At 42.7% G+C, this 72,089-nt stretch overlaps 1 pseudogene; it reads left to right on the plus strand.

Annotated features, from left to right (window-relative positions):
• The first annotated feature begins 30,743 nt into the window (after positions 1–30,743).
• Positions 30,744–31,486, plus strand: LOC101597532 (annotated as a pseudogene).
• The last annotated feature ends 40,603 nt before the right edge of the window (positions 31,487–72,089 follow it).

Consider the following 72,089-nt stretch of genomic DNA (forward strand, 5'->3'; position numbering starts at 1 on the left):
GAAGGCAGAAAGTAGCTCTGGCAGCCTACTAGAAGGAAAGGGCTCTTTTCACTCTGAGCTTCCTTACATAAAGTCCCCCTCTGAGAGGGGCCTCCCACTCTGGAGGAAGGGCTCACTCTGGGTGAAGGACTTCCTCCTTCAGTTAATCCTTCCTGGAAGCAACCTCAGTGACCCACCCAAAAAGAATTTCTGTGGATTACTAAAGAGATCAAATTGACAACACCTTAACTATCACAGCACTTAAGGCATTCGCCTGTGATACCTAAGGACCCATATTCGACTCTCCAGGTCCCATGTAAGCCAGATGCACAAAGATGCAAGGGTGCAAGGTTGTACATGCAGACAAGGTGGCTCATGTAGCTGGAGTTCAATTACAGTTACTGGAGGCCCTGGCATACCAATTCTCTCTCTCTCTCTCTTGCTATCCCACAAAAAAAAGGCCAGTCTATTGGACTTTCCTCTTGATTATTTTTTATCTTTCTTTTTGTTACTTTAGCTAGGGTGTTTGTCAATCTTGTTTTTCTTTTTGAAGAATTAACTCTTTGCTTCATCAATTTTAAAAATTATTTCCTTCATTTCTAACCCATTGATTACTGACATGATTGTGATTATTTCTCTTTTTCTATAACATTTTTGTTAGGATTGTTATTTTTTCCCTAAGTCTTCAGATGGATCATTAATGCTTTATTCCCATTCATTTATAGGAATTTTTTTTAATTTCCTGATTTCTTCAATGACCCATTTATTGTTTAATAGTGTGTTGTTCAGTCTCCAGGAGTTTGTATTTTTGTTGTTTTTCTTGTTGAATTCCAACTTTTTTTGCATTATGATCAGATATAATAAGGGAGTTATGTCAATGTTCAAAGATTTGTGGAGAATTGATCCACAATATACAATCTATTTTAGAGAAGGTTCCATGAGCTGCTGAGAATAATGTGTATTCTGTAGTTTTGATGTAATACTATGTTGATGACTACTAAGGCCATTTGATCTATGATGTCATTTAGCTCCATTATTTCTGTACTTAATTTTGTTTAGATAATGTGTCTATTAGTGACAGTTAGGTATTGAAGTCATTCACTATCACTGTGATGAGATTTAGGAATATATTTATGTCTAGTAGATTTTTCTTTATAAAATTCAGTGTACCCGTGTTTGATGCATATGTTTAGGATTACAATATCATCTTGTAAATCTCTCCTTCAATGAGTATGAAGTGGCCTTCTTTGTTTCCATTGGTTACTGTTTTTCTAAAGCCTATATTGTTAGGTATTAGTATAGCTACACCCACTATTTTTCTAGTTCCATTTTCTTGGGATATCTTTTCATATGAAGGTAGTATATGCCATTGACAGTGTGGTGAGTTTCTTGAAGAAAGAAAAAGGATGTATCTTGTTTTTTGATCCATCCTGTTAACTTTTGATGGGTAGTTAAGTCCATTAATATTCAGAGATATTATTGGAAGGTATGAATTAATCTCTGTCTTGTTTATGATTTTGTGGACCTTAGCGTTTTCTCCATCTTCATTTGCTGTAACAACTGTTGTAGTTTTTATTATTGTTTTTACTCCTGTAGTGTCTTGAGTATGCTAATTTTTCTCTTCACTGCACAGTATTCCATCCCATAATATCTGTAGGGCTGGCTTAATGGTGATATATATTCATATAGCCACCTATTATTATGGAAAGTTTTTCTTTCTACATTGTGAGGGGTAATTTGCTGGATATAGTAGTTTGGAATGGCATCTGTTGTTTTTCAGAATGTGATGTACTCCACTCCAGGCACTTCTAGCTTTTAAATATGTTTTTTTAGTTTTTTATTTATTTGAGAGAGAGAAGGAGGCAGAAAGAGAGTAAAAGAGAGACAGAGAGAGAAAAAGAATGGGCACACCAGGTCCTCTAGCCACTGTGAACAAGCTCCAGATGCATGTGCCCCCTTGTGCATCTGGCTTACATGGGTCCTGGAGAGTCAAACTAGGATCCTTTGCCTTTGAAGGCAAATGCCTTAACCATTAAGCCATCTCTCCAGCCCCCTTCTTGCTTTTAAGAGTTTCCATTGAAATAGTGAATGTCACTCTGATGGGCTTCCTTTTGTAGTGATCAGGTGTTTTTCTCATATAGCTTTTACTACATTTTATTGTTTTTCTGTTTAGTGTTTTAACTATAATGTGTCATGGGGCTATTTGGGATTCTGTATGCCTCTTCAGCCTGGATGGACCTCTCTTTAAAAGATTTGGAAATTTTCTTTTATAATTTTATTAAAAATATTTTCTATGCCTTGGGTTTGAAGTTCTTTCCCTTCTTTTACACACATGATTTGAACATTTGATCTTTTACTGGTGTCTCACATTTCTCTTATGTTCTGCTCAAACAGTTTTTGAATTGGCCTTTTTATTGTCTCCTAAACTATTTCCTCTGTCTTAACCTCAAGTACTGATATTATGTCTTTCAAAATGATCATTTCAATTGGTATGACTTTACTAAAAGCATTTGAATTGACTTATTTTATGTGTTATTTCCAGGTGCTTTTTCTTCAGCATCTCTCTTGACTGATTTTTGCTTTCATTTTTTGGGTGACTTCTCATTGTACTTAATTGATTGTCTGTGTTCTCTTGGAATTCAGTCAGGCGTGTACTTATGTCCTCTTTGAATCCATTCATTTTCCTATTGAGTTCTTTTAGTTGATTCTCTTTCATTTCATTCAGGTGTTTGTTCATGTCCTCTTTAAGTTTGTTTACTTTAATTATTATAATCATGGTTTGGAATTCTTTTTTTTTTAATTTAATTTATTAGTTTTCTTATCAGCAAATACAGGCAGTTTGGTAACAGTGTTTAGGCTCATCCATGACCTAGCCCCTCCCAATGGCCCCTCCTTGTTGATGTAAATGGGTCATGCATAGTGGAGTTAGCCCACAGTTATTGGTACGATAAATGTTTCTGCATCTCATGACCCAACATAGGACTCTGACATTTTTTACACACCCTCTTAGGCAAAATTTCCCTGAGCCATGTTGGGTTCATTTTTGGTCTGCTTCAGTGCTGAGGTGTTGGGGGCCTCTGAGGCTCTGGCTCTCTGATTTGGTAGGAGTTGATTTTTCTCTGTGTTGGTCTCTTCCCCCTTTGTGCTGGTATCCGGGTCATCAGGAAAACAGCACTGTTGCAGTCCGGTTCGCATTGCTGGTAGAAATCACCCAACCAAGAGCAGCTTCTGGGAAAAAGAGATTTATTTTGGCTTACAGGCTTGAGGGGAAGCTCCACAATGGCAGGGACAAACGATGGTATGAGCAGAGGGTGGACATCACCCCCTGGCCAACATAAGGTGGACCACAGCAACAGGAGGGTGTGCCAAACATTGGCATGGGGAAACTGGCTATAAATCCCATAAGCCCGCCCCCACTCCTTCCAGGAGGCATTAATTCCCAAATATCCATCAGCTGGGGAGCTAGCATTCACAACACCTAAGTTTATGGAGGACACCTGAATCAAACCACCACATTCTGCCCCGACCCCCATAAACTCATAATCATACATGATATAAAATACAATGCATTCATCTCATTTTAAAAGTCGCCATAGTTTTTATCAATCCTAATGATGTTCATACATCCCCATAGTTCAAGATCTTTTAACTGAGCCATAATACCAAAAAATAACCTCAAAAAACCCAAATCACAAAATAAATACTCACACTGCAATAGATGGCATTGGGCATAGCAAAGAAACATTCAACCAATACAATATTTAAAATAACCAGGGCAGACATCAAACTCTGTAGCTTCAAGTCCAACAACTCTAGCCAGTGACAAATCTTCAAGTCTGATAATTCTAACCAGCAACAAGTCTCTGGCATTCCAATTCTGCCCCTCCAGCTAGGCTATTCACAGTCCTAAGAAATTTCATTGGGGCTGGCAGCTCCTTGGCAGCCATCTCATGGTCCCAGCATCTCCACTGGGTCTCCACTGCAAGCCACGGTTCATCCTCATGGCCCCATGGGGTCTCTATGCAGGCAACCCGCAAACCCACTTCACATTGCCCATGGCCATTTCCAATACACAAGACCGTGTTGCAAACTCAATGACCCTCTTTCTAGCATGTCTTATACTCCACGATACCAGGTAGGGTGCCAATTTGTTAATCCAGGAGGGAATAAAGCAGACTTTGAAGAACAGGACACTCCTTCAGCACTCAGGCCCCTTCAAAAGAGTCTACATTCTTCTTGTTGCCCCAGCTCAAGTCAGCTAGCCCAGTCTCAAAGGCTGTAATCTCTCAGTTGCAGCTGAATGGGCAACAGTTCACCCAAAGATTTTTCTTTCTGTGCCATATCCCTCTACTCACACCAGTTCATTTCTACACAGAGCAACCCTGCACAACTTCTCAGGACACAGGCATAATAGCAAGCTTTTCACACAAACTTCTAGCCCAGTCCAAGCAAAGCTCTTTCTCACCCTCATGAGCCAAACCTCACAGTCCATAGTTCTGACCAGAATAGTCCATCGAGCTGTACTTACAGCACTGCAAGGCATCTCTTAGGCCAAGATTTAAACTCCTTCCACTTTCCTCTTAAAAATCAGCTCCAGAAAGGCTGAAGCCACATAAGTGCTTAGCAGCAACCCCACTTCTGGCATCACTTTAATGTTGCAGTCCAGTTCGCATTGCTGGTAGAAATCACCCAACCAAGGGCAGCTTCTGGGAAAAAGATATATATTTTGGCTTACAGGCTCAAAGGGAAGCTCCACAATGGCAGGGGAAACAATGGCATGAGCAGAGGGTGGACATCACCCCCTGGCCAACATAAGGTGGACCACAGCAACAGGAGGGTGTGCCAAACATTGGCATGGGGAAACTGGCTATAAAGCCCATAAGCCTGCCCCCAACAATACACTCCCTCCAGGAGGCATTAATTCCCAAATATCCATCAGCTGGGGAGCTAGCATTCACAACACCTAAGTTTATGGGGGACACCTGAATCAAACCACCACAAGCACCCTTGTTTGTTTTGCCAATTTTCCTTAGTTTCAGTCGGACCCCTTTTGAGGTATGATGGGGCTGCTCTCTCCTTAGGATCTGCATCCCATCTGAAAAAGAAAAGCAGATTCTTCAACGGAGAGTAAGTTAGCACCCGGAAAATTGAGATAACACTTACTTTTTTGATAGAGAATTTAATTGGTGTAGGCCCTCTTGTACCCCATGGGTTTGGAATTCTTTGTCTGGAGTTTCCTCTAAGTAATTTTCTCTGAAAGCTTCAACTATGGGACTAGGCATTTTTGGTGGTACTATCTTGCCTTGGTTTCTTGTATTCCCTGCTTTGTACTAGGGTTTTTGCTCAACTAAAAATAATCCCTTTTATCTTGCCTAGCATTTAGCAACAGTGGTTCCATTGGATGATAGGGTACACTGGGTCCTGGACTGAAAGCTGACTGGGGCTGGTCCTCGTGGCTCCTTGGATACCTCCAGTGTCTGGATGAGGTAGGTTCAGGGTTGTACTGACCTCAAGCTTACTGGGGTCCAGGTCCTGGATGCCTAGGGCTTCTTGTTTTGCTGGTGACCTACTTTCTCAACTAGGTACATCTTGAGTATGGGCCTAGCTGAGCCACCTAGTGCTTCCAGTTCCCCACTAACCTACTTCTGTGGCCAGGGGAATGTGGGCAGCCATGCTGCCTAGTGCCACTGATCTAACTGGCTCTGGGGACCAGGACATGTCTAAATTAATTATTTTAAATATCAAATTGTGCAGTTCAAACTCATTATATTTTTATTATTTTTTATTTTTCAATATTATTTTCTTTATTGGTATGTTGGTATGGCTTATATAAGAGCTCCCCCCAAAATTTCCAAGTAGAAAAAGCTTTGTCCCTTCCCCATGACTCTACTAGAATGTAGTAGAATCTTAAAAAGTGTGGCCTAGTAGGGTTCTTCCAGTTATTGGAGAAGTGCCCTTGAAGGGGACTGTTGTACCTTGATCTTTCTCTTTTATCTCTGTCTAGGAAGTGAGTGGGCTCAATCTATCAGATGTTCCTGCCAGCATCTACCGCCTTGCTCTAGGTCCAAAACCATCATGACCAACCATTTGAAACTTCCCAAATGGAACCAAAATAATCTTTTCCACTGTTCTCTCAGATTTCTTTCAGTATTAATAGAAAGCCAGCACATTTATCCTAATTATTTATATATAAAATAAAGAAATTAATGTAATATGCCAGACCTATAGTAGATCTATAGTTCAGACTATACCTCACTTCCTAATCCAAACTGGCCTTGAATTCATGGCAATCCTCCTCTCCGTCTTTCAAGTGGTAGGATTACATATATGAAGCTACCACATATGGTTCAACTATGTATTTCTGCAAAGACCTTTTTGTCTGTTATTCAGTTATTACTTCCTAACCAAAGTTTGAGGTCAAGTTTGAGTTGAATTCATAGTTGCTACACATTACTAGAATATGGAAGATCTGCTATAATAAGTACATCGACTGAACTACAAGACACTGGAGAGGGTAGGATCAAAACTGACCTAAATCTTCTACATCTTCCCTCCCTCCCTCTTTCCCTCTCCCCTCTATCTCTATCCTCTCTAACTCTTGTATATTAGTTATCTTTTTCCTCAATTTCTTAGTGGACACTGACCTGTAACCCCCAGTTCCAGCTTGGGCCTACCATCCACAATGAGCTTTTGATCAGAGAAACCTACAAGGTTTCCCAAAACAATGACAGACTTCTGTCAGAGTACTTGATGACCCACCAAAGGCCAGTGGTAAGACCCTATTGCTGAAGACTCCATACACACCTGACATGTAAAATGGAATGACATGGCCGGAAGCCAGGAGAGAGTCAGTCACCAGACAGTCAGCATGTCTAGTGCCAGAAGGCGCTACATAGGCGACTTGGGGAAATGACCAAGATCTGTCCAAGCAACACATTGTTTAACCTAATTAGCAACAAATAACCTGATGTGATGCCCACACAAGTGCAATAGTGGTACACAGCCATGGTGAGGAATCAATTGCTCTTGATTTGGCTAACTGATCCACTCAGTGGTACTAGACCCATAGCTGGAGCTGGGAAACAAGTCAGAACCATACCCAAACACAAGCCCACTCTTCAATATCAAGCTACCATCAATCACGGGGTATAAGAGGGCCTAAATCTACCATACTGTCTATCAAAAAAGTAAGTCTTATCTCAATTTTCTGGGTGCTAACTTACTCTCCGTTGGAGAATCTGCTTCTCTTTTCCAGATAGATGCAGATCTTAAGAAGAGAGCTGCCCCAACATACCTCAAAAGGGGCCCAACTGAAACTAAGGACAACTGGCGAAATAAGCAAGGGTGATGTTTTCCTGTGAACCGGATACCAGCACAGAGGGGAAGGAGATCAACGCAGAGAAAAATCAACTCCTACCAAAGCAGAGAGCCAGAGCCTCAGAGGCCCCCAACACCTCAGCACTGAAGCAGACCAAAAATGAACCCAACATGGCTCAGGAAATCTTGCGGAAGAGGGGGCGGAAAGAATGTCAGAGTCACATGTTGGGTCATGATTTGCAGAGACATTTATCATACCAATAACTGGGGGCTAACTCCACAATGCATGACCCATTTTCATTAACAAGGAGGGTCTAATGGGAAGGGGTAGATCACAGATGAGCCTAAATAATGGTACCAAACTGCCTCTATTTACTGAAAAGAAAACTAATAAATTAAATTTTAAAAAAAAAGTACATCAAAAGACAGACAAAGAAAATTGCTGAGTGTGCTTGGCTGGATTTGCTTCTGTGGCTGCCCTCTGATGAGTAGAAAGTCATCATTTTATATTTTTATTTTTAGTCCTGTGTTCTAAAAAGTAAGACTTAAGAAAACAAAAAAAAAAAATTGTGTCTTCTCAAAAAAAGAAAAAGTATCCTTTCTTTCAAAATTCCAAAAACCCTAAGGTCTTGTATGATCTCTTTATGTTTTTAGTAGGAAAAACAAAAAGCAAATAGAAATTTCATGACAAAAAAAAAAAAAAAGAAAAGAAATAGAGTTAATTTTGTAGAAATTTTTCAGTTTGCTGCTAGATGTTATTTTAAATGGATTACAAACCAATGGCAGTTGCAGTCTGGATTATCTTGAGCATCTAAGTTTTTACATGTTATTTTAAATTAAATCAGTATATCTAAGCTTCCTTTGTTAAAAAGAAAAAAATAAAGAACAGTATTCTTATTCAGTGTGTTTTGAAAGGCTCGTTTTGTTTTCTTCAAAAAGAAGATACTTTTATCAGAAAGCTTATAGTTACCTTATTTGTAGTCTTGTAAATAAGTGATAGTTTATCATGAAGAAAAATATATTTAGATACCACACACAATATGAATGCATCAGTCCCTGCTAGTAATTCAGAATTTTTAGTCCATCCTGCATGTTTTATAGCCTAACATAGTGAAACGAAAGGAATTTTATATATTTTAGTCCTGTCCCTCTGCTGGCAGTGGAAATAAATCCCAAAGTATTTCAGCAGGTGCTATTAATATGCAAATAACAGAGAATACCCTATTTCTAATAGACCTCCCAACTGCTTGGGAGGCAACGCTGTTGGAGCAAATTAGCTTTCTGTAATTTGCATGCTTTTCACAACCTCCTGGGATTATATTTTAGATCAAAGACAATAAAAGCATATACAGTTAGCTTAAAATGTAACTAATTTTAGACTTTGAAACAATTTTAACCTAACATCTTTGTGGTGTTAAACAGCTATTTGCAAAGAAACTTTCGTAACAGTGTGTAATTTTTATTGCATTGATTTGCCATGAAAGAGGCCATCTTCCTGTAGCATGAAAACAAATGTGAGAGTAGACCAGGTGTGAGTTTCCCAGGTGTCTGAAATGATACAGAAGGTGTTGACCTCGAGACCTGGGAATACACACTCTGAGGATAGTTTCAGAAGATGTATGAAATTAAGAGAGAACATGAAAGGGGCTCATACTGATTGATCAACCAAAAGTATTGCATTATTTATTTTGATCACATATGAACCCCAAGACGTCTAGATAAATAAAATATATCTAAGCAAACTAATAAATTATCTTACTGTTGCAGTCAAGTTTGCACTGCTGGACAAAAAATCAGCTTGTGGGGCAAAAAATAAAGGGGAGGGTTATTTTGGATTATAGACTTGAGGGAAAGTTCCATGATGGCAAGGGAAAATGATAGCATGAGAAGATTGTGGACATCACCTTCTGGGCAACATTAGATGGACAATAGCAACAGGAGAGTGTGTCAAAGAGGACTGGCAAGAGGAAGCTGGCTATAATCCCACCGCCAACAATGCACTGCCTCTAGGAGGCTTTAATTCCCAAATTGCCTTCAGCTGGGGACTAGAATTTGGACCACCTAGGATGACGTTGGGGGGGGGGACACCTGAGTCAAACCAGCATACTTTAATATGTCTCACAAATACAGTTGTCTTTTTGTACCTATGTTATATGTTCAAGTTGAACAAAAAAGTATTCAGAAAAGAATTGTGTCGGTAGGAACATGGACACCTTTTTCATTCCATTTTCTCTAAACACTACAGTATAAAAACCATTTACAGTAGTTACTATTCGTAATTTAGAGGGATGAGTTAAAGTGTGTAGGTTATATGCAAACACCACACCTGTGCTCATGAGGAGCTCAAGCAGCTATGGATCTTGATATCTAGGTGGGAGGCATATGCCCATGGAATCAACCCCTTGGATGCTGAGGGTTAACTGTAATGTGTTTGGGGGACTCCTACTCCATGTCATTAAAATTAAGAAGTTCCTTGAGAAAATGTGAGCCAGTCTGGCAATGATCAAACTCATCAAGAATTTAACAAATTTTGTTATGACTTTCTTTTTTTTTTGCTCTATTGGTGAGAAAATTGCAACAACTAGTTCTCATTTAATTGAAAAAAATATTACTTTGATATGTTCCTAGCTTTTAACATTTTAACATTTAAAACGGTTTTAAGTTGTTTGCTATAATGTTTCACACATGAAAATTAACCTGAAGAAATGAATCAATTAGATGCTTAAACTTTAGAGATTACCTTAAATACTATTTTTAATTGGAATCCAGATCACTTAGTGACAATTAGCATGTATTTTCTTTTGCTTCTATAATAATGTTACATTGCAGTTTGAAATGTCAAATATCATAAATGGAAATTACTTAAGAATTTTTAATGTCTAAAGATGTTTTCTTATCTATCAATTCAGTTACAAATCAGCACAGGTAATATGACTTATAGGAAAGGAAACATACCAGTTAACTTTGACATGATTACACACTGGTCATTCTGGTTACATTAGAGACTAATTCAATTCAAGTAATTTTTGCTTAATTTATGTTGCTAACTAGTGTGAATAAACTTGCAGTAAATAAATTGGCTATCTAAAATAACTTGGATCTGCAAAGAAAAAATAATTATTTTAATCATAACAAATAGAGATGTTAATAATTTCAGATATGTTTATAAAATTTATATATGGCTAAAAGTTTTTATTTTCTCATGAATTCAAGCCTTAAAGATGTTATGTTTTACTTCTCAATGATCACCTATTGTCCTATGTCAAATAAAAAGGGAATTTGTTTGTGGGACATATTATATATGGAAAGAAGTTCTTTGTTTTTGTTTCTGTGTTCTGGGTATTGAGCCCAGGGCCTCAAATGTACTAAGTCCACTCTCTTAGCTACTCTTTCAATACCATTGGGATACACTCCGAGAAATATAGATATTAAATAATATATATAGAGTGAGTATTGACAGTTTTTGTGACAGAATTGATACATCTTAATAAGAATATATTACAAGTAAACTTTATACTACATAAATTCCATGAACATAATTTTATATAACAATTTAAAATATAGCATAACTTAAACTTGGTGTAATGCCTTTTCTTCCATTCCTTTCTCCCCTATCCTTAGCCCTGTCCTCTTTTTTCTTCTCTAATTAGATTATCCAAGGCAATGTGTCCTTTTGCTTCTCTGTTGACAATTCCCAAAATAATGTCTTCTGCTCTTATATTTTTGGTTTTCTCACCCTGAGGGTTGGAATTCAGCCTACTCCACAGATCGTTCAGAGTCCAACACACTCATGACTTGGCTGACAGAGTCTCAACAATGCTTCTGACTCAAAAAAGAATCAAGCCCCAGAAAGAGTCTGTGGGGACCCTCAGTCCATTCTATTATTGAAACACAGCACTTCCTATGTTCTTCAATTACACTGAAAATAGCTCATTTTCTTTGGCTGATCTGCCTGCTTCCTGAGAGCACCATTTGTTATTGCGTGCTGAAACCTGTTCCATAAATAGAGCAAGGTCTCCAAAACTGTTCAATGAGTATTAATGTATAAGGTATCTATAAGCATTTATTCTTCTCCTACTTTTCCAGATTAAAAAAAAAAAAAAGGTACTTTACATTTTGTCTTCCTGTCACCTCTTCTTTTAAACAGATATTTCTCTTGCCCACTCCAAGTGATGATGGAAACCCAGTACACATTTCCAGGGTCAGCTGAGTATGCATGGCCACTGTGACCTTCACTACATCATTGACCTCTATCTGAGCTGCTGTGAGGATTACCCCAAGCAATACACTTTGCACAGACATGCCCGAAGGACAAGTTAACATAAAAAAATACCAGGCTCACCAATTTGAACCATGTTGCTTGGGACCTTGATGTGTTAAAGGAACTGAGTCTTGATTCCTTCTCTGCTGGGGCATCCACATCTGTATGTCCTCACTTTCATGTAAGTGGCAAGGACCTTCATTAAAATTAACTTTAAGGTCTCTTCTCACAGAGTGGATGTTTGGACAAGATATTGTCTCTGGCAGATTGCAGTGTCAAGAGGAGCTTATTTGGCAGCTGATGGGCAACACTCTCATAAGACATATTCTCAGGCCTTCAAGACACAGACTTGTTATTATTTTCACTGAAAACAGCACAACAAGGAGACTTTACCCAGAAGTCTTTATTTGAGTTACATACAATGATAGAGCTCTGTGCCCAGCAGTTGAGAGAAAATTGTTTCAACTATTTTAACCACAAAACACAAGAGGACTCATACATTTTAGTTTGAACAGCTAAAAGTTTATCTTCCAGGTATGGCACACAAACACAAAGCTGAGAGTATACTTCTTTGATAAAAGTCACAGTTACACAATGAATATTCTCAAACATGCCCATCTTAAGTAACAAAGTATAATAAAAATAATAAAGTTTGCCTGCTCCTAGAAATCACTGACTCTATGCCCCAGGTCCAGGTCCTACCTGTTTCTTGAAAGATACTCGTTGCATAAAGGTTCTTTACTGACTTTACCATACCAATTTTTCATCTTCATGAGCTAAATTTAATAATCTGACTAATACGGAAGCTCTCCTTCTTTGTGAAAAAAAAAGTTACCTCCTCAGGTCCTGTCCTTGTATTGTTCATTGTGTGTGTTGTGTGTGTGTGGTATGTTAAGCTCTGTGTTTGTTTGTGGTGTGTGTGTGTGTGTGTGTATTTTCAATGCACATGAGTGTGGAGGCCAGAGGAGAACTGACTTCAGGTATTTTCATCTCTCACTCATCCATTTGTCTCCTTGCAGCAGAGTCTCTTACTGAACCCAGCACTGCTGGTTTTGGTCAGACTTGCTGACCAGAGAGCCCCAGTGATTCTCAGGTCTCTGCTCTCCATGGAACTGGGGTTACAGGCATGGGTGGCCATGACAAGCTATTCAGTGGGTGCTGGGGAATTGAATTCAGGGAGAAACAGGGCCTCTCAGGCCATCATAATAACATGTCAAGTTCTTACTGCCTGAACCATCTTCCCAGCCCATTGATCATTTTTTTATATGCCATGAAGGAAAGGAGCACAATTTGAATATATTGACAGTTTCCTATTATCTTCCATGCTGAGGCATTACATTATCTCTTTTATTATTTATAATGACTCAGGTATAGATAACATTGCACTTATTTTAAAGATGAGAATATTGAGTCTCTGAGAAGCCCAAATATAAACTACTTCATTATTACAAAGCAACATTCATGTTCAAAGTTCTTCTCAGTACACAACTAAATGTACACAAGGACACCCATATCTAAACCTGTGCACAACATGCCTCTACTGTGGCTTCAGAACAGCTAAAATCATCTTTGAAATTAGACAAAAAAATCAGTCATTTCAGTGATAAATTGAATCTCAAAGTATGCCAAACATAGATATGTCACATCATAAATGGTTACTTTAGAAGATCATAGATACAGATTCACCTACAGATATCTGATACCACACATATATACAAGAAGACCTGGTGATCTGGAAAAAGGTTTTCTCCAAAAACATCTGCTGATTTAACTGATGACCCAAACCTTGTAGACTGATCCTAGGACACACTGACAGGAACCAGTGTTTAGCTGGGAAATGTGTTGAACAAGAATTGGAATGCAAGTGGTATAAGAAGCAGGTTTTATCTGCCAAATAAGATGAACACTCAGATTCTGGGTGTTCACTCTGGTTCAGAGAAGGACCAACAGCCACTGTGGCCAGTGGTGAACGGACTCAGCATATCCAGCTTTTCATGATCATATCAAAGGCTATCTCCACAATCTGCAACAAAGCTGAAGCTATAGACAGCTAAACCTCCTGCTTCTGAGATGACATATTGTTGGGGCAGGCTTATGGGTATTAAAGCCAGTTTCTCCTTGCCAGTGTTTGGCACACTCTCCTGCTGCTGCTGTTGTCCACCTCATGCCACCATTTCCCCTGTCATCAAGAAGCTTTGCCTTAAATCTGTAAGCCAAAATAAACCATTTCCTCTCACTTTTTGTCAGTATTTTCTGCCAGCAATGTGAAGATGACTGCAACATATGGCTTACTAGTAGGGAGGGCCCTTGTCCTTTCAGTCCTTCTTTTACCAGAGGTAAAACATTCTGGGATATGATTAGTCTTCAGCAGACCATGGTAATGTGTGCTTTAGAAAAGATGAAATTAAACTAGTGTTTCAGGAATTCTTTCATAATGTAATTTGAACCAGCCCTTATTAATGAACCCAAAGTATTTCCCACCCAACTGAAGTCCTGCAATTATTTAAATGTGTAAGTGAAACCATTCTTTATACCTTCATTCACAGTCCATTTAAGTCAGAAACTGAATTTACTTGTTTTACTAACTGGACATTAAGTACCATTTGAACAGCTGAAAAACTATCAATTGAAATAGCCCATAATAAATATGTGTACAATTATTTCTATATTGTTTGTCTTTGGTAATTGAAAATAACATTTCTGAAAAAGTTGCTAATCACATACATAACTGTAATTCACAGCTATAATTTTAGTGCATGTTTGCATAGGGATTTGCTATCTAGGGCATATTTACAGTATCTTATCTATTTCTCCATATAGCTCAGGTAAATATGTGCTATTTTTTATTAATAATTAGAATATTACTACTAGTAGTAGTACTAGTATTTTATGACCAAGGAAACAAAATTCAAAGATACTAGAAGGCTCAGGATAAAACCAGAATGCAGGAAATCAGAGTATTTCATACATTTGGGGTCTGCAAATCATATGTATGTATGATTATTCAAAATTGTTATCCATAACGCTGTGTTCAGTATCTTACTTGAAGACTGTTTTTAACAATGAATGGTGATTTTGTTTAGATTCACATAACCTAAAATTATTAACTTCTTGCAGCAATTCTTTGATTGAGGTAATTTACTTATTTATTTTAGAATTTTAGAATCAATTACAACTAACAAATGTAAGTGAAACTTATAGCAAATATTCAGAAAATAGCATTCTCTAAGGCATCAACTTTATTCAAAAATGTATTTATTTATAAACTTAATAATTTTTAATTAAAATACACTATACAGTATTAGTACATTGACAAATTTCTTACATTTTCAACAAATTAAAGGTATAATTTAAGTATATTCTTTTTATATTTTTTCTTTATTTATTTATTTGAGAGAGAGGAAGACACAGGCAGAGACAGAAAGAGATTGAGAGAGAGAATGGGCATGCCAGGGCCTCCAGCCACTGCAAACAGTCCAGACACATGTGCCACCTTGTGTATCTGGCTTATGTAGATCCTGGGGAATCAATTGCTAAGCCATCTCTCCAGACCTAGGTATATTCTTTGAGGCTAGAAAAGTACTGGAAAATAGCAATGTGTTTTCCTACTATGGCATGTGCATATTCATTGTCTTGTAGGCTTTCAATGGTATAAGAGAACTAAAGATTTGTCATGGCATTTGGAAAAAATAAATTTGATTTATTTAATTTCCTTTATATCACCTTTATCTTAGAATTATTTACTGAATGTTACAGAATAATTAATATAAGAAAACAATAGAAACAGTAGAATGCCTGTAAATTCCTATGAAACCTTACCTCTAAATTTTAATAAAGCATCTATAATGTATACAATAAAACAAAAATTCACAACGGCTCCAGTATGTGACCATGCAACATGACTCTGATTTACTCTAAAGTCTGGGAGAGTATGGCACTACTCATCAAACCCTGTAGTTGAATGAAATAGCATAATTAACAATTATGCACTTGTTCTAAAAATTCTATTGACCAAAAAGAAAGGGAAAATATAATTTCTCTCTGTCATTGCCTGATTTGTAGAAAAGATGTGTTTCATACTTAGCCACGGGAAATGTTTTCTGAATGTACATTTTATTTTAACACACATATTCTATTTTTCTTCTTATATCCTTAATGTTTCTTTACAGTTAAGAAAACAGGGCTGGAGAGATAGCTTAGTGGCTAAGTGCTTGCCTGTGAAGCCTAAGGACACCAGTTCAAGGCTCAATTACCCAGGACCCATATTAGCCAGATGCACAAAGGGGCACATGTGTCCAGAGTTCATTTGCAGTGGCTGGAGGCCCTGGCACGCCCATTCTCTTTCTCTGTGTCTGGCTCTTTCTCTCTCTGTCTGTCACTTTCAAACAAATAAATAAAAATACACAAAAAATTTAAAAAAAGAAAACAGTAAATATGAAGATGCTGATGCCACTTGATTTTTTCAAATATATTCACGAGAAAGTTAGTGCTATGAGTGAGGCAGTGAAAGAAGATGGTGGGAAACACTGGCAGGTAGCCTACATTGAACTGGCGCCATGTCACTGACTTGTACAACTCAAGCATAAGTGGTGCTAAAGTGAACCATACACAAGAAACAACTTCTGGAAAAATATGGAATGAGACTATATTACTTCCAATTTAATAACCAATAGAAGATGTTAATATACGGTTGATATCCAAATAATATGGAAAAATATTTGGTTCATCATGCAGAAAATACACAGATTCAGAAGAACTGAGTTTTTTTATATATAAACAAAAAACATAGGTAAGTTAAAATATGAGAAAGGCACCATAAAAAGGAAATAAACTAAAACTACAATAGTAAAATTAAAAGCCAGACTATGGATATTAAAAAATGAAATTGAATCAGTATGTGTAGGGAAAACAATCTCTCAGAATAATAAAGAAATGGGAAGCTATGAAAGAAGTTAAAATAAAACAGTGACCAAAATAGAAACCGATGAGAGAGAGAGAGAAGAAGAAGAAGAGAGAAAGACTAGGAAGAAGCCCTTCATACTTACAAACATAGTTAAATTTTGAATTAAACATTTAAAAACTCATAGAAAAAAATCAGGTTACCTACTGATAAATTAAATTGGAAGTTTAAGTCTGGCTTGAAATTTCTCACTCATGTTATTGAACACCATGAAACAGAGGCCCCCAGTGTTAATAGTATTCAGAAATATTTATGATTAGAATGTGAATAACATTTCAGGATTACAATAATATGTGAAAAAGCTATTCTCAGATATGTATGGCAGGATAAAGTTAGAAACTACTTTTCTTCTTAGGAAGGCCTGTTGGAGAACTATTCCAGTCAACTGACAGGTGAGTTAAAATTATAAAGTCAAGAAGGGGAAATAAGGTATTGGATAATTTTTACTCAGTGCTGAGGGTTAATACTAGGGCCCATGCATGCTAGGCAATAGTTCATATAGCTAGGTTGAAAACACTTATCTAGCATATGGATTGTCCTAGGTCCAATCCCAGTTCCATACACATACAAACACACCAAAGCTATGATTCTGAGGACTCAAATCAGTATTGCTAATATTATGTTAAAAAATGAGCTGGGCATGGTGGCACACGCCTTTAATCCCAACACTCTGGAGGCAGAGGTAGGAGGATCGCCGAGAGTTCAAAGCCACCCTGAGACTACATAATGAATTCCAGGTCAGCCTGAGCTAGAGTGAGACCCTACCTCGAAAAACCAAAAAAAAAAAAAAAAAGAGCCAAAAAAATTATAATGCAGAAATCTCAAATCATTTAAATTAAAAGATAATTATTGATTGACATTAATCCACATCTAGAAATATAAATAACAAATCCTTTGACTGAATTGAGACTAAAATTTTAATAATTTCTACAAATTATTGTTAGCATTTAAAAATGTTTTTAATCTTTTTAAATCATTTTCAGTGGTATAATGTATTCTCATTAAGAAAAATACAGCAAATCATATTGATGTGTAAATAGTTAAGGGACAAGGAAGCTGATGAGGTTGGAAAAATACCCTTGTTTGGTGTCTGCTACTGCTGCCGCTTGCTACTTGGTGCATCTGGTGGGGCGGTGCTGGGTCCGTGCATCGATCTCACAGATTGGTGGGCTGCATGCACATCAGTGGGATTCTGGCCATTGTCCTCCTTTCTGGTGAATCTTGGTCTCTCCTCACTCTCCACTGTGTGTAAGAATAAAACCTATACTCCTTCACTTTTCAGAAGACTGTATTTTGCTTAAATCCCTCCCTATGCTGGTTTAGCAGTGGAGCATTCCACTTTTAATTTGCCCATGAATAAAGGATTTTTAGACTTGTTAATATTCAGTGATGGTTAGTGTGTGAATACTGGGAGTATATTGATAACTTTTAATAACGAAATTGTGTAGATTGGTGACCAAATTTCATGCTAATGAAGAAGCTAAGAAAAACAAAATAATGAAAATAGTTAGAATGAGATTAATGGATTCTTCAGTGATTTCTTCACTAGTGAAAGAATTACTTGATCAATGTTAAGCACTATTCATAATGTAACCACCATAGGCACAACACAGCTTTAAGAGTCACTTGAATTATTAATACATTCTTCATTGCTTTAAGTTGTGACAGTCCACAAAACAATAATTAGGGCCCTGATTTGTAGAGCTTGTTGCAAGGCTATCACCTTGGTTGACTTCAAACTCCTAATATGGAATTGCTAAAAAAACATGGTACTCTATCATCATATTGTATTTTCATCAATTAACAAAGATGTAAATATCATAATGTTATGAGATATTATCATGCATCTTATGTAAGGATAAATTATATAATATTCAATGTAGAATTTTATAAAGTCAGTTACATCTACAGGCCAATCTTTGTTATTATGTATGTTGGACATGTATAAAAGTCCACATCATTTTATCTAGGTAATATATTTGGAGACAATTCATATTATTTTATTTCATTTTCCTGTAAGTTGACAAGTATACCATTATATATTATTTTTCTAATTTCTATTTGTTCTAATTTTTAATTTTGCTAAAAGTACCCTTACTGATATCTTTCCAGATTAGAAAGGAAGAAAAAAGGTGCACAAGACAGCAGAATGTTATCCTATATCAAGTCCTAAGGAATTTGTATAATTAGCTTAATTTTGCAAACTCTAAGAAGCTTCTAAAATTTTTTTTGTTCATTTTTTTAAATTTATTTATTTGAGAGCGACAGACATAGAGAGAAAGACAGATAGAGGGAGAGAGAGAGAATGGGTGCGCCAGGGCTTCCAGCCACTGCAAACGAACTCCAGATGTGTGCGCCCCCTTGTGCATCTGGCTAACGTGGGACCTGGGGAACCAAGCCTCGTACCGGGGTCCTCAGGCTTCACAGGCAAGCGCTTAACCGCTAAGCCATCTCTCCAGCCCAGAAGCTTCTATGTTTTATTCAAGTAGCATTCAGGTCCACCATATTCTGTTTACTCTTCCAAACCATGTTTTTAGAATCTTCACCAAATTACAAATGGTCTTGAGCTGCCAAATTGAGGTTCTTTATCCATTAAATTTGCCTCTCCCTAACACTCATGCATTTCCTACATGGTGCAGCATGCATCCTGAATGCATACTTCTGCATAGGTTTGGCCACAGTGATGACAGAGAAGGTGGGAAGCTCCACTTGATTCATTAGTTCAGTAAAAGCTATGTTCAGAATTATTCAGCATAATTCATAGCACTTAACAAAACATACATTTTCATAATATTCTAAATCTATTACTTAAAGTCATAACTCTGGCAAATTACTACAAGCTTGCCCAGGACTGTCACTTTGAAATTGTAGGGTTGTTTCCCCTCTCTCTCACAGGCCCACATAAGAATTGATTTAGTGTGATATTTTTATCAAGTACTTTACATAATCTTGTGGTTCCTTGCACGGTCGCTGTAAAGGAGGTATCAGTTCTTCACCATCACATAAACATGAACTTTGAAAACAGTCAACTAAAAGCAAACACATCCAAATTTACTGAAAATTTAATTTAGTGAAAAAGCCTAGTGGGTTCTAGACAGTCTGAATACAGATGTGTATCAAAAGAATTAAAGAAAGAAAAGATATAACTTCAGAGATTTCCAGAATATATAGTAAAGAAAAGAGGAGCAAACAGTATAACAGTGAGTGTATAATTAATTTTACCATGTGGCAGAATTTGGTAGTTATTTTTAAAGTAAAAAGATAAAACTTGGGCTGGAGAGGTGGCTTAGCGGTTAAGCGCTTGCCTGTGAAGCCTAAGGACCCCGGTTCGAGGCTCGGTTCCCCAGGTCCCACGTTAGCCAGATGCACAAGGGGGCGCACGCGTCTGGAGTTCGTTTGCAGTGGCTGGAGGCCCTGGCGCGCCCATTCTCTCTCTCCCTCTATGTGTCTTTCTCTCTGTGTCTTTCGCTCTCAAATAAATAAATAAGTAAATAAAAATTTAAAAAAAAAGATAAAACTTAACTATTTTTACATCATAAATATTGTATTTTTCATACATCTTTCCAATCATACATGTATATGTTCATACATGGATATATATATATGTAGATTATGGTCTACATAGTGGCTTCTAGGCAGTCTGGACTACCAGATTTGGACTCAGAAAATGAAAGCAAGAAAAGCTATAATAAAATTCAGAGATTGTTAGAATATATAGTTAAGAATAAAGAAGAAAACAGTACAAAATTCTATAAGGTGTAATAACCTTTATGTAAAGTTTAGAGCAGTAGAACATTTGTTTATTTGTGTGAACTTGAAAGAAGAAAGATATCAAGTGAATAATTTTGTGGTTACCTGCAGTGGCAAGAAAAAGGAGGAGAAAAGAGAATACAAGGGAATTTTGTGGGCATATGTAACGTGATTTTGTTCTGGCTTTTAAGCCACAAAAATAAATATACTACACATGTAATGACACACAAAAAAATATTGAAACTGACAAGGAGAAGGCAAAGATAAAGTCTTCAGAATGGAAAAGTCATCACCAAGATGAGATGGAAACCACCCAAAACTGAGAGGTCAGGCAAAAACCAAGGGAATTTTTATATGCCACAGAGTAGGTACAGATGTCAAGGACAAGGTAGCAGTATGTTTAAATACCACATAAACAGTGTGGGTATGAGAACAACATGATCAAAAGATGACCAATGGCAGGTATGTCCTTCCCATAGACAACCTGGCCTTAGCACAGTCTATTGAGATATTTATGGCTCAAATGTTTGGGACACAAGCTTATTTGGAGCCATTGACTAGAGATTCCTGACCTCTCCACTTAATTTTTTGTTTAAAATAGTCCAATTTAAAAGCTATAAAATGAAAAGGTAAGTCTGATAGATTAGAAAGATATCCTCATAGATAATGAAGTTTAGTATTTATTTCTACTTTAAAAATGAAGTGTAGAAATGTGTTTTATAAAAATATTCAAGTGGATGATTTCTCCTAAAAGCTACAATTTATGAAGAATAAGTATACAAATAATTTAGAGAGATGTGGATAGGTGTAGCCTCTCTTTTGGCCAATGGATAGTGGGATCTTATTATTGAAGTCCATAATCCTGGTCTCCATAGGATTCTGAGTTGGTTCACAATTCCAGCTATGGGTACCTTTCCACTGAATGGATCACTTAGATAATCATAAAGCCATTGGTGACCCACCTAGGCTTATTCCCTTTAACCTATGTGGCTCTCACTTGCCTTTGGAGGATCTGTTTTTCTTTTTCAGGAGGCAGCAAGAACCAAAATCTATCAAGAAGACAAGAAAAGATAGATAACTCCCTGGCAGGAGATATACTACCCCTTACATATCAGCTAGGGCCCAGGTGAAACCACACAGAAATTGCCAATATGGGCAAGAGACCTGCTTCCATAGAGAGCCTGACAGCCTACATCAGGATGATGGAGACAGACACAGGATACTCAAAATATACCTAAGCAGAACCTGAAGCTGCTAAGAGCTTAGAACTAAAGTAAACTTAAAACACACCCACCAAAGCTCAGGGAATTTTGCTGAAGAGGGTGTGGAAAGATTACAAGAGCCACTGGGTGGGAAGAAATATCCAGAGGCATTGCCCTCCCACCAGAATGACTAACTGCTGCTCTTACAACCTATAACCCACAACCCCAAGGTGAATAACAGCAATCCTACCCAGGAGGGCACTCAATGGAATGGGGCACAGAGAAGAGAAATGATGGTACCAACAAATGATGGGTCTCTACAAAGTTTCTACTTAATAAAAATAAAAACAAAAGTAATATAAGTAAGTGTATAGGTGGTGGGTAAAGTCAGAAATTGAAACTAACTTTAAGCAGGAACTGCCTCATCTAAAAGTAATATGATGGTATGATGTTCAAAACAAACACAGGTAGCATTATAGAATGAGTGACACTTTGTGATTATATGTAATATGTAAACTAAGCAGTGGGCCACTGATTCAACGTTTTACTTATCTTGTTTTTAATTTAAATTTAAATTTGATTGGAGAGATAGCTTAGCAGTTAAGGCACTTGCTTATGAAGCCTAAGGACCCAGGTTCAACTCCCAGAACTCACATAAACCAGCTGCACATGGTGGTGCATGCTTCTAGAATTTGTTTGCAGTGGCTAGGGGACCTGGAACAGCCATTCTCTTTCTTTCTCTCTTCCTCTTTTGCTGTCTCTCTTTAATAAACCTAAATTTATTTATTTGAGAAAGAGAGACACAGAGAAAGAAGCAGACAGAAGGAAAGACTTTGTGTGTGCTAAGGACTCTTGCCACTACATAATAACTGCAGATACATGCACTACTTTGTGCATCTGGCTTTACATAGAAACTGGGGAATCAAAAACAGGTCATCAGGCTTTGCAAACAAGCACTTTAAATCACTGAGCCATCTCTCCAGACCATTTGTAGTTTTTCCTTCAGAAAATTTCCAAGAATTTGCATGCCCCCAGAAATGCAAGTTAGTTTGACTTCTCCATTAATAATTTACATTATGATGTTTTCAGTGCTGCTTTATTGTTGCTGATATGGGTTTAACTTTTTTGCCCCAAGTAACATTCAAGTCTCTGGTGGGTAGACAACATTTCCTTACAAAGCTAGATCTTGTCAAATATATGGATGCCATCTCTTCAGCCCATGTTCATGTGTCCCAGACACTACCAAAGGTACTGCATGGAGGCCATCTTCATGAGGTGAGGTGAGGGGTCCTGAGTGGTTCTCCATTTACACTACAAACCATAGCTAGATGACATTCTTCCTCCAAATGAAGGGATTCAAGAAACTCTAAATATTTTTGTGTGATGTTTAAATATTTTTAATCAAAATTAATTTAATTATATTACAAATACAAGTTAAAACATTGTAGCAGTCAGATTCAACATTGTGGGCAGAAATCACCCAACCAAAGCAGCTTGTGGGGAAACAGGCTTATTTTGGCTTACAGGCTCAAGGGAAAGCTCCACAATAGTAGGGGAAAACAATGGTATGAGCAGAGGGTAGATATCACCCTCTGGCCAACATAAGGTTGACAACAGGAACAGGAGAATGTACCAAACACTGGCAAGGAGACACTGACTATAATATCCATAACATAGCCCCCAACAATAACACTACATCCAGGAGGCATTAATTCCCAAATCTCTATCAGCTGGGAACCTAGCATTCAGAGCACCTAAGTTTATGGGGGACACCTAAATCAAACCACCACAAATATTTATTTGAGTTTACTGAGTATTATAATTGGTACATTAACAAAAGCCTTGGGGGCTGGAAAGATTGCTTAGTGGTGAAGGTACTTGCCTGAAAAACCCTAGAACTCATGTTAAGTCTCCAGGTCTCACATAGCCCAATGCAGTCATGCAAGTATGCAATATCACATGTACACCACAAGGGGGCACACAAGCCTGGAGTTCGTTTGCAGCAGCAAGCTGAAGGTCCAAGAGTGCCCATTCTCTCTCTCTTCTCTCTCTACCTTTCTCTATCTCTCAAAAACAAAAACAAAAACAAAACAACAACAACAATAACAACAAAAACAATGCCTTAGGAGTGAGTATTCCAGAGCTCTGGGTTTGTTACTCACTTCCCAATTCCCTGGCCACTGTAACCCTGGTGCTGGCTTGATGTTGCCTGGATCCTGCATAGATGCTGAGGAGGCAAATCTTCTGCTCCAGCTTCCCGATTGAACAGCCCCTAGGTCCCTGGAGGGTGCAGTCAGAGTGACTAGGTAAGAGATACCTGTTAGTTCCCACCTCTCATTTTCCTGACACTGGTACCTCTGCAGCTATTTTGGGGCAACCTGAACCCTGTGTGCATCCTGAGAAAGCAGGCCTTTTGTACAAGCTTCCTGATTGACCAGCCCTTGGCTCCACAACTCACTGTTCCCCACAGCCAGAGGATTCACTAGCCACTGTGAGATTAGGCCTTTTGACCTTGGCTCACCAGCTTTACAGTTCCTGGCTCCCTTGTGCTAAAGAGTGCACACAAATGGAGTGAGTGGGCTTGAGCTCCCAGTTTCAATACCCCAGTTGCCCAGGTACCTTGATATAATTGAAACATTCACAATCTGTGCATCTGTGGTTAAAACTCTGTGATACTCCAATATGGTCCACATTTAAAACAGAAAACCCAGGGAAGATGGTTCAAGGACAAGTACTTGCTTCTTCCTTAATAAAATAAGATGTTTACTCCCAGAGAGGTAGAGCACAACACACACACACACACACACACACACACACACACACACACAAAACAAAAGTCAGAAAACTGAGAGATCTCTACCAAGGATGCCTAGTCCCACAATGGAAGTCTCCATAGAAAACAATAGAAATTGAATTATAAAATAAAAACACAACAAGCTATATGACCCTGAATAAGCAAAATGATGAACTGGAAGCAAAACATAAAAAGACCAACAATTGCATAAATGAAATTCAGCAGAACTAACTTGTAGAACACACAGCTTTTATCACTAGGCTTAACTTAATTGAAGAAAACCAGAGAGACTTCAAAAGACATACATGAATTTAAAGTAAGTCAACAAATCAAGGATCTTAATAACAAGCTGATTAAGCTTAATGAAGCTGTGGTGGTTTGATTCAGGTATCCCCCATAAACTTAGGTATTCTGAATGCTAGGTTCCCAGCTGATGGAGATTTGGGAATTAATGCCTACTGGAGGCAGTGTATTGTTGGGGATGGGCTTATGGGTATTATAGCCAGTTTCCCCATGCCAGTGTTTGGCACACCCTCATGTTGCTGTGGTCCACCTTATGTTGGCCAGGGGATAATGTCCACCCTCTGCTCATGCCATCATTTTCCCCTGCCATCGTGGAGCTTCCCCTCAAGCCCATAAGCCAAAATAAATCTCTTTTTCCCAGAAGCTGCTCTTGGTTGGGTGATTTCTACCAGCAATGTGAACCGGACTGCAAAAGAAGACATGATCAAATGCAAGAATTAATTCCAGGAAGCATCAAGAAAATCAGATCTCAAACTGAAATCATAACTCAAAAAAAAGATGGGAATGATTTAAAAAAAACACAACAGGAAACAAAGATCAAATAGAGCTTTAAAAATATCTCTAGAACCCCTCATGAACAGAGTCATTCATGTAGGAGACAGAGCCTCTGAACTGGAAGACAAGACAGTAGAAATTAATTGTAAGTCCAACAACTTTGCTAAGTTCAACAAAATCATGCATATACAATACTAGGGAACTATGAGATATCCTAAAATAAAAAAAAAATAAAAATAAAACATCTAGATCATAAGTGTATCAGAAGTGGAAGAAACCCAAACCAGAGACATACAGAACATATTCAATAAAATTAATAAAGAATTTTTTCTTAATATCACAAAAGAGAGGCCCATCCAGATACAATAAGCTCACAGAACACCAAACAGAGAGGACCAAAGAAGAAACTCTTCAAGACATTTCATAGTTAACGCTCTTAACAATGAAAACAAAGAGAGAGAGAGAGAGTGGAGAGAAAGTTCTAAAAGCAGCAAAAGAGAAACAACTCACTACACACAAAATCAATCCCATCAGAATTACCTCAGATTTCTCAGTGGAAACACTGAAAGCCAGATGGACTGGGACACTTGAAAGTCTAAAAACTATAGCTTTCAATCCAAACTACTGTACCCAGAAAAAGTATCCATCATAATAGCTGGTGAAAGGGAAACTTTCCATGAAAAAAGTCAGTTCTATGTTTATGTGATCAGAAAGTCAAACCTACAGAGAATATTTCAGGGAATACTCCACCCAGAAGAGTCAAAAAAACCAATCTCAAACACCTACAAGAAGAATATCATAATAACTAAAACTAGACCAGACTCAAAACAGTACAAATCACAAGAAAATACCAAACCCCATAAAGCACCCATCATGGCAGGAATTAAATTGAACCTCACAGTTATAACTTTAAATATTAATGGTCTTAACTCACCTATCAAAGATACAACTTAACAGTGGACCAGAGAAAATGACCCACTAACAACTGTCTTCCAGAAACCCACATTACCACTGACAGACATCTCCTTAGGGTGAAAGGATGGAAAATGTTACTCTAAGCAAATAAGAATCATGTAGGTGTTCCTATATTATTATCAGATAAAGTAGACTTTATACCAAAAGCAATCAAAAAGTACAAACAAGGCCACTTCTTACTCATCAAGGGAATGATCCAATGAGGACAACACAATTATAAATCTGTATGCATTAAACACAGATTCACCACAGTTTATTAAACAAAACCTACTTGACAACAAAACAGAAATAAATACCATAATAGTTGGGGACTTCAATAATCTGCTATCATCAATAGAGAGATCATTGAAGCAGAAAATCAACAGGAAAATAATAGAGCTCAACAACATCATAGATCAACTAGACCTAATGGACATCTGCAGAACTTTTCACCCCCACTCTACAGAATAAACATTCTTCTCAGTAGTCACAGAACTTTCTCCAAAATAGGTCATATATTAGGTCATAAAGCATGCCTTCATAAATTTAGGAAAATTGACATAACTTCCAGCATAATATCAGACTACAACATTTTAAAGCTAGAAATTAACAACAAGAGACACATCAGGAATTCCACCAGCTCCTGAAGATTGAACAACATATTTTTTAAACCATCAATGAATTGTGAAATAAATAAAAAATAAAAGAGGAACTGAAATTTTTAGAATTGGATGATAATGAAAAGACACCTAATAAAAACTCATGGGACACAATGAAGGCATTCCTAAGGGGAAAATTTATACCACTAAATGCCTTCCTAATAAGTACAGAGAGATCACAAATTAATATCCTAACTGTCCATATAAAGACTTTGGATAAACAAGAAGAATCCAATCCTAAGAGCTTGAGACAGAAAGCAATAATCAAGATCAGAGAAAGATTCATGCCAGGGATGCAAGGGTGGTTCAACATATAGAAATCAGTCAACATAATACAACACATAAATAAACATGCATAAGAACCTCATGATTCTTTCAATAGATTCAGAGAAAACCTTTGATAAAATACAGCATCACTTTATGATCAAACTGCTGGAAAGAATAGGCATAGAGAGTTTTTATCCTGACACAATAAAAGCTGTATAGAAAACACCTAAAGCCCAAATAATCCTTAATAGGGAAAGACTAAATGGGTTCCCATTGAGATCTGGAAAAGGTACTCCATCCACTGCTCTTCAACATAGTACTAGAAGTCCTAACCCAAGTAATAAGATAGGAGAAAGAAATAAAAGGGATACAAATTGGAAAGAAAGAAGTCATGTTAACCCTATTTGCAGATGACATGATCCTATATATAAGTGACCACCTCAAGTGGTCTCCACTGAAAGTCTCCACCTCAAAACAGCTAATTCCAGTTAATTTCTTCAGCAAAGTATCAGGATACAAAATCAACACACAAAAATAAGTAGCCTTACTATATGCAAAGGACAAATATACATAGAAAGAAGTCAGCATGGCTGTCCCATTTTCAATAGCCACAAAAAAATCAAATACCCTGGAATAACACTAAATAAGGATGTGAAAGACATATATAATAAAAACATAACAACATACAAGAAAGAAATTGAGGAGGACTTGAGAAGATGGAAAGACCTCCCATGCTCCTGGATAGGTAGAATTAATATTGTGAAAATGGCAAATTTTACCAAAAGCAATATACAGACTTAATGCAATACCAAAATTTTCTAGCATTATTCTTCACAGAGATGGGAAAAAAATGATCTCAAAATTCATAATGGAATGGCAGCAGACCTCAGATTTCCAGACATCCTCAGCAAAAGAAACCCCTCTGGAGCTATCACCATACCTAATCTAAAGCTATAGTGCAAATCCATAGTAACAAACACAACATGATGCTGGCATAAAAACAGATGTATAAACCCATGTGATGGAATTGAAAATGTAGGAGAAACTTTCCATGATATAGGAGTGGGATAGGACTTCCTGAACAAAATCCAGTAGTGCAGTAAATTAAACAATCACTCAACCAATGGGATCTCATGAAGCTAGGAAGCTTTTAGACAAACTTACTAATAGCAGACCCAATAGATTACCCACAGTATGGAATAAACTTTTTGCTAGCTATACCACTGACAGAGGCCTAATATCTAAAATCTACAAAGAACTCCAAACACTAAACAATCCACTAAAAAATGGGGTAGAAAACTGAATAGGGAGTTCTCAAAGGAAGAAATACAAATTGCTAACACACACTTAAGAAAATGTTCAACATCTCTAACCATCTGGGAAATGTAAATGTTGGATTTCACCTCCAATAAGGATAGGAATCATTAAAAAAAAAATCAAAGCAATGACAACAAATGTTGGTGAGAATGTGTGGAAAGAGGAACCCTCTTTCACTGTTGTTAGGAGTGCAAACTTGTACCACCACCATGGAAATAAAAATGGAGATTCCTGGAAAAGATGAATATAGAACTACCAAAAGACTCCATTTCTCCCTTACCAGGCATTTACCCTAAATGTTCCATGCTTCACTACAGAGATATTTTCTCAACCATGTTTATAGCTGCTCAATTCTGGAATCAACCCAGCTGTCCATCATTGCACGAATGGATAACCAAGTTGTGGTACATATACACAGTGAAATTCTACTCACCAGTAAGAAAAAAATGATACAATGACATTTTTAAGAGAATGGATAGACTTAGAACAGATCATACTCAGTGAACACACACAATCACAGAAAGATAAACACTACATGTTCTCACTCAATCTGTGGTTCCTAACCTGGATCATCTTGAATTGCTGATATACTGGATAGGCAACTTGAGGTCGAAACAATAAGTATGGCAGGGTTTGGAAGGAGTTGATGGGGAAGTTGGAGGAAAATAAACACAAAACTAAACCTAAAATGAACTGGTACCTTCTCCTTGTATGTTCTTTCTCCTTGAAGGTAGACTAAAAGATTTAACCCTCAATAGGAGTATAGGAGGAACATCTGGAAAGAAGGGTCCTGCAGAAGGTGGGATGAAGCCTAACCTTAAAAATTTTGCTTATGACCTATAACTCCCAGTACAAAAAATCAGTGGTAACCACATTTAGCTATTGATTGGAGAGACCTAAGAGGTCCCCAAAGCAGGACAGGTTTCTCTCACAGCACTTGATCATCCACTGAAGGCAAAAGGTAAGACCTTATTGCTGAAGATGTGATAGGCTGCCAACACAGAACACAGAGAGACCAACCAGATGTCAAATAAGTTGGACATGTTTAAGACCAACCTTGAGCAATTTGCCAGCAAGCACAAACAGGAAAGCTGGAAGATTCCTGAGTTCTGGAATCCAGAAGAGAGCCAGTCCCCAGACAGCCTACCAAGTGCTGGAAAGTGCTACATGAACTATTGGATGAAAATGATGAACAGAAGTCTGAGCAACCAAAGGTCTAAGTTACTCAGAAACAAACACCCTGACACAATATACACACTAGTCAAATGGTGGCACACAGCACTGGTGGGTAGCCAATGGCTTTCTGCTCGGCTAATAGATCCACTGAGTGGAAAGGAACCCATATCTGGAACTGGGAACCAGGTGAGAATCCTGTGTAGACAAAGATATGCTCTCCAATGTCAAACTCCCAGTAGTCTTTGGCTAAAACAGGGCCTACATCCTTCAAAAATCTCCCTAAATTAATAATGCTTATCCAATTTAACCTATGTTGACTTCACTTTCCAATGGAGAATCTATTTTTCTTTTTCAGAAGATAGTGATACCTGAGGAGATAAGCCACCCCTCACATCTCAGTCAAGGCCCAAGTGAAACCACAGAGGAAGTGGGGAGATGAGCAAGAGTGCTGCTTCCATGGTGAGCCTGACAATCAGTGTCAGGGTGAAGGAGACAGACATTGAGGATACTGCATGTATACCAAAGCAGAAATTCAGAGGCTTTTAAGAGTTCATCACTGAAGTAGACTTAAAACCCACCCAGCATGGCTCAGGGAATTTTGAGGAAGAGTGGGCAGAAAGATTGTAAGAGCCATAGGTTGGGATGTCATAACCAGAAACATTGCCTCACCCCAATAACTGACTGCTGCTCCCACAATGGATAACCCACAGCCCCATGGAAAATGCCAGTAACTGCACTGAGGAGGGCCTCCTGTGGAATAGGGGCAAGGACAGGGACCAGGAAAAGGATGGCACCAACACATGATGCATTCATACAAAGTATGTTCTTACTCAAAAAGCTAATGTTAAAAATAAAGTTTCATCAGTAGATCTATTTTCAAAGTAGACCTTCCAGTTCTGAACTCTTTTGTGGATCTAATCACTTAATCCTCATAAGTAAGTAGCACATGGTACATTGAACTACTCCTCTTTCCATATGCTGTGGTTTCAACATAGTTTGGCCCCCACTGTGAGGTATTAAGAACCAGCAGACACAGCCCCATATTCCACCATGGAAGTCGGTGGTGGAACCTGGGACATGGAGAAATGGGGTCTGAGGGCATCAGCCCATGGGTGCAGGGTGGGGATGCCTGATAGGGTGCAGAGCTGGTGACATCACCAAGAAGGAGATTGGCCAAATGACACACTCCATTTCATGCCCAGCCTGCCTCTGGCATGCAAGACAATCAATTCTCCCAGAGTAGAGTTCTGCTTCTTTAAATCATCTCTCAGTGGAATCTACGAGTTTTTCCAGCTCCAGGTGGATTCCAATGTCAGGTTCCCCAGACCCAAAGGCCTCACTGCTTTCTTCTCCAAATTGTATTATATGCCAGTATAAGGAGTGAGGGACTGTTTGGGTTGAGGACCAGCAACCAGATGTCAAATCAGTTGGACATATTTAAGACCAACCTTGAGCAATTTGCCAGCAAGCACAAACAGGAAAGCTGGAAGATTCCTGAGTTGTGGGTGCAGTTTCAGGACATGTGTGCCATCATTGTGGTGGGTCCACTAGCCTCTGGTCTGAGATGCTGGGTGTTGGGGACTTCATTATGATCTGTGCATCCAGATTATTGAAGTTTGCCTGACTGTAAAACACTGGAATGGAGGTCTGATAACTCTGGAGGAGCTACATCAATAGGTGTTGAAAAGAAAGAGCAAGTTCGCTCAGGATGTTAGTCAAGACAATCTGGTAAGGGCCTGGTAAGAATCGGGCACTAGATTTGACATCACCCCCGTGGGTGGCACTTACTTCATCCAGTCTGTTCCAGCTGACCTCAACATAGATCATGCTGTTGTGTATAGCTGGCACAGAAACACAGGTACATGAATGTCAGTGAAATCGAAGCCATTCTTAAATGGGAGACCTAGTGAGGAAGCCTGGCAAGGACTGGAACACCCGTTGAAAGAAGGGCTGGCCTGTCTGGATCAGCAGGCCCCAGGTGAAGCCCACTACTGGCTACCAGCTCTCTTCATCGATGCTGCTCCCAGGAGATCACAGCCCTCCCCCAACTGAGTGTGGAGGGGTGCACAGCATCTAGGCATAGGGTAAGGTGGGAAATATGTTGGTTAATAAATCTGGATAATTTTGTAAATGAAAAGAGAAAGAAATAAAAAGAATCATCAGAATGTAGTATTTAGAGGTGGACCTTTTGGGAAGAGATTATAATTAAGTAAGGTACTCAGGGTACAGCCTCTGAGACTGTATTAAATACTGGATAGTTTTTGAAGAAGAGAGGAACCAAAGGTGACATACATAAATGCTCTCTTCTCTTGCCATATGATGACCAACATGGTATTGGGCCATATCATTTAAAAGATGATCACAAGATATTTGCCCATTACCTTGGACATCTAGAGCTACGTGCAAAAACTAAACCTCTTTTATAGATAGTTACTTGCCTCAGATATTTATATTAATAACAAAAAATGGGAAAATGTACCAGGACAGTTGATGTGTGATTTATGTTGCAGAAATGCAAAAAATTAAAAACTCAACTTTTAATTTATTTATCATAAAAGACTTACATATGCTGTAATTGACAATAGGGACAAGCCATGTATGGTAGTTTGAGTCAGATGTTCCCCATAAACTCATTTATTATGAATGCTTAGTCTCCAGCTGGTGGCAGTTTGGGAAGTGGAGCCATGCCAGAGAAGGTGTGTTATTGAGTGGGCTTGGAGTATTATATCTCAGCTTCCCCTTTCCAGTTTAGCTCATTTTCTTGCTGCTTTCTACCAGCTACTGTGGCAAGAAGTGATGTTCAGCCTTTGCTCTACCATCTTTCTCCCATCTTAATGAAACTTTGCTTTGAAGCTGTAAGTAGTAGTAAGTTCTTTCCTTCCATCAGCTGCTTCTGGTAGTATGTTCTAACCCAGCAATGTGAAGTTGCCTAAATTAAAGTTAAATCCAGACTACAAAGGCAAAATTAGGTAGAAGGACTTCAGTGTCTGACAAATGGAAGTACTTTACTCTTTCCACTAAGATTCCTTTCCACTAAATACAACCACACTTCCCCTGCCAGCAATAACCAAGCTAGGAATGCAAATTCTCAACCTCATTGGCACCCATAAATGTCTCCTAATATAGTGCCAATGGCATCCACAGAGTCTGGAACACCACACCCAAATAGAAGTCAAAGGGCTTCAAGCCCCTGCTCATTTCTCCACTGATGAATCTCAGAGCATGGCTCATAGTCAGTCATGACTTTCATCCAATAGTAAAGGGGCTTCCCATTGTATTTCATCAGTAGAAGCTATGTGGGAGGCAGCAAGATGTTCTACCTTCCTCTAGGCAGTGAACGTATGCTATGGGAACCAGAACACCTACCCTCAACCTGCAGTGACAAATGCTCCTTATTCCAGGTGTCAGAAAAACAGCAAGTGAGGATATAGATATCTACCCCAATTTGGCATGAGGCGATATTCCCATTCTCCCACTGAAGCAATGCCAGAGAAAAAGTTAAAGAAGGTTTAAATGAAAGCAGATTCATGATATAATAATCACAATTTCTAAGGCTTGGCTGAAAATTATGTACCCTTATAAAGAGCTGGAAAATAAAAGACTGAAGGACGAAAAAGCAGTTACTAGAAAATGTTATAAGAAATAATTGGCAAAGGCTTTACAGAAGTCATCATTAACATTCTTCAATAAGAAATTACAAGCACACATTGACAATAATAGAAATAAGACACTACAGAGAAACAGAAAAATAATTAGACAGCATAAAGAAAAAGCATATTGATATGTTAGAACTGAAAAATATAATATCCAAAGTAAAAACTCAAAGGGCCGATTTTGCAATGTAATGGGAGTGAAAAGGGAAAGATTCTTACTGAACAGAAAGAGAAAAATCATACAAATGTTTGGTGCTGAACACAGAGAAAGCAGACCAAAGAGTCTCATGAAGTGGGAAGTAGGATTGTCACAAAATATATCAATTACATTGTCAGAGTTTAGGAAGAGATATAAGGCCAGAAGGTTCTCAAAGACACAATGGGTAAAGTTCTCTTAATTTGGCAACCTGAAGTTACAAAAAAAAAAAAAAATCTAAACAAATTTCACACAGAATAATCCCATAGAAATTCATACCAAGACATGTTATTAAAAAGCTTATGAAATGCTAAGACAAAATAAAAGTCTTGAATTTTCTTTAGCATCATAGCACCCACTTGTGATATCAGTCCTTGGGTGGTAGAGGTAGGAGGATCATGAGTTCACAGCCACCCTGGACTACATGGTGGATTAGAGACTGGCTTGGGCAATGTGATATGACATCTCAGAAAACCTGAACAGGGCTAGAGAGATGGCTTTGCAATTAAGGAATTTGCCTTTGAGACCTAAGGACCCAGGTTTGATTCCCCAGTGCCCATGTAAGCCAGATGTACAAGGTGGTGCATGCATTTGGAGTTTGTCTGCAGTGGCTGGAGGCCCTGGTGTATCCACTCCCCCATCTCTCTCTGCCTCTTTCTCCCTCTCTCTCTCAAATAAATAAAATTAAACTAAAATCTTTAAAAATATTGTTCAAAAAACACAACCAACCAAGCAAACAAACAAAAAATAATCTTGGCAGCATAAAAAAACTGACTTATTATTTTGTGTTGAGAATAAAAAATATTTAGATGACAGAAATTTTATCTGAACCCAGGTAGACCAAAAGGAAGATTCGTAAGCATACTGGTGAACAATTTTAAAAAGGGCCCTGTGGAAGAAATAATTCTGTCCTATCATGACACTTACTATTTAGCTGTACTAACCAATACTCATAGCATTGGAAGACTAAGATCAACAGAGCAGAATAGGAACACAGAAACAGATTCAAAATATTTCCAACTGATTTGAGAAAACTGTAAAAATGTTCAATGGAAGCAGAGACCAGGGGAATTGGACATGCATTGTCAAAAAGTGAACCCTGACCTGTCTCATTCTTTATTAAAAGAAATAACTAGCCAGGCGTGGTGGTGTACCCCTTTAGTCCCAGCAGTTGGGAGTCAGAAGAAGGAGAATTGCTGTTAGTTTAAGGCCATTCTGAGATTACATAGTGAATTCCAGGTCAGCTTGGGATACAGAGTGAGACCCTACTTTGGAAAATAAAATAAAATAAAATAAAAATTAAAAACAAAAACTGAAAATGGATCACAGAATTAAATTTAAAATAGATAATTACAAACTTTAGGAAAAAACATATAAAATTATGATTATACTGTCAGTAAAATTATGAGCCATATAAAAATAACAATTAATTAGATTACATTGGAAAAAAATCCTTCTATGAAAAGTTCTATTAAACATATTAGACAACTGACAATAGCAGCTCCAGGAAAGGAGAAAAATCGGAATATCACCTATCCTATAAAGGATTTCAGAACATTGGAATACCCAAGAAAATTCTATTAAAAATGTGATTACATTAACCATTAAGCAGAAAGAATAATATACAGAAAGAAAATTAGCATGTAAAGAAGTTCCATATCATTAGTCATTAAGGAATGAAAACCAAACTTCAATGAGCTATCACGACACACATATCAGGACAAGGTAAAAATAGTGAGAAAGAGAAATGGTAGGAAGGATATAGAGAAGGTGGTTCATCCAGACATCGGTGGTGGGAATGGGCAAGAGTCATTCCACTATGACATATGATGGAAAAGCAGGATCATCCAGACATTGACCATAGGAATGGAGGGGAGTCATGCCACTACAACATATGATGGAGAAGCTGTATCATCCACACATTGATAGTGGGAACGGACGGGAGTCATGCAACTATGACATATGATGGAGAAGCTGGATCATCCAGACATCGATAGTGGAAATGGAGAGGGCTCATGCCACTGTGACATATGGTGGAGAAGCTGGATCATCCAGACATCGATAGTGGGAATGGATGGGGGTCATGCCACTAAGACATATTATGGAAAAGCTGGATCATCCAACATTGATAGTGGGAATGGAAGGGGGTCATGCCCCTATGACATAGGGTGGAGAAGCTGGATCATGCAGACATTGATAGTGGGAATGGACGGGGTCATGCCACTATGACATATGATGGAGAAGCTGGATCATCCAGACATCGATACTGGGAATGGACAGGGGTCTTGCCACTATGACATATGGTGGAGAAGTTGGATCATCCACACATCGATAGTGGGAATGGACTGGGGACATGCCACTATGTCATATGATGGAGAAGCTGCATCATCCACACATTGTTAGTGGGAATGGATGGAGGTCATGCCACTACGACATATGATGGGGAAGCTGCATCATCCAGACATCGATAGTGGGAATGGACGGGGGTACTGCCACTATGTCATATGATGGAGAAGCTGCATCATCCGGACATTGATAGTGGAAATGGACATGGGTCATGCCACTATGGCATACGGTGGAGAAGCTGCCTCAACCAGACATCGATAGTGAGAATGGAAATGGGTCATGGCACTATGACATATGGTGGAGAAGCTGGATCATCCAGATATTGACCATAGGAATGGATGGGGGTCATGCCACTACAATATATGATGGAGAAGCTGTATCATCCACGCATTGATAGTGGGAATGGATAGAGGTCATGCGACTATGACATATGATAGAGAAGGTGGATCATCCTGACATCGATAGTGGGAATGGACGGGGGTCATGCCACTATGACATATGATGGAGAAGCTGCATCATCCAGACATCGATAGTGGGAATGGACGGGGGTCATGCCACTATGACATATGGTGGAGAAGCTGCATCATCCAGACATTGACCATAGGAATGGATGCGGGTCATGCAACTACAATATATAATAGAGAAGCTGGATCATCCAGACATTGACCATAGGAATGGATGGGGGTCATGCAACTACAATTTATGATGGAGAAGCTGTACCATCCACACATTGATAGTGGGAATGGATGGAGGTCATGTAACTATGACTGATGATTTAGAAGCTGGATCACCCAGAAATCGATAGTGGAAATGGACAGGACTCATGCGACTATGACATATGATGGAGAAGGTGGATCATCCTGACATTGATAGTGGGAATGGACGGGGGTCATGCCACCATGACATATGGTGGAGAAGCTGCATCATCACGACATCGATAGTGGGAATGGACGGGAGTCATGCCACTATAACATATGATAGGGAATGTGGATCATCCAGACATCGATAGTGTGAATGGACAGGGTCATGTCACTATGACATATGATGGAGAAGCTGCATCATCCAGACATCGATAGTGGGAATGGACAGGGGTCATGCCACTATGACATATGGTGGACAAGTTGCATCATCCAGACACTGATAGTGGGAATTGACGGGGGTCATGCCAATATGACATATGATGGAAAAGCTGGATCATCCAGACATCAATAGTGTGAATGGACGGGAGTATGCCACTATGACATAGGGTGGAGAAGCTGGATCATCCAGAAATAGATAGTGGGAATGCACGGGGGTCATGCAACTATGACATATCATGGAGAATCTGGATCATTCAGACATTGATAGTGGGAATGGACAGGGGTCATGCCACTATGACATATGGTGGAGAAGCTGGAACATCCAGACGTTAATAGTGGGAATGGACGGGGTCAAGCCACTATGACATATGATGGAGAAGCTACATCATCCAAATATCGATACTGGGGATGGAAAGGGGTCATGCCACTATTACATATGGTGGAGAAGCTGGATCATCCAGACATTAACCATAGGAATGGATGGGGGTCATGCGACTACAATATATGATGGAGAAGCTGTATCATCCACATATTGATAGTGGGAATGGATAGAGGTCATGCGACTATGACATATGATAGAGAAGGTGGATCATCCTGACATCGATAGTGGGAATGGACAGGGGTCATGCCACTATGACATATGATGGAGAAGGTGGATCATCCAGACATCGATAGTGGGAATGGACGGGGGTGATGCCACTATGACATATGGTGGAGAAGCTGCATCATCCAGACATTGACGATAGGTATGGATGGGGGTCATGCCACTACAATATATGATGGAGAAGATGGATCATCCAGACATTGACCATAGGAATGGATGGGGGTCATGCAACTACAATTTATGATGGAAAAGCTGTACCATCCACACATTGATAGTGGGAATGGATGGAGGTCATGCAACTATGACATATTATGGAGAAGCTGGATCATCCAGAAATCGATAGTGGGAATGGACAGGACTCATGCCACTATGACATATGATGGAGAAGGTGGAACATCCTGACATCGATAGTGGGAATGGACGGGGATCATGCCACTATGATATATGAAAGAGAAGCTACATCATCCAGACATCGATAGTGGGAATGGACAGGGGTCATGCCACTATGACATATGATGGAGAAGATGGATCATCCATACATCGATATTGGGAATGGACGGGGGTCACGCCACTATGACATATGATGGAGAAGGTTGATCATCCCGACATCGATAGTGGGAATGGACGGGGGTGATGCCACTATGACATATGATGGAGATGCTGCATCATCCAGACATCGATAGTGGGAATGGACGGTGGTCATGCCACTATGACATATGGTGGAGAAGCTGCATCATCCAGACATCGATAGTGGGAATGGACAGGGGTCATGCCACTACAACATATGATGGAAAAGCTAAATCATCCAGACATCGATAGTGGGAATGGACAGGGTTCATGCCACTATGACATATGGTGGAGAAGCTGCATCATCCAGACATTGACCATAGGAATGGATGGGGGTCATGCCACTACAATATATGATGGAGAAGCTGTATCATCCACGCATTGATAGTGGGAATGGATAGAGGTCATGCGACTATGACATATGATAGAGAAGGTGGATCATCCTGACATCGATAGTGGGAATGGACGGGGGTCATGCCACTATGATATATGATGGAGAAGCTGCATCATCCAGACATCGATAGTGGGAATGGACAGGGGTCATGCCACTATGACATATGGTGGAGAAGCTGCATCATCCAGACATTGACCATAGGAATGGATGGGGGTCATGCCACTACAATATATGATGGAGAAGCTGCATCATCCAGACATCGATAGTGGGAATGGACGGGGGCATGCCACTATGATATATGAAGGAGAAGCTGCATCATCCAGACATCGATAGTGGGAATGGACGGGGATCATGCCATTATGACAGATGATGGAAAAGCTAAATCATCCAGACATCGATAGTGGGAATGGACAGGGTTCATGCCACTATGACATATGGTGGAGCAGCTGGTCATCCAGACATCGATAGTGGGAATGGACGGGGGGCATGCCACTATGATATATGAAGGAGAAGCTGCATCATCCAGACGTCGATAGTGGGAATGGAAGGGGGTCATGCCACTACAACATATGATGGAAAAGCTAAATCATCCAGACATCGATAGTGGGAATGGACAGGGGTCATGCCACTATGACATATGGTGGAGCAGCTGGTCATCCAGACATCGATAGTGGGAATGGACGGGGAGCATGCCACTATGATATATGAAGGAGAAGCTGCATCATCCAGACGTCGATAGTGGGAATGGAAGGGGGTCATACCACTATGACATATGGTGGAGAATCTGCATCATCCAGACATCAGTAGAGGGAATGGACGGGGGTCATGCCACTATGACATATGGTGGAGAAGCTGGTCATCCATGATTGATAGTGGGAATGGACGGGGGACATGCCACAATCACATATGGTGGAGCAGATGCATCATCCAGACATCGATAGTAGGAGTGGACAGAGGTCATGCCTGTCATATATGTTGGAGAAGCTTGTCATCCAGACACTGATAGTGGGAATGGACAGGGCTCATGCTACTATGACATATGGTGGAGAAGCTGCATCATCCAGACATCGATAGTGGGAGTGAACAGGGGTCATGCCACTAAGACATATGATGGAAAAGTTAAATCATCCAGACTTCGATAGTGTGAATGGACAGGGATCATGCCACTATGACATTTGGTGGAGAGCTGTTCATCCAGACATCGATAGTGGGAATGGACAGGGGTCATGCTACTATGACATATAATGGAGAAGCTGCATCATCCAGACATCGATAGTGGGAATGGGCAGGGGTCATGCCACTATGACATATGGTGGAGAAGCTGGTCATCAGGACATCGATAGTGGGAATGGACGGGGGACATGCCACTATGATATATGAAGGAGAAGCTGCATCATCCTGACATCGATAGTGGGAATGGACAGGGCTCATGCCACTATGACATATGATGGAGAAGGTGGATCATCCTGACATCGATAGTGGGAATGGATGGGGATCATGCCACTATGACATATGAAGGAGAAGCTACATCATCCAGACATCGATTGTGGGAGTGGACAGGGGTCATGCCACTATGACACAGGATGGAGAACATGCATCATCCAGACATTGAACATAGGAATGGATGGGGGTCATGGCACCATGACATATGATGTAGGGAGAAGCTGCATTATCCAGACATCGATAGTAGTAATGGACAGGGTCAGGCCAATATGACATACGATGGAGAAGCTTGATCATCCAGACATCGATAGTGGGAATGGTCTGGGGTCATGCCACTATGACATATGGTGGAGAAGCTGTTCATCCAGACATCGATAGTAGGAATGGGCGGGGGATATGTCACTATGACAGGTGAAGGAGAAGCTACATCATCCAGACATCAATAGTGGGAATGGACAGGGGTCATGCCACTATGACATATGGTGGAGAATCTGCATCATCCAGACATCAGTAGAGGGAATGGACGGGGGTCATGCCACTATGACATATGGTGGAGAAGCTGGTCATCCATGATCGATAGTGGGAATGGACGGGGGACATGCCACAATGACATATGGTGGAGCAGATGCATCATCCAGACATCGATAGTAGGAGAGGACAGTGGTCATACCTCTCTGATATAGGTTGGAGAAACTTGTCATCCAGACATCGATAGTGGGAAAAGACAGGGCTCATGCTACTATGACATATGGTGGAGAAGCTGCATCATCCAGACATCGATAGTGGGAATGGACAGGGGTCATGCCACTAAGACATATGATGGAAAAGCTAAATCATCCAGACTTCGATAGTGGGAATGGACAGGGGTCATGCCACTATGACATTTGGTGGAGAGCTGTTCATCCAGACATCGATAGTGGGAATGGTCTGGGGTCATGCCACTATGACATATGGTGGAGAAGCTGTTCATCCAGACATCGATCGTAGGAATGGACAGGGATCATGTCGCTATGACATATGGTGGAGAAGCGGCATTATCCAGACATCGATAGTGGGAATGGATGGGAGTCATGCCACTATGACATATGATGGAGAACGTTGATCATCCCGACATCGATAGTGGGAATGGACGGGGGTCATGCCACTATGACATATGATGGGTAATGTGGATCATCCTGACATCGATAGTGTGAATGGACAGGCGTCATGCCACTATGATATATGGTGGAGAAGCTGTTCATCCAGACATCGATAGTGGGAATGGACAGGGGTCATGCCACTATGACATATGATGGAGATGCTGAATCATCCAGAAGTCGATAGTGGGAATGGACGGGGGTCATGCCAATATCACATATGATGGAGAAGCTGCATCATCCAGACATAGATAGTAGAAATGGAATGGGTCATGCCACTATGACATATGGTGGAGAATCTGCATCATCCAGACATCAATAGTGGGAATGGACGACGGTCATGCCACTATAACATGTGATGGAGAAGCTGCATCATCCAGACATTGATAGTGGGAATGGACTAGGGTCATGCAACTATGACATATGGTGGAGAATCTGGATCATCCATACATCGATAGTGGGAATGGACGGGGGTCATGCCACTATGACATATGGTGGACAAGCTGCATCATCCAGACATTGATATTGGGAATGGACGGGGGTCATGCCACTATGACATTTGGTTCAGAGCTGTTCATCCAGACATCGTTAGTGGGAATGGACAGGGGTCAAGCCACTATGACATAAAATGGGGAAGCTGCATCATCCAGACCTAGATAGTGGGAATAGACAGGGGTCATGCCACTATGACATATGGTGGAGCAGCTGGTCATCCAGACATCGATAGTGGGAATGGAAGGGGGGCATGCCACTATGATATATGAAGGAGAAGCTGCATCATCCAGACATCGATAGTGGGAATGGACGGGGATCATGGCATTATGACAGATGATGGAAAAGCTAAATCATCCAGACATCGATAGTGGGAATGGACAGGGTTCATGCCACTATGACATATGGTGGAGAAGCTGCATCATCCAGACATCGATAGTGGGAATGGACAGGGGTCATGCCACTACAACATATGATGGAAAAGCTAAATCATCCAGACATCGATAGTGGGAATGGACAGGGTTCATGCCACTATGACATATGGTGGAGAAGCTGCATCATCCAGACATCGATAGTGGGAATGGACAGGGGTCATGCCACTACAACATATGATGGAAAAGCTAAATCATCCAGACATCGATAGTGGGAATGGACAGGGGTCATGCCACTATGACATATGGTGGAGCAGCTGGTCATCCAGACATCGATAGTGGGAATGGACGGGGGGCATGCCACTATGACATATGAAGGAGAAGCTGCATCATCCAGACGTCGATAGTGGGAATGGAAGGGGGTCATGCCATTACGACAGATGATGGAAAAGCTAAATCATCCAGACATCGATAGTGGGAATGGACAGGGGTCATGCCAGTATGACATATGGTGGAGCAGCTGCTCATCCAGACATCGATAGTGGGAATGGACAGGGTTCATGCCACTATGACATATGATGGAGATGCTGCATCATCCGGACATCGATAGTGGGAATGGACGGGGGTCATGCCAGTATCATATATGATGGATAAGCTGCATCATCAAGACATCGATAGTGGGGAAGGAAGGGATTATGCCACTATGACATATGGTGGAGAAGCTGGTCATCCATGATCGATAGTGGGAATGGACGGGGGACATGCCACAATGACATATGGTGGAGCAGATGCATCATCCAGACATCGATAGTAGGAGTGGACAGAGGTCATGCCTCTCTGATATATGTTGGAGAAGCTCATCATCCAGACATCGATAGTGGGAATGGACAGGGCTCATGCTACTATGACATATGGTGGAGAAGCTGCATCATCAAGACATCGATAATGGGAGTGGACAGGGGTCATGCCACTAAGACATATGATGGAAAAGCTAAATCATCCAGACTTCGATAGTGGGAATGGACAGGGGTCATGCCACTATGACATTTGGTGGAGAGCTGTTCATCCAGACATCGATAGTGGGAATGGTCTGGGGTCATGCCACTATGACATATGGTGGAGAAGCTGTTCATCCAGACATCGATCGTAGGAATGGACAGGGATCATGTCGCTATGACATATGGTGGAGAAGCGGCATTATCCAGACATCGATAGTGGGAATGGATGGGAGTCATGCCACTATGACATATGATGGAGAACGTTGATCATCCCGACATCGATAGTGGGAATGGACGGGGGTCATGCCACTATGACATATGATGGGTAATGTGGATCATCCTGACATCGATAGTGTGAATGGACAGGCGTCATGCCACTATGATATATGGTGGAGAAGCTGTTCATCCAGACATCGATAGTGGGAATGGACAGGGGTCATGCCACTATGACATATGATGGAGATGCTGAATCATCCAGAAGTCGATAGTGGGAATGGACGGGGGTCATGCCAATATCACATATGATGGAGAAGCTGCATCATCCAGACATAGCTAGTAGAAATGGAATGGGTCATGCCACTATGACATATGGTGGAGAATCTGCATCATCCAGACATCAATAGTGGGAATGGACGACGGTCATGCCACTATAACATGTGATGGAGAAGCTGCATCATCCAGACATTGATAGTGGGAATGGACTAGGGTCATGCAACTATGACATATGGTGGAGAATCTGGATCATCCATACATCGATAGTGGGAATGGACGGGGGTCATGCCACTATGACATATGGTGGACAAGCTGCATCATCCAGACATTGATATTGGGAATGGACGGGGGTCATGCCACTATGACATTTGGTTCAGAGCTGTTCATCCAGACATCGTTAGTGGGAATGGACAGGGGTCAAGCCACTATGACATAAAATGGGGAAGCTGCATCATCCAGACCTAGATAGTGGGAATAGACAGGGGTCATGCCACTATGACATATGGTGGAGCAGCTGGTCATCCAGACATCGATAGTGGGAATGGAAGGGGGGCATGCCACTATGATATATGAAGGAGAAGCTGCATCATCCAGACATCGATAGTGGGAATGGACGGGGATCATGGCATTATGACAGATGATGGAAAAGCTAAATCATCCAGACATCGATAGTGGGAATGGACAGGGTTCATGCCACTATGACATATGGTGGAGAAGCTGCATCATCCAGACATCGATAGTGGGAATGGACAGGGGTCATGCCACTACAACATATGATGGAAAAGCTAAATCATCCAGACATCGATAGTGGGAATGGACAGGGTTCATGCCACTATGACATATGGTGGAGAAGCTGCATCATCCAGACATCGATAGTGGGAATGGACAGGGGTCATGCCACTACAACATATGATGGAAAAGCTAAATCATCCAGACATCGATAGTGGGAATGGACAGGGGTCATGCCACTATGACATATGGTGGAGCAGCTGGTCATCCAGACATCGATAGTGGGAATTGACGGGGGGCATGCCACTATGACATATGAAGGAGAAGCTGCATCATCCAGACGTCGATAGTGGGAATGGAAGGGGGTCATGCCATTACGACAGATGATGGAAAAGCTAAATCATCCAGACATCGATAGTGGGAATGGACAGGGGTCATGCCAGTATGACATATGGTGGAGCAGCTGCTCATCCAGACATCGATAGTGGGAATGGACAGGGTTCATGCCACTATGACATATGATGGAGATGCTGCATCATCCGGACATCGATAGTGGGAATGGACGGGGGTCATGCCAGTATCATATATGATGGATAAGCTGCATCATCAAGACATCGATAGTGGGGAAGGAAGGGATTATGCCACTATGACATATGGTGGAGAAGCTGGTCATCCATGATCGATAGTGGGAATGGACGGGGGACATGCCACAATGACATATGGTGGAGCAGATGCATCATCCAGACATCGATAGTAGGAGTGGACAGAGGTCATGCCTCTCTGATATATGTTGGAGAAGCTCATCATCCAGACATCGATAGTGGGAATGGACAGGGCTCATGCTACTATGACATATGGTGGAGAAGCTGCATCATCAAGACATCGATAATGGGAGTGGACAGGGGTCATGCCACTAAGACATATGATGGAAAAGCTAAATCATCCAGACTTCGATAGTGGGAATGGACAGGGGTCATGCCACTATGACATTTGGTGGAGAGCTGTTCATCCAGACATCGATAGTGGGAATGGACAGGGGTCATGCTACTATGACATATAATGGAGAAGCTGCATCATCCAGACATCGATAGTGGGAATGGGCAGGGGTCATGCCACTATGACATATGGTGGAGAAGCTGGTCATCAGGACATCGATAGTGGGAATGGACGGGGGACATGCCACTATGATATATGAAGGAGAAGCTGCATCATCCTGACATCGATAGTGGGAATGGACAGGGCTCATGCCACTATGACATATGATGGAGAAGGTGGATCATCCTGACATCGATAGTGGGAATGGATGGGGATCATGCCACTATGATATATGAAGGAGAAGCTACATCATCAAGACATCGATTGTGGGAGTGGACAGGGGTCATGCCACTATGACATAGGATGGAGAACATGCATCATCCAGACATTGAACATAGGAATGGATGGGGGTCATGGCACCATGACATATGATGGAGGGAGAAGCTGCATTATCCAGACATCGATAGTAGTAATGGACAGGGTCAGGCCAATATGACATATGATGGAGAAGCTGGATCATCCAGACATCGATAGTGGGAATGGTCTGGGGTCATGCCACTATGACATATGGTGGAGAAGCTGTTCATCCAGACATCGATAGTAGGAATGGACGGGGGATGTCACTATGACAGGTGAAGGAGAAGCTACATCATCCAGACATCAATAGTGGGAATGGACAGGGGTCATGCCACTATGACATATGGTGGAGAATCTGCATCATCCAGACATCAGTAGAGGGAATGGACGGGGGTCATGCCACTATGACATATGGTGGAGAAGCTGGTCATCCATGATCGATAGTGGGAATGGACGGGGGACATGCCACAATCACATATGGTGGAGCAGATGCATCATCCAGACATCGATAGTAGGAGTGGACAGAGGTCATGCCTGTCATATATGTTGGAGAAACTTGTCATCCAGACATCGATAGTGGGAATGGACAGGGCTCATGCTACTATGACATATGGTGGAGAAGCTGCATCATCCAGACATCGATAGTGGGAGTGGACAGGGGTCATGCCACTATGACATTTGGTGGAGAGCTGTTCATCCAGACATCGAGAGTGGGAATGGACAGGGGTCATGCTACTATGACATATAATGGAGAAGCTGCAACATCCAGACATCGATAGTGGGAATGGGCAGGGGTCATGCCACTATGACATATGGTGGAGAAGCTGGTCATTTAGACATCGATAGTGGGAATGTACGGGGGACATGCCACTATGATATATGAAGGAGAAGCTGCATCATCCTGACATCGATAGTGGGAATGGACAGGGCTCATGCCACTATGACATATGATGGAGAAGGTGGATCATCCTGACATCGATAGTGGGAATGGATGGGGATCATGCCACTATGACATATGAAGGAGGAGAAGCTACATCATCCAGACATCGATTGTGGGAGTGGACAGGGGTCATGCCACTAGGACATATGATGGAGAACATGCATCATCCAGACATTGAACATAGGAATGGATGGGGGTCATGGCACCATTACATATGATGGAAGGAGAAGATGCATTATCCAGACATCAATAGTAGTAATGGACAGGGTCAGGCCAATATGACATATGATGGAGAAGCTGGATCATCCAAACATCGATAGTGGGAATGGTCTGGGGTCATGCCACTATGACATATGTTGGAGAAGCTGTTCATCCAGACATCGATAGTAGGAATGGACGGGGGATATGTCACTATGACATATGGTGGAGAAGCGGCAGCATCCAGACATCGATAGTGGGAATGGATGGGAGTCATGCCACTATGACATATGATGGAGAACGTTGATCATCCCGACATCGATAGTGGGAATGGAAGGGGGTCTTGCCACTATGACATATGATGGGTAATGTGGATCATCCTGACATCGATAGTGTGAATGGACAGGCGTCATGCCACTATGATATATGGTGGAGAAGCTGTTCATCCAGACATCGATAGTGGGAATGGACAGGGGTCATGCCACTATGACATATGATGGAGATGCTGAATCATCCAGACGTCGATACTGGGAATGGACGGGGGTCATGCCAATATCACATATGATGGAGAAGCTGAATCATCCAGACATCGATAGTAGAAATGGAAGGGGTCATGCCACTATGACATATGGTGGAGAATCTGTATCATCCAGACATCAATAGTGGGAATGGACGACGGTCATGCCACTATAACATATGATGGAGCAGCTGCATCATCCAGACATTGATAGTGGGAATGGACGGGGGTCATGCAACTATGACATATGGTGGAGAATCTGGATCATCCATACATCGATAGTGGGAATGGACGGGGGTCATGCCACTATGACATATGGTGGACAAGCTGCATCATCCAGACATTGATATTGGGAATGGACGGGGGTCATGCCACTATGATATATGATGGAAAAGCTGGATCATCCAGACATCAATAGTGGGAATGGACGGGGGTCATGCCACTATGACATATGGTGGAGAAGCTGCATCATCCAGACATCGATAGTGGGAATGGACGGGGGTCATGCCACTATGACATTTGGTTCAGAGCTGTTCATCCAGACATCGTTAGTGGGAATGGACAGGGTTCATGCCACTATGACATAAAATGGAGAAGCTGCATCATCCAGACCTAGATAGTGGGAATAGACAGGGGTCATGCCACTATGACATATGGTGGAGCAGCTGGTCATCCAGACTTCGATAGTGGGAATGGACGGGGGGCATGCCACTATGATATATGAAGGAGAAGCTGCATCATCCAGACATCGATAGTGGGAATGGACGGGGGTCATGGCATTATGACAGATGATGGAAAAGCTAAATCATCCAGACATCGATAGTGGGAATGGACAGGGTTCATGCCACTATGACATATGGTGGAGAAGCTGCATCATCCAGACATCGATAGTGGGAATGGACAGGGGTCATGCCACTATGACATATGGTGGAGAAGCTGCATCATCCAGACATCGATAGTGGGAATGGACAGGGTTCATGCCACTATGACATATGGTGGAGAAGCTGCATCATCCAGACATCGATAGTGGGAATGGACGGGGGTCATGCCACTACAACATATGATGGAAAAGCTAAATCATCCAGACATCGATAGTGGGAATGGACAGGGGTCATGCCACTATGACATATGGTGGAGCAGCTGGTCATCCAGACATCGATAGTGGGAATGGACGGGGGGCATGCCACTATGATATATGAAGGAGAAGCTGCATCATCCAGACGTCGATAGTGGGAATGGAAGGGGGTCATGCCATTACGACAGATGATGGAAAAGCTAAATCATCCAGACATCGATAGTGGGAATGGACAGGGTTCATGCCACTATGACATATGATGGAGATGCTGCATCATCCGGACATCGATAGTGGGAATGGACGGGGGTCATGCCAGTATCACATATGATGGATAAGCAGCATCATCAAGACATCGATAGTGGGGAAGGAAGGGGTCATGCCACTATGACATATGGTGGAGAAGCTGGTCATCCATGATCGATAGTGGGAATGGACGGGGGACATGCCACAATGACATATGGTGGAGCAGATGCATCATCCAGACATCGATAGTAGGAGTAGACAGAGGTCATGCCTCTCTGATATATGTTGGAGAAGCTCGTCATCCAGACATCGATAGTGGGAATGGACAGGGCTCATGCTACTATGACATATGGTGGAGAAGCTGCATCATCAAGACATCGATAATGGGAGTGGACAGGGGTCATGCCACTAAGACATATGATGGAAAAGCTAAATCATCCGGACTTTGATAGTGGGAATGGACAGGGGTCATGCCACTATGACATTTGGTGGAGAGCTGTTCATCCAGACATCGATAGTGGGAATGGACAGGGGTCATGCTACTATGACATATAATGGAGAAGCTGCATCATCCAGACATCGATAGTGGGAATGGGCAGGGGTCATGCCACTATGACATATGGTGGAGAAGCTGCATCATCCTGACATCGATAGTGGCAATGGACAGGGCTCATGCCACTATGACATATGATGGAGAAGGTGGATCATCCTGACATCGATAGTGGGAATGGATGGGGATCATGCCACTATGACATATGAAGGAGAAGCTACATCATCCAGACATCGATTGTGGGAGTGGACAGGGGTCATGCCACTATGACATAGGATGGAGAACATGCATCATCCAGACATTGAACATAGGATGGATGGGGGTTATGGCACCATGACATATGATGGAGGGAGAAGCTGCATTATCCAGACATCGATAGTAGTAATGGACAGGGTCAGGCCAATATGACATATGATGGAGATGCTGGATTATCCAGACATCGATAGTGGGAATGGTCTGGGGTCATGCCACTATGACATATGGTGGAGAAGCTGTTCATCCGACATCGATAGTAGGAATGGACGGGGGATGTCACTATGACAGGTGAAGGAGAAGCTACATCATCCAGACATCAATAGTGGGAATGGACAGGGGTCATGCCACTATGACATATGGTGGAGAATCTGCATCATCCAGACATCAGTAGAGGGAAGGGACGGGGGTCATGCCACTATGACATATGGTGGAGAAGCTGGTCATCCATGATCGATAGTGGGAATGGACGGGGACATGCCACAATCACATATGGTGGAGCAGATGCATCATCCAGACATCGATAGTAGGAGTGGACAGAGGTCATGCCTCTCATATATGTTGGAGAAGCTTGTCATCCAGACATCGATAGTGGGAATGGACAGGGCTCATGCTACTATGACATATGGTGGAGAAGCTGCATCATCCAGACATCGATAGTGGGAGTGGACAGGGGTCATGCCACTATGACATTTGGTGGAGAGCTGTTCATCCAGACATCGAGAGTGGGAATGGACAGGGGTCATGCTACTATGACATATAATGGAGAAGCTGCAACATCCAGACATCGATAGTGGGAATGGGCAGGGGTCATGCCACTATGACATATGGTGGAGAAGCTGGTCATCCAGACATCCATAGTGCGAATGGACGGGGGACATGACACTATGATATATGAAGGAGAAGCTGCATCATCCTGACATCAAAGTGGGAATGGACAGGGCTCATGCCACTATGACATATGATGGAGAAGGTGGATCATCCTGACATCGATAGTGGGAATGGATGGGGATCATGCCACTATGACATATGAAGGAGGAGAAGCTACATCATCCAGACATCGATTGTGGGAGTGGACAGGGGTCATGCCACTAGGACATATGATGGAGAACATGCATCATCCAGACATTGAACATAGGAATGGATGGGGGTCATGGCACCATTACATATGATGGAAGGAGAAGATGCATTATCCAGACATCAATAGTAGTAATGAACAGGGTCAGGCCAATATGACATATGATGGAGAAGCTGGATCATCCAAACATCGATAGTGGGAATGGTCTGGGGTCATGCCACTATGACATATGTTGGAGAAGCTGTTCATCCAGACATCGATAGTAGGAATGGACGGGGGATATGTCACTATGACATGTGAAGGAGAAGCTACATCATCCAGACATCAATAGTGGGAATGGACAGGGGCCATGCCACTATGACATATGATGGAGAAGGTGGATCATACAGACATCGATAGTTGGAATGGACAGGGATCATGTCACTATGACATATGGTGGAGAAGCGGCATCATCCAGACATCGATAGTGGGAATGGATGTGAGTCATGCCACTATGACATATGATGGAGAACGTTGATCATCCCGACATTGATAGTGGGAATGGACGGGGGTCATGCCACTATGACATATGATGGGTAATGTGGATCATCCTGACATCGATAGTGTGAATGGACAGGCGTCATGCCACTATGATATATGGTGGAGAAGCTGTTCATCCAGACATCGATAGTGGGAATGGACAGGGGTCATGCCACTATGACATAGGATGGAGATGCTGAATCATCCAGACGTCAATAGTGGGAATGGACGGAGGTCATGCCAATATCACATATGATGGAGAAGCTGCATCATCCAGACATCGATAGTAGGAATGCAAGGGGTCATGCCACTATGACATATGGTGGAGAATCTGCATCATCCAGACATCAATAGTGGGAATGGACGACGGTCATGCCACTATAACATATGATGGAGAAGCTGCATCATCCAGACATTGATAGTGGGAATGGATGGGGGTCATGCAACTATGACATATGGTGGAGAATCTGAATAAGCCAGACATCGATAGTGGGAATGGACGGGGGTCATGTCACTATGACATATGTTGGAGAAGCTGTTCATCCAGACATCGATAGTAGGAATGGACGGGGGATATGTCACTATGACATGTGAAGGAGAAGCTACATCATCCAGACATCAATAGTGGGAATGGACAGGGGCCATGCCACTATGACATATGATGGAGAAGGTGGATCATACAGACATCGATAGTTGGAATGGACAGGGATCATGTCACTATGACATATGGTGGAGAAGCGGCATCATCCAGACATCGATAGTGGCAATGGATGTGAGTCATGCCACTATGACATATGATGGAGAACGTTGATCATCCCGACATCGATAGTGGGAATGGACGGGGGTCATGCCACTATGACATATGATGGGTAATGTGGATCATCCTGACATCGATAGTGTGAATGGACAGGCGTCATGCCACTATGATATATGGTGGAGAAGCTGTTCATCCAGACATCGATAGTGGGAATGGACAGGGGTCATGGCAGTATGACATAGGATGGAGATGCTGAATCATCCAGACGTCAATAGTGGGAATGGACGGAGGTCATGCCAATATCACATATGATGGAGAAGCTGCATCATCCAGACATCGATAGTAGGAATGGAAGGGGTCATGCCACTATGACATATGGTGGAGAATCTGCATCATCCAGACATCAATAGTGGGAATGGACGGGGGTCATGCAACTATGACATATGGTGGAGAATCTGGATCATCCATACATCGATAGTGGGAATGGACGCGGGTCATGCCAGTATGACATATGGTGGACAAGCTGCATTATCCAGACATTGATATTGGGAATAGACAGGGGTCATGCCACTATGACATATGGTGGAGAAGCTGCATCATCCAGACATCGATAGTGGGAATGTACGGGGGTCATGCCACTACAACATATGATGGAAAAGCTAAATCATCTAGACATCGATAGTGCGAATGGACAGGGGTCATGCCACTATGACATATAATGGAGAAGCTGCATCATCCAGACCTAGATAGTGGGAATAGACACGGGTCATGCCACTATGACATATGGTGGAGCAGCTGGTCATCCAGACATCGATAGTGGGAATGGATGGGGGGCATGCCACTATGATATATGAAGGAGAAGCTGCATCATCCAGACATCGATAGTGGGAATGGACGGGGGTCATGCCACTACAACATATGATGGAAAAGCTAAATCATCCAGACATCGATAGTGGGAATTGACAGGGGACATGCCACTATGACATATGGTGGAGCAGCTGGTCATCCAGACATCGATAGTGGGAATGGACGGGGGGCATGCCACTATGATATATGAAGGAGAAGCTGCATCATCCAGACGTCGATAGTGGGAATGGAAGGGGGTCATGCCATTATGACAGATGATGGAAAAGCTAAATCATCCAGACATCGATAGTGGGAATGGACAGGGTTCATGCCACTATGACATATGGTGGAGAAGCTGCATCATCCTGAAATCGATAGTGGGAATGGACAGGGGTCATGCAACTATGACATATGGTGGAGAATCTGGATCATCCAGACATCGATAGTGGGAATGGACAGGGCTCATGCCAATATGAAATATGATGGAGAAGGTGGATCATCCTGACATCGATACTGGGAATGGACAGGGATCATGCCACTATGATATATGAAGGAGAAGATACATCATCCAGACATCGATAGTGGGAATGGACAGGGGTCATGCCACTATGACATATGATGGAGAAGGTGGACATCCTGACATCGATAGTGGGAATGGACGGGGGTTATGCCACTATGACATATGGTGGAAAAGCTGCATCATCCAGACATTGATATTGGGAATGGACAGGGGTCATGCCACTATGACATATGGTGCAAAAGCTGGATCATCCAGACATCAATAGTGGGAATGGACGGGCGTCATGCCACTATGACATATGGTGGAGAAGCTGCATCATCCAGACATCGATAGTGGAAATAGACGGGGTCACTCCACTATGACATATGATGGAGAAGGTGGATCATCCTGACATCGATAGTGGGAATGGACGGGGGTTATGCCACTATGACATATGATGGAGAAGCTGCATCATCGAGACATCGATAGTGGGAAGGGTCAGGGGTCATGCCACTATGACATATGATGGAGAAGCTGCATTATCCAGACATCGATAGTGGGAATGGACGGGGTCATGCGAATATCACATATGATGGAGAAGCTGTATCATCCAGACATCGATAGTAGGAATGGAACGGGTCATGCCACTGTGACATATGGTGGAGAATCTGCATCATCCAGACATCAATAGTGGGAATGGACGACGGTCATGCCACTATGACATATGATGGAGAAGCTGCATCATCCAGACATTGATATTGGGAATGGACGGGGGTCATGCCACTATGACATATGGTGGAGAAGCTGGATCATCCAGACATCAATAGTGGGAATGGACGGGGGTCATGCCACTATGACATATGGTGGAGAAGCTGGATCATCCAGACATGCATAGTGGGAATGGACGGTTGCCAAGCCACTCTGACATATGGTGGAGAATCTGGATCATCCAGACATCGATAGTGGGAATGGACAGGGGTCATGCCACTATGACATATGGTGGACAAGCTGCATCATCCAGACATTGATAGTGGGAATGGACGGTGGTCATGCCACTATGACATATGATGGAAAAGCTGGATCATCCAGACATCAATAGTGGGAGCGGATGGGGGTCATGCCACTATGACAAATGGTGGAGAAGCTGCATCATCCAGACATTGACCATAGGAAAGGATGGGGGTCATGCCACTACAATATATGATGGAGAAGCTGGATCATCCAGACATTGACCATAGGATTGGATGGAGGTCATGCAACTACAATTTATGATGGAGAAGCTGTACCATCCACACATTCATAGTGAGAATGGATGGAGGTCATGCAACTATGACATATGGTGGAGAAGCTGGTCATCCAGATATCGATAGTGGGAATGGACAGTGTTCATGCCACTATGACATATGATGGAGAAGGTGGATTATCCTGACATCGATAGTAGGAATGGATGGGGATCATGACACTATGACATATGAAGGAGAATCTGCATCATCCAGACATCCATATAGGGAATGGACAGGGGTCATGCCACTATGACATATGATGGAGAAGTGGAACATCCAGATATCGATAGTGGGAATGGACGGAGGTCATGCCACTATGACATATGGTGGAGAAGCTGCATCATCCAGACATCGATAGTGGGAATGGACGGGGGTTATGCCATTATGACATATGGTGGAGAAGCTGGTCATCCAGACATTGGTAGTCAGAATGGACAGGGTTCATGCCACTGTGACATATGACGGAGAAGGTGGATCATCCAGACATCGATAGTGGGAATGGACAGGGATCATGCCACTATGATATATGAAGGAGAAGATACATCATCCAGACATCGATAGTGGGAATGGACAGGGGTCATGCCACTATGACATATGATGGAGAAGGTGGACATCCTGACATCGATAGTGGGAATGGACGGGGGTTATGCCACTATGACATATGGTGGACAAGCTGCATCATCCAGACATTGATATTGGGAATGGACAGGGGTCATGCCACTATGACATATGGTGCAAAAGCTGGATCATCCAGACATCAATAGTGGGAATGGACGGGCGTCATGCCACTATGACATATGGTGGAGAAGCTGCATCATCCAGACATCGATAGTGGAAATAGACGGGGTCACTCCACTATGACATATGATGGAGAAGGTGGATCATCCTGACATCGATAGTGGGAATGGACGGGGGTTATGCCACTATGACATATGATGGAGAAGCTGCATCATCGAGACATCGATAGTGGGAAGGGTCAGGGGTCATGCCACTATGACATATGATGGAGAAGCTGCATTATCCAGACATCGATATTGTGAATGGACGGGGTCATGCGAATATCACATATGATGGAGAAGCTGTATCATCCAGACATCGATAGTAGGAATGGAACGGGTCATGCCACTGTGACATATGGTGGAGAATCTGCATCATCCAGACATCAATAGTGGGAATGGACGACGGTCATGCCACTATGACATATGATGGAGAAGCTGCATCATCCAGACATTGATATTGGGAATGGACGGGGGTCATGCCACTATGACATATGGTGGAGAAGCTGGATCATCCAGACATCAATAGTGGGAATGGACGGGAGTCATGCCACTATGACATATGGTGGAGAAGCTGGATCATCCAGACATCAGTAGTGGGAATGGACAGGGGCCATGCAACTATGACATATGGTGGAGAATCTGGATCATCCAGACATCGATAGTGGGAATGGACAGGGGTCATGCCACTATGACATATGGTGGACAAGCTGCATCATCCAGACATTGATAGTGGGAATGGACGGTGGTCATGCCACTATGACATATGATGGAAAAGCCGGATCATCCAGACATCAATAGTGGGAACGCACGGGGTTCATGCCACTATGACAAATGGTGGAGAAGCTGCATCATCCAGACATTGACCATAGGAATGCATGGGGGTCATGCCACTACAATATATGATGGAGAAGCTGGATCATCCAGACATTGACCATAGGATTGGATGGAGGTCATGCAACTACAATTTATGATGGAGAAGCTGTACCATCCACACATTCATAGTGAGAATGGATGGAGGTCATGCAACTATGACATATGATGGAGAAGCTGGATCATCCAGAAATCGAGAGTGGAACTGGACAGGGCTCATGCCACTATGACATATGATGGAGAAGGTGGATTATCCTGACATCGATAGTAGGAATGGATGGGGATCATGCAACTATGACATATGAAGGAGAATCTGCATCATCCAGACATCCATATAGGGAATGGACAGGGGTCATGCCACTATGACATATGATGGAGAAGTGGAACATCCAGATATCGACAGTGGGAATGGACGGAGGTCATGCCACTATGACATATGGTGGAGAAGCTGCATCATCCAGACATCGATAGTGGGAATGGACGGGGGTCATGCCATTATGACATATGGTGGAGAAGCTGGTCATCCAGACATTGGTAGTGGGAATGGACAGGGTTCATGCCACTGTGACATATGACGGAGAAGGTGGATCATCCTGACATCGATAGTGGGAATGGACAGGGATCATGCCACTATGATATATGAAGGAGAAGATACATCATCCAGACATCGATAGTGGGAATGGACAGGGGTCATGCCACTATGACATATGATGGAGAAGGTGGACATCCTGACATCGATAGTGGGAATGGACGGGGGTTATGCCACTATGACATATGGTGGACAAGCTGCATCATCCAGACATTGATATTGGGAATGGACAGGGGTCATGCCACTATGACATATGGTGCAAAAGCTGGATCATCCAGACATCAATAGTGGGAATGGACGGGCGTCATGCCACTATGACATATGGTGGAGAAGCTGCATCATCCAGACATCGATAGTGGAAATAGACGGGGTCACTCCACTATGACATATGATGGAGAAGGTGGATCATCCTGACATCGATAGTGGGAATGGACGGGGGTTATGCCACTATGACATATGATGGAGAAGCTGCATCATCGAGACATCGATAGTGGGAAGGGTCAGGGGTCATGCCACTATGACATATGATGGAGAAGCTGCATTATCCAGACATCGATATTGTGAATGGACGGGGTCATGCGAATATCACATATGATGGAGAAGCTGTATCATCCAGACATCGATAGTAGGAATGGAACGGGTCATGCCACTGTGACATATGGTGGAGAATCTGCATCATCCAGACATCAATAGTGGGAATGGACGACGGTCATGCCACTATGACATATGATGGAGAAGCTGCATCATCCAGACATTGATAGTGGGAATGGACGGGGGTCATGCCACTATGACATATGGTGGAGAAGCTGGATCATCCAGACATCAATAGTGGGAATGGACGGGGGTCATGCCACTATGACATATGGTGGAGAAGCTGGATCATCCAGACATCGATTGAGGGAATGGACAGGGGTCATGCAACTATGACATATGGTGGAGAATCTGGATCATCCAGACATCGATAGTGGGAATGGACAGGGGTCATGCCACTATGACATATGGTGGACAAGCTGCATCATCCAGACATTGATAGTGGGAATGGACGGTGGTCATGCCACTATGACATATGATGGAAAAGCTGGATCATCCAGACATCAATAGTGGGAACGCACGGGGTTCATGCCACTATGACAAATGGTGGAGAAGCTGCATCATCCAGACATTGACCATAGGAATGCATGGGGGTCATGCCACTACAATATATGATGGAGAAGCTGGATCATCCAGACATTGACCATAGGATTGGATGGAGGTCATGCAACTACAATTTATGATGGAGAAGCTGTACCATCCACACATTCATAGTGAGAATGGATGGAGGTCATGCAACTATGACATATGGTGGAGAAGCTGGTCATCCAGATATCGATAGTGGGAATGGACAGTGTTCATGCCACTATGACATATGATGGAGAAGGTGGATTATCCTGACATCGATAGTAGGAATGGATGGGGATCATGCCACTATGACATATGAAGGAGAATCTGCATCATCCAGACATCCATATAGGGAATGGACAGGGGTCATGCCACTATGACATATGATGGAGAAGTGGAACATCCAGATATCGATATTGGGAATGGACGGAGGTCATGCCACTATGACATATGGTGGAGAAGCTGCATCATCCAGACATCGATAGTGGGAATGGACGGGGGTTATGCCATTATGACATATGGTGGAGAAGCTGGTCATCCAGACATTGGTAGTCAGAATGGACAGGGTTCATGCCACTGTGACATATGACGGAGAAGGTGGATCATCCAGACATCGATAGTGGGAATGGACAGAGGTCATGCCACTATGACATATGTTGGAGAAGCTGGATCATCCAGACATTGACCATAGGAATGGATGGGGGTCATGCCACTACAATATATGATGGAGAAGCTGTATCATCCACGCATTGATAGTGGGAATGGATAGAGGTCATGCGACTATGACATATGATGGGGAAGGTGGATCATCCTGACATCGATAGTGGGAATGGACGGGGGTCATGCCACTATGACATATGATGGAGAAGCTGCATCATCCAGACATCGAAAGTGGGAATGGACAGGGGTCATGCCAATATCACATATGATGGAGAAGCTGCATCATCCAGACATCGAAAGTGGGAATGGACGGGGTCATGCGAATATCACATATGATGGAGAAGCTGTATCATCCAGACATCGATAGTAGGAATGGAACGGGTCATGCCACTGTGACATATGGTGGAGAATCTGCATCATCCAGACATCAATACTGGGAATGGCCGACGGTCATGCCACTATGACATATAATGGAGAAGCTGCATCATCCAGACATTGATATTGGGAGTGGACGGGGGTCATGCCACTATGACATATGGTGGAGAAGCTGGATCATCCAGACATCAATAGTGGGAATGGACGGGGGTCATGCCACTATGACATATGGTGGAGAAGCTGCATCATCCAGACATTGACCATAGGAATGGATGGGGGTCATGCCACTACAATATATGATGGAGAACCTGGATCATCCAGACATTGACCATAGGATTGGATGGGGGTCATGCAACTACAATTTATGATGGAGAATCTGTACCATCCACACATTGACAGGGGGAATGGATGGAGTTCATGCAACTATGACATATGAATGAGAAGCTAGATCATCCAGAAATCGATAGTGGGAATGGACAGTGCTCATGCCACTATGACATATGATGGAGAAGGTGGATCATCCTGACATCGATAGTGGGAATGGACGGGGGTGATTCAACTATGACTTATGGTGGAGAAGCTGCATCATCCAGACATCGATAGTGGAAATGGATGGGGGTCACGCCACTTTGACATATGGTGGAGAATCTGGATCATCCAGACATCGATAGTGGGAATTGACGGGTGTCATGCCACTATGACATAAAATGGGCAATGTGGATTATCCCCACAGCAATAGTGGCAATGGACGGTGGTAATGCCACTATGACATATGATGGAGAAGCTGCATCATCCAGACATCGATAGTGGAAATGGACGGGGGTCATGCCACTATGACATATGGTGGAGAAGCTGGTCATCCACACATCGATAGTGGGGATGGAAGGGGTCATGCCATTATGACATATGGTGGAGAATCTGCATCATCCAGACATCAGTAGTTGAAATGGACGGGGGTCATGCCACTATGACATATGGTGGAGAAGCTGGTCATCCAGACATCGATAGTGGGAATGGACGGGGGACATGCCACAATGACATATGGTGGAGCAGCTGCATTATCCACACATCGATAGTGGGAGTGGACAGAGGTCATGCCTCTCTGACATATGTTGGAGAAGCTGGTCATCCAGACATCGATAGTGGGAATGGACAGGGTTCATGCCACTATGACATATGGTGGAGAAGCTGCATCATCCAGACATTGATAGTGGGAATGGACGGGGGTCATGCAACTATGACATATGGAGGAGAATCTGGATCATCCAGACATCAGTAGTGGGAATGGACAGGGGTCATGCAACTATGACATATGGTGGAGAATCTGGATCATCCAGACATCGATAGTGGGAATGGACAGGGGTCATGCCACTATGACATATGGTGGACAAGCTGCATCGTCCAGACATTGATAGTGGGAATGGACAGTGGTCATGCCACTATGACATATGGTGGAGAAGCTAGGCATCCAGACATTGGTAGTGAGAATGGACAGGGGTCATGCCACTATGACATATGATGGAGAATGTGGATCATCCAGACATCGATAGTGGGAATGGACGGGGGTCATGCCACTATGACATATGTTGGAGAAGCTGGATCATCCAGACATTGACCATAGGAATGGATGGGGGTCATGCCACTACAATATATGATGGAGAAGCTGTATCCTCCACGCATTGATAGTGGGAAAAATAGAGGTCATGCGACTATGACATATGATGGGGAAGGTGGATCATCCTGACATCGATAGTGGGAATGGACGGGGGTCATGCCACTATGACATATGATGGAGAATTTGCATCATCCAGACATCGAAAGTGGGAATGGACAGGGGTCATGCCAATATCACATATGATTGAGAAGCTGCATCATCCAGACATCGATAGTGGGAATGGACGGGGTTCATGCCACTATGACATATGGTGGAAAAGCTGCATCATCCAGACTTTGACCATAGAAATGGATGGGGTCATGCCACTACAATATATAATAGAGAAGCTGGATCATCCAGACATTGACCTTAGGAATGGATTGGGGTCATGCAACTACAATTTATGATGCAGAAGCTGTACCATCCACACATTGATAGTGGGAATGGATGGAGGTCATGCAACTATGACATATGATGGAGAAGCTGGATCATCCAGAAATCGATAGTGGGAAGGGACAAGGCTCCTGCGACTATGACATATGATGGAGATGGTGGATCATCGTGACATCGATAGAGGGAATGGACAGGGGTCATGCCACTATGACATATGATGGAGAAGGTGGATCATCCACTCATGGATAGTGGGAATGGACGGGGGCCATGCCACTATGACATATGGTGGAGAAGCGGCATCATCCAGACATCGACAGTGGCAATGGACGGGGGTCACGCCACTATGACATATGATGGAGAAGGTTGATCATCCCGACATCGATAGTGTGAATGGACAGGGTCATGTCACTATGACATATGATGGAGAAGCTGCATCATCCAGACATCGATAGTGGGAATGGATGGGGGTCATGCCACTATGACATAAGATGGAGAAGCTGCATCAATCAGACATCGATGGTGGGAATGGACGGGGGTCATGCCAATATCACATATGATGGAGAAGCTGCATCATCCAGACATCGATTGTAGAAATGGAAGGGGTTATGCCACTATGACATATGGTGGAGAATCTGCATCTTCCAAATATCGATACTGGGAATGGACGACGGTCATGCCACTATGACATATGATGGAGAAGCTGCATCATCCAGACAATGATAGTGGGAATTGACGGGGGTCATGCCACTATGACATATGGTAGAGAATCTGGATCATCCAGACATCGATAGTGGGAATGGACAGGGGTCATGCCACTATGACATATGTTGGACAAGCTGCATCATCCAGACACTGATACTGGGGATTGACGGGGGTCATGCCACTATGACATATGATGGAAAAGCTGGATCATCCAGACATCAATAGTGGGAATGGACGGGGGTATGCAACTATGACATAGGGTGGAGAAGCTGGATCATCCAGAAATGGATAGTGGGAAAGGACGGGGTCAAGCCACTATGACATATGATGGAGAATCTGCATCATCCAAATATCGATAGTGGGGATGGAAAGGGGTCATGCCACCATTACATATGGTGAAGAAGCTGGATCATCCAGACATTGACCATAGGAATGGATGGGGGTCATGCGACTACAATATATGATGGAGAAGCTGTATCATCCACACATTGATAGTGGGAATGGATAGAGGTCATGCGACTATGACATATGATGGAGAAGGTGGATCATCCTGACATCGATAGTGGGAATGGACGGTGGTCATGCCACTATGACATATGATGGAGAAGCTGCATCATCGACATCGACAGTGGGAATGGACGGTGGTCATGCCACTATGACATATGGTGGAGAAGCTGGATCATCCAGACATTGACCATAGGTACGGATGGGGGTCATGCCACTACAATATATGATGGAGAAGCTGGATCATCCAGACATTGACCATAGGATTGGATGGGGGTCATGCAACTACAATTTACGATGGAGAAGCTGTACCATCCACACATTGATAGTGGGAATGGATGGAGATCATGCAACTATGACATATGATGGAGAATCGGGATCATCCAGAAATCGATAGTGGGAATGGGCAGGACTCATGCCACTATGACATATGATGGAGAAGGTGGATCATCCAGACATCGATAGTGGGAATGGACAGGGGTCATGCCACTATGACATATGAAAGAGAAGCTACATCATCCGGACATCGATAGTGGGAATGGACAGGGGTCATGCCACTATGACATATGATGGAGAAGGTGGATCATCCTGACATCGATAGTGGGAATGGACGGGGATCATGCCACTATGACACATGAAAGAGAAGCTACATCATCCAGACATCGATAGTGGGAATGGACTGGGGTCATGCCACTATGACATATGATGGAGAAGATGGATCATCCAGACATCGATAGTGGGAATGGACTGGGGTCATGCCACTATAACATATGGTGGAGAAGCTACATAATCCAGACATCGATATTGGGAATGGACGGGGGTCACGCCACTATGCCATATGATGGAGAAGGTTGATCATCCTGACATCGATAGTGGGAATGGACGGGGGTCATGCCACTATCACATATGATTGGGAATGTGGATCATCCACACATCGATAGGTGGAATTGACGGGGGTCATGCCACTATGACATATGATGGAGAAGCTGCATCATCCAGACATCAATAGTGGAAATCGACTATGGTCATGCCACTATGACATATGGTGGAGAAGCTGGTCATCCAGACATCGATAGTGGGAATGGACAGGGGTCATGCCACTATGACATATGATGGAGATGCTGCATCATCCAGACATCAATAGTGGGAATGGACAGGAGTCAAGCCAGTATCACATATGATGGATAAGATGCATCATCAAGACATCAATAGTGGGGAAGGAAGGGGTCATGCCACTATGACATATCGTGGAGAATCTGCATCATCCAGACATCAGTAGAGGGAATGGATGGGAGTCATGCCACTATGACATATGGTGGAGAAGCTGGTCATCCAGACATCGATAGTGGGAATGGACGGGGGACATGCCACAATGACATATGGTGGAGCAGATGCATCATCCAGACATCGATAGTAGGAGTGGACAGAGGTCATGCCCTTCTGACATATGTTGGAGAAGCTTGTCATTCAGACATCGATAGTGGGAATGGACAGGGCTCAGCCACTATGACATATGGTGGAGAATCTGCATCATCCAGACATCGATAGTGGGAGTGGACGGGGGTCATGCCACTACGACATATGATGGAAACGCTAAATCATCCAGACTTCGATAGTGGGAATGGACAGGGGTCATGCCACTATGACATTTGGTGGAGAGCTGTTCAACCAGACATCAATAGTGGGAATGGATAGGGGTCATGCTACTATGACATATAATGGAGAAGCTGCATCATCCAGACATCGATATTGGGAATGGGCAGGGGTCATGCCACTATGACATATGGTGGAGAAGCTGGTCATCCAGACATCGATAGTGGGAATGGACGGGGGACATGCCACTATGATATATGAAGGAGAAGCTGCATCATCCTGACATCGATAGTGGGAATGGACAGGGCTCATGCCACTATGACATATGATGGGGAAGGTGGATCATCCTGACATCGATAGTGGGAATGGATGGGGATTATGCCACAATGACATATGAAGGAGAAGCTACATCATCCAGACATCGATTGTGGGAGTGGACAGGGTCATGCCACTATGACACATGATGGAGAACATGCATCATCCAGACATTGAACATAGGAATGGATAGGGGTCATGGCACCATGACATATGATGGAGGGAGAAGCTGCATTATCCAGACATCGATAGTAGGAATGGACAGGGTCAGGCCAATATGACATATGATGGAGAAGCTGGATCATCCAGACATCGATAGTGGGAATGGTCTGGGGTCATGCCACTATGACATATGGTGGAGAAGCTGTTCATCCAGACATCGATAGTAGGAGTGGACGGGGGATATGTGACTATGACATGTGAAGGAGAAGGTACATCATCCAGACATCAATAGTGGGAATGGACAGGGGTCATGCCACTATGACATATGATGGAGAATGTGGATCATACAGACATCGATACTTGGAATGTACGGGGATCATGTCACTATGACATATGGTGGAGAAGCTGCATCATCCAGACATCGATAGTGGGAATGGATGGGAGTCACGCCACTATAACATATGATGGAGAACGTTGATCATCCCGACATCGATTGTGGGAATGGACGGGGGTCATGCCACTATGACATATGATGGGTAATGTGGATCACCCTGACATCGATACAGTGAATGAACAGGCGTCATGCCACTATGATATATGGTGGAGAAGCTGTTCATCCAGACATCGATAGTGGGAATGGACAGGGGTCCTGCCACTATGACATATGATGGAGAAGCTGAATCATCCAGACGTCGATAGTGGGAATGGAAGGGGGTCATGCCAATATCACATATGATGGAGAAGCTGCATCATCCAGACATCGATAGTAGGAATGGAAGGGGTCATGCCACTATGACATATGGTGGAGAATCTGCATCATCCAGACATCAATAGTGGGAATGGACGACGGTCATGCCACTATAACATAGGATGGAGAAGTTGCATCATCCAGACATTGATAGTGGAATGGACGGGCGTCATGCAACTATGACATATGGTGGAGGATCTGGATCATCCAGACATCGATAGTGGGAATGGACAGGGGTCATGCCACTATGACATATGGTGGAGCAGCTGGTCATCCAGACATCGATAGTGAGAATGGACGAGGGGCATGCCACTATGATATATGAAGGAGAAGCTGCATCATCCAGACATCGATAGTGGGAATGGACAGGAGTCATGCCACTATGACATATGGTGGAGAAGCTGGTCTTACAGACATCGATAGTGGGAATGGACAGGGCTCATGCCACTATGACATAAGATGGAGATGCTACATCATCCAGACATCGATAGTGGGAATGGACGGGGGTCATGCCAATATCACATATGATGGAGAAGCTGCATCTTCCAGACATCGATTGTAGGAATGGAAGGGGTCATGCCACTATTACATATGGTGGAGAAGCTGCATCATGCAGACATTGACCATAGGAATGGATGGGGGTCATGCCACTACAATATATGATGGAGAACCTGGATCATCCAGACATTGACCATAGGATTGGATGGGGGTCATGCAACTACAATTTATGATGGAGAAGCTGTACCATCCACACATTCATAGTGAGAATGGATGGAGGTCATGCAACTATGACATATGAATGAGAAGCTGGATCATCCAGAAATCGATAGTGGGAATGGACAGGGCTAATGCCACTATGAAATATGATGGAGAAGGTGGATCATCCTGACATCGATAATGGGAATGGACGGGGATCATGCCACTATGATATATGAAGGAGAAGCTACACCATCCAGACATCGATAGTGGGAATGGACAGGGGTCATGCCACTATGACATATGATGGAGAAGGTGGATAATCCTGACATCGATAGTGGGAATGGACGGGTGTTATGCCACTATGACATATGGTGGAGAAGCTGCATCATCCAGACATCGATAGTGGAAATAGACGGGTTCACTACACTATGACATATGATGGAGAAGGTGGATCATCCTGACATTGATAGTGGGAATGGACGGGGGTTATGCCACTATGACATATGATGGAGAAGCTGCATCATCGAGACATCGATAGTAGGAATGGTCAGGGGTCATGCCACTATGACATATGATGGAGAAGCTGCATTATCCAGACATCGATAGTGGGAATGGACGGGGTCATGCGAACATCACATATGATGGAGAATCTGTATCATCCAGACATCGATAGTAGGAATGGAACGGGTCATGCCACTATGACATATGGTGGAGAATCTGCATCATCCAGACATCAACAGTGGGAATGGACGACGGTCATGCCACTATGACATATGATGGAGAAGCTGCATCATCCATTGATATTGGGAATGGACAGGGGTCATGCCACTATGACATATGGTGGAGAAGCTGGATCATCCAGACATCAATAGTGGGAATGGACGGGGTTCATGCCACTATGACATATGGTGGAGAAGCTGCATCATCCAGACATTGACCATAGGAATGGATGGGGGTCATGCCACTACAATATATGATGGAGAACATGGATCATCCAGACATTGACCATAGGAATGGATGGGGGTCATGCAACTACAATTTATGATGGAGAAGCTGTACCATCCACACATTGACAGGGGGAATGGATGGAGTTCATGCATCTATGACATATGAATGAGAAGCTAGATCACCCAGAAATCGATAGTGGGAATGGACAGTGCTCATGCCACTATGACATATGATGGAGAAGATGGATCATCCTGACATCTATAGTGGGAATGGACGGGGGTCATGCGACTATGACATATGAAAGAGAAGCTACATCATCCAGACATCGATAGTGGGAATGGACTGGGGTCATGCCACTATGACATATGATGGAGAAGATGGATCATCCAGACATCGATAGTGGGAATGGACTGGGGTCATGCCACTATAACATATGGTGGAGATGCTACATAATCCAGACATCGATATTGGGAATGGACGGGGGTCACGCCACTATGCCATATGATGGAGAAGGTTGATCATCCTGACATCGATAGTGGGAATGGACGGGGGTCATGCCACTATCACATATGATTGGGAATGTGGATCTTCCACACATCGATAGGTGGAATGGACGGGGGTCATGCCACTATGACATATGATGGAGAAGCTGCATCATCCAGACATCAATAGTGGAAATCGACTATGGTCATGCCACTATGACATATGGTGGAGAAGCTGGTCATCCAGACATCGATAGTGGGAATGGACAGGGGTCATGCCACTATGACATATGATGGAGATGCTGCATCATCCAGACATCGATAGTGGGAATGGACAGGAGTCATGCCAGTATCACATATGATGGATAAGCTGCATCATCAAGACATCAATAGTGGGGAAGGAAGGGGTCATGCCACTATGACATATCGTGGAGAATCTGCATCATCCAGACATCAGTAGAGGGAATGGATGGGAGTCATGCCACTATGACATATGGTGGAGAAGCTGGTCATCCAGACATCGATAGTGGGAATGGACGGGGGACATGCCACAATGACATATGGTGGAGCAGATGCATCATCCAGACATCGATAGTAGTAGTGGACAGAGGTCATGCCCCTCTGACATATGTTGGAGAAGCTTGTCATTCAGACATCGATAGTGGGAATGGACAGGGCTCATGCCACTATGACATATGGTGGAGAATCTGCATCATCCAGACATCGATAGTGGGAGTGGACGGGGGTCATGCCACTACGACATATGATGGAAACGCTAAATCATCCAGACTTCGATAGTGGGAATGGACAGGGGTCATGCCACTATGACATTTGGTGGAGAGCTGTTCAACCAGACATCAATAGTGGGAATGGATAGGGGTCATGCTACTATGACATATAATGGAGAAGCTGCATCATCCAGACATCGATATTGGGAATGGGCAGGGGTCATGCCACTATGACATATGGTGGAGAAGCTGGTCACCCAGACATCGATAGTGGGAATGGACGGGGGACATGCCACTATGACATATGTAGTAGAAGCTGCATCATCCTGACATCGATAGTGGGAATGGACAGGGCTCATGCCACTATGACATATGATGGAGAAGGTGGATCATCCTGACATCGATAGTGGGAATGGATGGGGATTATGCCACAATGACATATGAAGGAGAAGCTACATCATCCAGACATCGATTGTGGGAGTGGACAGGGTCATGCCACTATGACATATGATGGAGAACATGCATCATCCAGACATTGAACATAGGAATGGATGGGGGTCATGGCACCATGACATATGATGGAGGGAGAAGCTGCATTATCCAGACATCGATAGTAGGAATGGACAGGGTCAGGCCAATATGACATATGATGGAGAAGCTGGATCATCCAGACATCGATAGTGGGAATGGTCTGGGGTCATGCCACTATGACATATGGTGGAGAAGCTGTTCATCCAGACATCGATAGTAGGAGTGGACGGGGGATATGTGACTATGACATGTGAAGGAGAAGGTACATCATCCAGACATCAATAGTGGGAATGGACAGGGGTCATGCCACTATGACATATGATGGAGAATGTGGATCATACAGACATCGATAGTTGGAATGTACGGGGATCATGTCACTATGACATATGGTGGAGAAGCTGCATCATCCAGACATCGATAGTGGGAATGGATGGGAGTCACGCCACTATGACATATGATGGAGAACGTTGATCATCCCGACATCGATTGTGGGAATGGACAGGGGTCATGCCACTATGACATATGATGGGTAATGTGGATCATCCTGACATCGATACAGTGAATGAACAGGCGTCATGCCACTATGATATATGGTGGAGAAGCTGTTCATCCAGACATCGATAGTGGGAATGGACAGGGGTCCTGCCACTATGACATATGATGGAGATGCTGAATCATCCAGACGTCGATAGTGGGAATGGAAGGGGGTCATGCCAATATCACATATGATGGAGAAGCTGCATCATCCAGACATCGATAGTAGGAATGGAAGGGGTCATGCCACTATGACATATGGTGGAGAATCTGCATCATCCAGACATCAATAGTGGGAATGGACGACGGTCATGCCACTATAACATAGGATGGAGAAGTTGCATCATCCAGACATTGATAGTTGGAATGGACGGGCGTCATGCAACTATGACATATGGTGGAGGATCTGGATCATCCAGACATCGATAGTGGGAATGGACAGGGGTCATGCCACTATGACATATGGTGGAGCAGCTGGTCTTCCAGACATCGATAGTGGGAATGGACGAGGGGCATGCCACTATGATATATGAAGGAGAAGCTGCATCATCCAGACATCGATAGTGGGAATGGACAGGAGTCATGCCACTATGACATATGGTGGAGAAGCTGGTCTTACAGACATCGATAGTGGGAATGGACAGGGGTCATGCCACTATGACATAAGATGGAGATGCTACATCATCCAGACATCGATAGTGGGAATGGACGGGGGTCATGCCAATATCACATATGATGGAGAAGCTGCATCTTCCAGACATCGATTGTAGGAATGGAAGGGGTCATGCCACTATTACATATGGTGGAGAAGCTGCATCATGCAGACATTGACCATAGGAATGGATGGGGGTCATGCCACTACAATATATGATGGAGAACCTGGATCATCCAGACATTGACCATAGGATTGGATGGGGGTCATGCAACTACAATTTATGATGGAGAAGCTGTACCATCCACACATTCATAGTGAGAAATGATGGAGGTCATGCAACTATGACATATGAATGAGAAGCTGGATCATCCAGAAATCGATAGTGGGAATGGACAGGGCTAATGCCACTATGAAATATGATGGAGAAGGTGGATCATCCTGACATCGATAATGGGAATGGACGGGGATCATGCCACTATGATATATGAAGGAGAAGCTACACCATCCAGACATCGATAGTGGGAATGGACAGGGGTCATGCCACTATGACATATGATGGAGAAGGTGGATAATCCTGACATCGATAGTGGGAATGGACGGGTGTTATGCCACTATGACATATGGTGGAGAAGCTGCATCATCCAGACATCGATAGTGGAAATAGACGGGTTCACTCCACTATGACATATGATGGAGAAGGTGGATCATCCTGACATTGATAGTGGGAATGGACGGGGGTTATGCCACTATGACATATGATGGAGAAGCTGCATCATCGAGACATCGATAGTAGGAATGGTCAGGGGTCATGCCACTATGACATATGATGGAGAAGCTGCATTATCCAGACATCGATAGTGGGAATGGACGGGGTCATGCGAATATCACATATGATGGAGAAGCTGTATCATCCAGACATCGATAGTAGGAATGGAACGGGTCATGCCACTATGACATATGGTGGAGAATCTGCATCATCCAGACATCAATAGTGGGAATGGACGACGGTCATGCCACTATGACATATGATGGAGAAGCTGCATCATCCAGACATTGATATTGGGAATGGACAGGGGTCATGCCACTATGACATATGGTGGAGAAGCTGGATCATCCAGACATCAATAGTGGGAATGGACGGGGTTCATGCCACTATGACATATGGTGGAGAAGCTGCATCATCCAGACATTGACCATAGGAATGGATGGGGGTCATGCCACTACAATATATGATGGAGAACATGGATCATCCAGACATTGACCATAGGAATGGATGGGGGTCATGCAACTACAATTTATGATGGAGAAGCTGTACCATCCACACATTGACAGGGGGAATGGATGGAGTTCATGCATCTATGACATATGAATGAGAAGCTAGATCATCCAGAAATCGATAGTGGGAATGGACAGTGCTCATGCCACTATGACATATGATGGAGAAGATGGATCATCCTGACATCGATAGTGGGAATGGACGGGGGTCATGCGACTATGACATATGGTGGAGAAGCTGCATCATCCAGACATCGATAGTGGAAATGGATGGGGGTCACGCCACTTTGACATATGGTGGAGAATCTGGATCATCCAGACATCAATAGTGGGAATCGACGGGGGTCATGCCACTATGACATATGATGGGGAAGCTGCATCATCCAGACATCGATAGTGGAAATGGACGGGGGTCATGCCACTATGACATATGGTGGAGAAGCTGGTCATCCAGACATCGATAGTGGGGATGGAAGGGGTCATGCCACTATGACGTATGGTGTAGAATCTGCATCATCCAGACATTAGTAGTTGAAATGGATGGGGGTCATACAAGTATGACATATGGTGGAAAAGCTGGATCATCCAGACATCAATAGTGGGAATGGACGGGGGTCATGCCACTATGACATATGATGGAGAAGCTGCGTCATCCAGACATTGATAGTGGGAATGGACGGGGGTCATGCCACTATGACATATGGTGGAGAATCTGGATCATCCAGACATCGAAGGTGGGAATGGATGTGGGTCCTGCAACTATGACATATGGTCAGAATCTGGATCATCCAGACATCGATAGTGGGAATGGACAGGGGGCATGCCACTATGACATATGGTGGACAAGCTGCATCATCCAGACATTGATATTGGGAATGGACAGGGGTCATGCCACTATGACATATGGTGGAAAAGCTGGATCATCCAGACATCAATAGTGGGAATGGAAGGGGGTCATGCCACTATGACATATGGTGAAGCTGCATCATCCAGACATTGACCATAGGAATGGATGGGGGTCATGCCACTACAATATATGATGGAGAACATGGATCATCCAGACATTGACCATAGGATTGGATGGGGGTCATGCAACTACAATTTATGATGGAGAAGCTGTACCATCCACACTTTGACAGGGGGAATGGATGCAGTTCATGCAACTATGACATATGAATGGGAAGCTAGATCATCCAGAAATCGATAGTGGGAATGGACAGTGCTCATGCCACTATGACATATGATGGAGAAGGTGGATCATCCTGACATCGATAGTGGGAATGGACGGGGGTCATGCGACTATGACATATGGTGGAGATGCTTCATCATCCAGACATCGATAGTGGAAATGGATGAGGGTCACGCCACTTTGACATATGGTGGAGAATCTGGATCATCCAGACATCGATAGTGGGAATCGACGGGGGTCATGCCACTATGACATAAGATGGGGAATGTGGATCATCCACACATCAATAGTGGGAATGGACGGGCGTCCTGCCACTATGACATATGATGGAGAAGCTGCATCATCCAGACATCGATAGTGGAAATGGACCGGGGTCATGCCACTATGACATATGGTGGAGAAGCTGGTCATCCAGACATCGATAGTGGGGATGGAAGGGGTCATGCCACTATGACATATGGAG

The sequence above is a fragment of the Jaculus jaculus genome, chromosome 4, assembly GCF_020740685.1.
Source record: "Jaculus jaculus isolate mJacJac1 chromosome 4, mJacJac1.mat.Y.cur, whole genome shotgun sequence".
In the NCBI taxonomy this organism is placed as follows: domain Eukaryota; kingdom Metazoa; phylum Chordata; class Mammalia; order Rodentia; family Dipodidae; genus Jaculus; species Jaculus jaculus.